Source organism: Pseudophryne corroboree, chromosome 4 (assembly GCF_028390025.1).
Source record: "Pseudophryne corroboree isolate aPseCor3 chromosome 4, aPseCor3.hap2, whole genome shotgun sequence".
Lineage (NCBI taxonomy): Eukaryota > Metazoa > Chordata > Amphibia > Anura > Myobatrachidae > Pseudophryne > Pseudophryne corroboree.
Window position 1 is genome coordinate 542022601 of NC_086447.1, and position 72089 is coordinate 542094689.

Below are 72089 nucleotides of genomic sequence, written 5' to 3' on the forward strand. Positions count from 1 at the left end.
GAGTGAAAATGGCGGCGACGTGCGGCTCTTTATATAGAATACGAATCTCGCGAGAATCCGACACAGGGATGATGACGTTTGGCTGCGTTCGGGTTAACCGAGCAAGGCGGGAAGATCCAAGGCTGCCTCGGAACCGTGTAAAATAGGTGAAGTTTGGATCTCGACGAACCGAACCCTCTCATCTCTAATATCAATGTGCACAATAAAATAATATTTTATTGTAAAACAAAACATTTCATACTATAGGACACATATAAGAAAAATAGCATTTAATCAAGTCTATAAAATGATCCAAAATACCTTTTTTTATTAATAATTTAAAACCATTAAGAGAGCAGATATGCTTTGTGACATGACAGCTCACATCCTATATTGGCACAGGCACAGCATGCTGTCTGTTACTGATACTGTTCTGTATTACAAAATATTGGGGGGGGGGCGGGAAAGTATTTAAATCATTATCATGTAAAGACTCACAGCAGTTGTTGGCTGTTTGGTTCTGCTAAATTGTTGTTGCGCTACAGCACACATTGTGAGTTATGACTTTATGAAGGGCATTATAATTAGCATTAAATTAGTTAACTCAGGATTTTCACATTCTGGAGATCATACAAAATACTGACTTTTTTCTATTGTTATGCAAACTACAGTAGACTTACACATACGCTTCAAAGCATTTCTCACAGACTTATACCATCTCTTATACCATCTTTCTAACGCTATATTGTACTACTATAGTAAATAATAATAATAATAAATAATAAGCCTTTTATTTATATAACACTTGTCTCCATTAAGGTCTCACAGTGCATTACAGAAACCATGAACGTACAGCTAAACTCACACACATTTTGCAAACTCGACCACTGTAATGGAGTGCGAGAACATGCAAACTCTCATGTTTCCTACATTCCCAAAACTTGCAATCGCAAAACTCGCATACAGATGTTTTACCATTGCAGACATACAACTCGGGCAATGTAATAGGGTGCGAGTTTACAACTCGCATCTAAAACATTAGCATAATCTCTGCAATAAATAGACCAGCTTCTGTCTGGTGAGTTTGATGGAAGCATGCACAGATCAATTATATCTGTGCATGCTTCTGTCTGTAAAAGTAAATAGGTCAAAAATATTTGAGAGATAGATTACAAGCGCTCCACGGATAAACCAGTTCACCAATTACCTCACCACAATAATAGAAAAGGAACAATACCGTATTGAACAATATATTAAATCCACAATTGTCTGGTAGTGCTCCAACTTATTTCTTTGCAGGTGATCTGTAACAGACTTGTGTCCCCTTCATAAGAGAGCCCCTCTAATTTATAGGGGGAACACAATAAAAAATATCATAGTGCAATTTATCATTAAAAGCACGTAGAATTTAATAACAAGAATTTAACAACATAAAGGATAAAATCGCATATTCAAAATCCCGTAAGGCAATAGCAGCAATGGTTTGGAGAAATCCTCAAAGTCCCCTTGTGGATCTGGGTCAACTGTACCAAGCTCTGGAACAAGATAGCAGTGCAGGGTTACCAAAACAATAGCCTTCCAATGGGATAATGTAGATAGGGAGAGCAGAACGCTTAACGCATTTCAGACTATTATGTCCTTCATCAGAAGCGTGTATACTGCCCACCCTCAACTCCCTTTTATACCCTAACTAATACATAGACCAGCTGAACTGAATCGCCGCTAAATGGCTCGCCATGTCCGCGCCGACACTGTCCAGAGCGGCGAGTACGTCTGGAAGAGCCGTGAGTTCCATTCACGGCTAGTGCATTCCACAAAGCGGAAGTCGTCATCTTACACTCCTTTGATAATGGCCGTGCGTTCCATCCCCGGCTGATGTATTCCACTAGCCGGAAATCGAGCGTTTCCATAGTAAAGTCATAGTCCCAATGGTGTTCCGTCCATATTCCACACCACCAACTATTTGTAAATATATAGTGGGCATCACCATCCATATTATTATGAGTGAAGTGCCTCCGAGATAAAAAAAAACCATAATTAAAATGTATACACATTATAAAGAATATATACATATAAAATACATGGAAAGGATATAGAGAACAAGCTAATGTTAAGAGTCGTAAAGGAGTGCAAATAGGGATAACAAATTAATTAAATAAGGTCTAAGTCAGAAAACATTTTAACTCAAATTCCCCATTTAATCCCTTAGGAGCAAGGTTTCCTAAATGGTAAATCCATTTCATTTCTGCTTGGGATATTCGTTTTTCTATATTTCTATTTTTCCATTGGGGTTGTATTTGTTGTATACCCCAAAAACCTTTTATTTTGCACTCCTTGGACTCATGACATGCTTTGAAATGAGATGAAACAGTGTGCGTGAGAAGACCTTTGCGTATGTTATAGATATGCTCTGCTGCCCTTACTTTTAAATTCCTTGTGGTTTTTCCCACGTAGAAATATCCGCATGAGCATTCCAGAGCATATATAACATTTCGAGAATTACATGTAATAAATTATTTTATCTCTACTGCCCTCTCATTAATAATTAAATTAGTGAATTTCTTGTCTTTCATTTTTACTGTTTTGCACATCAAGCAATCTCCACAGCGATGGAACCCTTTGGTTCTAATGCTCGGTCTAGGGTTAATCTCCATGCTGCTTTTTACTAATTGATTTTGTAGTGATGGTGCTCTCCTGTAAATAAATACAGGTTTATCTGGTATAACCTTTTCCAACAAGGGATCTTGTTTCAATAATTTCCAGTTATTTTTAAAGATGGTTTCTATTTGTTTATGTTTTGCATTAAATTGACTTGAGAAAGCCCATTGGAATTTATTATTTACATCCTTATCCTTATTTGGACTTTTGATCCTCAATAGGTCAGTTCTTTCCATCTTATCAACCCTAACTCTAGCCTGTAATCCTGCACTGCTATCTTGTTCCGGAACTTGGTACAGTTGACCCAGATCCACCAGGGGACTTTGAGGATTTCTCCAAACCATTGCTGCTATTGCCTTACGGGATTTTGAATATGCGATTGTATCCTTTATGTTTGTAAGTGTAACCTGTTATTAAATTCTACATGCTTTTAATGATAAATTGCACTATGATATTTTTTATTGTGTTCCCCCTATAAATTAGAGGGGCTCTCTTATGAAGGGGACACAAGTCTGTTACAGATCACCTGCAAAGAAATAAGTTAGAACACTACCAGACAATTGTGGATTTAATATATTGTTCAATACGGTATTGTTCCTTTTCTATTATTGTGGTAAGGTAATTGGTGAACTGGTTTATCTGTGGTGTGCTTGTAATCTATCTCTCAAATCTTTTTGACCTAGTAATCACCTATAGTGCAGTGGGGAAAGCACTACTGGATTTAGATTGTAGCTGCACCATAGATTAGATAGCGCAGATTGTCTATGGACATTTTCTTTATTTGTAGCTATCACTTTTCCTCATTCCATGAGTCCTGCAGCAACCATGTTTACATTTAGAGAAAATAGAAATGATTTAATAAAAACTACTTTTAAATCTACTAATAATACCACAGATTTATTTGATGAAGATCTACAGTAGGTACTATATTTCAGAAATTGGAGAATATCATGATGAAAGAAAATAGGATATGGTGGGAAGTAACCACACTAGAAAAGTACCTAGAAGTAAATCTGATACCTAAGTGGTTAAAAATTGTTAAACCTCCCTCCTTTGAGTCTACAAGTCAAGACTTTAAGGAGGAGTGGAATAAAACTCTGGATGCTTGCTCCAGATCCCTGATTGAATTATAATCAGAGAAAGAGGCAGCACCCTTAAACAATTGAATCATGAAATTAATGAACTACATTCTTTAGTACATCCATACAAGGAATTGGAAGATTTTCAAGTATATGAAAAAGAACTTCTACATAAAATCACTAAAAATACAAAAGAGTTAAGAGAAAAGAAAAATATCAAAGGGATGTCTTAAACATCCAGCAGGAACCTAAAAAGACTCCAAAAATGAAAAAAAACGACCCCTAGGAAACCATTACAGGAAATAGATTCCAGGATAGGAAAGACCCAACTATGGCGCAATACCTAGAAGAAATACAAATATAGCAATAGATCCCCTTCAAGGACTGGATATGGTCCTAATTATACTAATAGGAGGGAACCTGGAAACAGTTTTCATCAACAAAGATCTAATAGGTATGCTCCAAGAAGGGATCTTAGTGAGGTTAACAATTATGAGTATTGGGAAACTAATTGGAATTTTAAGCAACCACAAAAGCAACGCCATTGGCGGAATCAGACCAAAAAAGGTTATAGCCCCACTTTATTGAATAGATTTGAGGGACTGGAGATAGATAATTCAGGGACCCCAAATTATCTTAATACTTCTTTTTTAGAGTGGAATCTCAAACCACCAGGAAGGAACTAGATGTAAAAGTACATTCAAAAACCACTAGGGGTAAGAGAGCTAGAAGGAACAGAAAAAGGAAAAATATAAGTTCGAATAATATTTATCCCTTAGAGGATCAATCAATGATACCTAAAATTGATGGTGTCACTAAATCTTTGGTAGAAACTAAGATTTTTAATTTGTCCAAAAAGGAATTGACTATCCCTGAAACACAAGTTTTACAAAAGGGGTTAAAATTTGCCCCCTCAAGTCAACCGAAGGGTTTTGACTTGTTTTTGGATGTACAAAAATGTACACGTAAATTAACTATAAACCGCTTTTTCCTCAATAAAGAAAAATAAATTGACCATACACCAATAGAAAATCATTGTAGTGGTACAGGTTTCCGTACACCATCTACATTTAACCCTATGTTTTGTAAGGGGCGTTGCATTGATGTATTTAATACAGTTGTGACTGAGGAAATAGAAAAAGTAGTTAATACAAAGAGTAGTGTAAATAAACGGAGGAGTTTGAATCTTAGTAAAAAAACTGTTTTCTGCTTTAAAATCTTTGCGGGAGGATGAATCGATTATCATCAAGCCCGCAGATAAGGGTGGAGGGGTGATCCTTAGGGACAAGTAGGCATATGTCAATGAAGTTTATCGCCAGTTGTGTGATGTCACATATAAGAAACTTAAGGTGGATCCAACATTGAGAATTACAAAGGAATTGAGGGAACTTACTACAAAAGCATTGGATTTAAAAATCATCACACAAAGTGAATTTGACTTTATTAACATTAAGGATCCATCAGTACCATCGATATATGTCTTGCCAAAAGTCCATAAGGACCCCCTCCACCCACCAGGCAGGCCGATTATTTCTGGTTGCAACAGCATAACCAGTAATTTGTCAGCATTTATAGATTTCTACTTACAACCGCTAGTTCAAGGCACTAGGGCCTACGTGAAGGATACTTGTGATATTTTACAGAAATTATCCCTTTATGAAAGGTGTGATGGTGACTACCTATGCACAGCAGATGTAGGATCCCTATACACCATCATTGAGAAAGAAAAGGGATTGGTTGCTGTATCATATTTTTTGAATTTAAGCACACTGGGAGATGACTTAAAACAATTCATTTTAGAAAGAATTAATTGTATTTTAATTAATAATTGTTTTATATTTGAGGGCACATTTTACTTACAATTGATGGGCACTGCCATGGGCACCAGGTTTGCCCCCAGCTATGCTAATTTATTTATGGCCTACTGGGAGGAACAGATGGTGTTCAGCGGTGGCCAGCTGGGTACGGGCCTGGTGCTCTTGCAGCGCTTCATAGATGATATTATTTTTGTATGGAGAGGTGACATGGAGCATTTGACTCATTTATGTAGGTCATTAAACTCCAATGAGTTATCGATTAAATTAACCTTTCAGTTAAGTCAAGTAAGCATACATTTTCTGGATTTGGAGATCTATATTGAAGTTGGAACTTTAAAGACTCGGACATTTAGAAAAGCAGCTAACTCAAATAGTTTTATTGATATTTCTAGTCAATACCATCCTAACTGGCTGGAATCTATACCATTCAGCCAGTATATACGTATTAAAAGAAATTACACGGATGATATGGTGTGCAAACAGCAGGATGATCTATCAGATAGGTTCATAGCAAAGGGCTATCCGGTAGAGAAGTTAAATAAGGCAAGAGTTAGGGTTGATAAGATGGAAAGAACTGACCTATTGAGGATCAAAAGTCCAAATAAGGATAAGGATGTAAATAATAAATTCCAATGGGCTTTCTCAAGTCAATTTAATGCAAAACATAAACAAATAGAAACCATCTTTAAAAATAACTGGAAATTATTGAAACAAGATCCCTTGTTGGAAAAGGTTATACCAGATAAACCTGTATTTATTTACAGGAGAGCACCATCACTACAAAATCAATTAGTAAAAAGCAGCATGGAGATTAACCCTAGACCGAGCATTAGAACCAAAGGGTTCCATCGCTGTGGAGATTGCTTGATGTCCAAAACAGTGAAAATGAAAGACAAGAAATTCACTAATTTAATTATTAATGAGAGGGCAGTAGAGATAAAATAATTTATTACATGTAATTCTCGAAATGTTATATATGCTCTGGAATACTCATGCAGATATTTATACGTGGGAAAAACCACAAGGAATTTAAAAGTAAGGGCAGCAGAGCATATCTATAACATACGCAAAGGTCTTCTCACGCACACGGTTTCATCTCATTTCAAAGCATGTCATGAGTCCAAGGAGTGCAAAATAAAAGGTTTTTGGGGTATACAACAAATACAACCCCAATGGAAAAATAGAAATATGGAAAAACGATTATCCCAAGCGGAAATGAAATGGATTTACCATTTAGGAACCCTTGCTCCTAAGGGATTAAATGGGGAATATGAGTTAAAATGTTTTCTGACTTAGACCATATTTAATTAATTTGTTATCCCTATTTGCACTCCTTTTACGACTCTTAACATTAGCTTGTTCTCTATATCCTTTCCATGTATTTTATATGTATATATTCTTTATAATGTGTATACATTTTAATTATGTTTTTTTCTCGGAGGCACTTCACTCATAATAATATGGATGGTGATACCCACTATGGGGTATATGCAATTGCTGTCGAATTCAGGAAAAAGTCGAAAAGCGGGGCATTTTCGACAAAAAAAACCTGTCGAATTGGATTCGACAATGCAATACAGTACTTTTCGTCAAAATTCCTGTCGTTTCAGATTCGACTTTTTGCAAATCGACATGTCTGCAATGGTCAAAATGCGGCTTTTCGACAAAAGTATATTCAATTGAAGAATGTCGATTCGACAACAGTGCTTTTCGACAGTAATTTCGTAAAATTCATTCCGCCTCACTTTGCTGGCGAGAGCTGATTAAAAATTGTTAAAACATATTTTTTTTTTTTAGCTTTTTGGATTGATTATAGCATATCTATTTATATTTGAAGAGATTATCTACTTGGTTTGTCAATTTTTGATCCACAAGTATTTTTTAATAGATTTTTAAAAAGAATATTTTTTCTTCACTCTGCTAAGGGGAATGTACCCATGATTCAATAGTTTTACCCAGGATACACTTCTGCAAAGCCACTCCAGTATTGGACCAGTTTACCCCACTCTACCATGGATGTCCTACTTGTGATGTGGACCTGAACCACCGCCATGTTAGAGTCACTCTTTCATGTGAGCTGTATTGGCCAAAACTCCATCTTGTCTGAGTAACCTGTGTATATGCGCAGTGTTGCTGGCACCTTTTGTTCTTTCCCAGGGTGGAGGAAACTCTCAAATTACCTCCTTATTCTCTTCCGGAGGTCTTGTGGAGTATCCTTCCCGATTTGCAGGAACCAGCCTGGATTTGAAGGGACCGGAGAGTTCCCCTGCTGTACCATGGGCGACCTACTTGTGATGTGGACCTGAACCTCCACCATGTAGCAGATAACCCCCCTCAGGTGAGATGTATTGCCCAAAACTCCCTCTTGACCAAGTAACCCCGGCATGTCCTAAGTGCAGCCCTCCGGCATTTGTAAAACTGCACATCCAATCATGCCCTGACACAGCAATGCTTACGCTGTGTCAGGGAATGTTTGGATGTCTAGTTTCTCAAGTGCCGGAGGGTTGCATTTGGGACAAAGGCCGATGTAACCTGCTTGTACCTTGTCTTTGGATGACACAAATACCTGGAACCTCATACTATTCTCTTCCACAGGTCTTGCGGAGTATCCTTCCCAAGGTACAGGAACCAACGTGGATGTCAAGGGACAAGACAGTTCCCCTGCTGTACCATGGGTGACCTACCACAATACCACTGCATCTCTGAAATGCCATATTTTACATTTTATCAATTAATCATTTAATGAAAAACCACACACAACTTCTCATTTTAAAAATTTATTGAAGAATTAAAATTTTATTTTTTTGGGGATTAAAAAATAAATTGAAATAAAAACAAAAAAAAAGTAGTGTTTGTTCTTCTTTACATTCTTTTCTTGTGTAGAGATCTGTTGGGAAAAAAAGAAATTCCATATTAAGACACTAATGATGTCATGTTCATTCCTTTCCCAAGAACATTTGTGGAACCACACAGCTGGACTGTGTTGTGCCCCAAGGGCATGCGGTCCAAAGTGGCAGAGTGGTGTCAGTGGTCAGCACTTTGACACGCCTGCACTTGTGGAACCACACAGCCCAGCATGACCCATTGCTGGACTGTGTTGTTCCCCAAGGGCAGGCGGTCCAAAGTGGCAGAGTGGTGTCAGTGGTCAGCACTTTGACACACCTGCACTTGTGGAACCACACAGCCCAGCATGACCCATTGCTGGACTGTGTTGTTCCCCAAGGGCAGGCGGTCCAAAGTGGCAGAGTGGTGTCAGTGGTCAGCACTTTGACATGCCTGCACTTGTGGAACCACGCAGTCCAGCATGACCCATTGCTGGACTGTGTTGTTCCCCAAGGGCAGACGGTCCAAAGTTTCTTGAATATATACATTGAAACATGGCTTTACTCACCTTGGTACGCACAACACGAACTATGCCGTCCACTTCAATTTTTCACCCAATCCTATGAAGAAGCCAAAAACAAACACTAGTGATTAGTAAATTCACACAACAGTGAAAGCCTAATTTACACCAATACAAAAAGGAGTTTAAAAAAAAAAAAAAAAGTGGTATCAGAATAGCTCTTTGGCCCATCATATATGTAACCCCAAGGAGCTTTCATCAGTTACCACACGCGTCCGCATACATGCCCGCGCATGTATGCCTAGACAAAGCTCCTTGGTAGTATCTGGTCGGGGGTGGGGGAGCCCAACACAAATATAAAACAATAGTAAGAAAAAAAACAACTAATGGGAGGGGGAGAAAGGGAAACATGAAAAACATAAAGAGTAAATAATAAAACAATACGACCGGGCTTATGGTGGTTGTCCGTCCGGATCCTCTTCTTGCTCTGATGGGGCGTCGATGCCCTGGGCGGCTGTGGAGTGTGTTGACTTGGCCTCGGTGGCCGTGCTGGTGTAGATGATGCGGCCGGTGTTGGTGGTGGAGGCATCTGGTAGGTAGGGTACATCCCTGTATATCCTTGGTACAGCTGTGACCGTCCATACCAGGATGGTGGTGGAGGAAGGGCAGGAGGCGTCCGTGTGGCTTGAGATGGCGGATGTGGTGGTTCACCAGCGTGTTGATGAGCTGGCTCTGGGAGCTTATCGTACATTGTGTGGCTGCGATGATCTGGTGGCTGGCTGCCGAATGTCGTTGGCTCTCCGACATGTTGTCAACGCTGTGTGCCAGGCATGATGTGTTATCCACCAGCCGGTTGATGGATGTGGCCAGAACTTGAAGGATGTCGATAGACACCCTGTGATCTTCTCGTCTGGTCTTTTGCGTTTCTGCCATGCTGTCGGCAAGAGCCTTTTGCATTTCAACCAGACCGTTTGCCATCTTCTCCATTGTCTTCTCAATGGCGTCCAGTCTGGTTTCAATGACATTCGTGTAGTTATCCTGGCGGGCAGTCATCTCTGCTGCCAGGGTGTGTACCCTCTGAACATTTGAGGGATCCTGCCCTTCCTGTACGTCTGCCACCAATTGCATTTGTGCAGCTGAAAAGAAAATTAGAAATTAGTATACACATTCATACATTTGTTTGAAGGCTCGCAATTTGATAATTACTCACACAGGGATGTAGAAACAGCAGGCTGCTGCACTTCCACCTCGTCATCCGACGAATCCTGTAGGAGATCCGGCCTGAAGAAGGGACCAATCCCCGACGCAAGTCCGCTGCTGGTCCGTGGCACCTCTGTTTGCAAAAGAAGGAAAAAAAATAAAGTTAATAAACTATACAAAAATAGCGACAACCACCCTCCCCCCCAAAAAAACCCCAAAAATAAAAACCTTCTCCATCCTGTGGTGCCGCTGCTCCAGGAGCTTCACTTGTCCTCAATTCTGGAGACTTTTCAAGGGTATGGCTGGATACGTCTGCACGGCTGTCTTCAAACCCAAGAAAAGTCTCGTCCGTTAACCCTGTTGACTCAAACAGTTCGGGTGATGGGTCCACAAGGGTAGTGTCTTGTTGAGGCTCTTCGGTCACAGTCCCAGAGCTCCTGGAGAGATGACGAGCTTGTGATGGCCTGCGCGCAGGAGATGTAGTTTGGTGCCCAGCTGGTGGTGTGGTCGCCGACGGTGTCTGGCGCGCAGGTGACATTCTGCGTGCTGATGTCTGGCGCACAGGTGATGGTCTGCGCGCTGACGATGTCTGGCGCACAGGTGACTTTCTGTGCGCTGACGATGTGTGGAGTGCAGGTGATGATCTGCGTGCTGCTGATGCTTGCTGCGCAGGTGATGGTCCGCGCGCTGCTGCCGATGCCTGCTGCGCAGGTGATGGTCCACGCGCTCGCGATGTCCTGCGCGCAGGTGATGTCCTCTGGGCAGGCGTGTCTGGGGAAAAAGAACAAACACATTAGCAAATAAAATTAAAAAAGATTTAGTGCAGCTCATCTGAATGTATTCTTACCCTCAGGCCTCCTTTTGGACTGCTTGTCTCCCGCCGTCTTCCGTCTTCTGGGCGGTTCTTCCTCCTCGGGAAAGCCAGCAGGACGGCTGGAGTCCACAACTCCGTGAACTCCTTGGACCATAACAGGGTTCATGCGCCTTTTAATAACGTTCTCCCAGGGTAGCCACTTCAGATTGAGAGCCGGACCACCTCCCGTAGCTGCCTCATGTCGGCGCTGAATCCCCATCTTCTTCTTGGTCTGTCTGCGGCAATCACTGTACCGCTTCATGCAGTTTCTGGTGCTCCGGCGGTTTCCAGATACTGCAGTGACTTGTCTCGCGATGGCATCCCAGATGTTTCGCTTGGTCTTAGCTGCTGTGCTCTGTGCCCTTGGTCCATACAGAACGTCGTAGGACCTGTCGACGCCATCCACTAGGGCACAGTTTTCCGCCTCAGTGTATCTGGGTCCACGCGGCTTCTTCTGTCCTGCGCCTTCACCAGAGGCTTCCTCCTCCTACTGATCCTCTGGCTGGCTTCTTGCCTTTAGGGATAAAAAAAACATGCATTTAATAAGATCGGTATGTACCTGTGAGTGTGTCAGTATCGCTGGCAGTGCGCAAAGATACCTGTAGGTGTGCGTGGCAGTGCGCAAACTAGGGTGTGTCAAGTTGGATGCTATTGTGTCTGCAGGTGTTGACAGTATTTACCTTTCTGGGCTTTTTCTTTTGCTTCTCCCTTTGGTCCCTTGACGACCGCGGCTGGTCACTGCATGCCTGGTCGGTCGTATCCTCCTCCTGGGTCGGCTCCCACTCCTCATTGCTGTGCAGGGAAAATTCTTCTGAGGGGTGGGGGGAAGGGGGGGATTCGGGGCCGCTTGTCCCTGGACATATCTGTTGTAAAAAGAAAAATTATTTTTACAAATTTAACACACATTACATAATTACATGCAACCACACGTCATGCTGTTGGGACCCCAGTGCTCAAGCAGGACCAAACACAACAAACAAAAAAATAGAAAAATTGAAAAAAACCTCAGCCAAACAAGCCAAAACCCTCGTACAAGCATCCCTGCACATGCTGGAGGTCAACCAGTGCTAAAGTAGTAGCAAAAAAACATGTTTTGGAAACATACGACAACACATGGCCACATGGCAGATACCGACACACTCAAAAGTCACCACAAACAAGCCAAAAAGCATCCCTACACATGCTGGAGGTCAAACAGTGCTAAAGTAGGAGCAAAAAAACATGCTTTGGAAACAAATGACAACACATGTCGGCCACATGGCAGATACCGACACACTCAAAAGTCACCCCAAACAAGCCAAAAAGCATCCCTGCACATGCTGGAGGTCAACCAGTGCTAAAGTAGGAGCAAAAAAAAACATGTTTCGGAAACCAATGACAACACATGTCGGCCACATGGCTGATAATGACACGCTCAAAGTCAGCCCAAACAAGCCAAAAAGTACCTCCAGCATGTGCAGGGATGCAACAGTGCTAAAATAGGAGCAAAAAAATATGTTTTGGAAACAAACGACAACACATGTCGGCCACATGGCAGATACCGACACACTCAAAAGTCACCCCAAACAAGCCAAAAAGCATCCCTGCAAATGCTGGAGGAACAACAATGCAAAAGCATGACCCAAAAAAAAAAAAAAAACATTTTATGGAAAAAAAAACGTGAAAAACTACCCCCAAACACAAAACTCCAAAAAAAACATGCAGCGATACAAGCAGGACCTGCAGCAATCCAAACAGGACATATATACACATACCTGCACACATATAGATACCTCAAACACCCCAAAGCAATGCCACATGTACACCTCATGGCACCCTCCCCACTACACAAACACATACATGCAATGCCAGACCACATGTTATACTTACCTACAAATGTAGAAATCGCTCCAAAAGCGACTCTCCTCCGGGGTAACAGGTATCCTGTCCATCCTGGATTAAAGCTTGCTGGGTGTACAAACGATACCACAGCAAACAACAACCAATTTGCTAGCTCTGCACCTCCACACACCTCTCTGCAGGTTCACAAAATGGCTGCTGAGCACGTAGCAAACAAGCCCTATAAAGGGCTCCAAACGGTGGGAAGTCGAATCCAGGACGCCCACTACTCGACGATTGGTCCGTTATTCGACAAGGGGAGTGTCGAATGAGTTATGTATTGAATATGTCGAATTCATGGTCCCGGGTGGAGGGTTTCGGCTGTCGAGTAGTGTCGAATCTTAAAACGGTCGAAAAAAAGGCGCAATTCGTCCGGTATTGAATATACCCCTATATATTTACAAATAGTTGGTGGTGTGGAATATGGACGGAACACCATTGGGACTATGACTTTACTTTGGAAACGCTCGATTTCCGGCTAGTGGAATACATCAGCCAGGGATGGAACGCACGGCCATTACGGAAGGAGTGTAAGATGACGACTTCCGCTTTGTGGAACGCACTAGCCGTGAATGGAACGCATGGCTCTTCCAGACGTACTCGCCGCTCTGGACAGCATCGGCGCGGACAAGGGGAGACGTTTAGCGGCGATTCAGTTCAGCTGGTCTATGTATTAGTTAGGGTATAAAAGGGAGTTGAGGATGGGCAGTATACAAGCTTCTGATGAAGGACATAATAGTCTGAAACGCGTTAAGCGTTCTGCTATCCTTATCTACATTATCCCATTGGAAGGCTATTGTTTTGGTAATCCTGCACTGCTATCTTGTTCCAGAGCTTGGTACAGTTGACCCAGATCCACCAGGGGACTTTGAGGATTTCTCCAAACCATTGCTGCTATTGCCTTACGGGATTTTGAATATGCGATTTTATCCTTTATGTTTGTAAGTGTAACCTGTTATTAAATTCTACATGCTTTTAATGATAAATTGCACTATGATATTTTTTATTGTGTTCCCCCTATAAATTAGAGGGGCTCTCTTATGAAGGGGACACAAGTCTGTTACAGATCACCTGCAAAGAAATAAGTTGGAGCACTACCAGACAATTGTGGATTTAATATATTGTTCAATACGGTATTGTTCCTTTTCTATTATTGTGGTGAGGTAATTGGTGAACTGGTTTATCTGTGGAGCGCTTGTAATCTATCTCTCAAATATTTTTGACCTAGTAATCACCTATAGTGTAGTGGGGAAAGCACTACTGGATTTAGATTGTAGCTGCATCAATGTTTAGATTGCGCAGATTGTCTCTGGATATTTTCTTTATTTGTAAAAGTAAATAAACAGTTAAAAAAGTAAAAAAAATAAAAATAAAACATGCAGCCCCCACCCCCCCAAGCATAACCAGCACGGGGCTCTTTGAGCCAATCTTGTTTGATAAAATACAGGGGGGAATGTGTAGGGGTCCCCTGCATTTATGAAACCAGCACCAGGCTCCACTAGTCAAGGAGATAATGCCACAGCCAGGATACACATTTATATAGGACCCTGTGGCCATGGCATTACCCCCCCCCCCTTCCCGCCAAGGATGAAGCCCGGGGATTTCCCCATCATCCGTGTGCTGTGGCTGGTGTGCTGATAGCAATTAAAAGTGTAAAAATGTTTATTCAATATTGTCTTTTGCTGTGGAATTACAAGTCCCAGCAAGCCTCCCCTGCATGCTGGTACTTGGAGAAGCACAAGTACTACCATGCAGAGCATTAAAGGGCCCACTGGTACCTGTAGTTCCACAGAAAAATAAATATTCTAATAAAGAAATGACACACACACACTGTACATACAGCCATTCACATCCCCTTCTCCAGTAAAATCCATAGAGTACCGGTAAATATATATATATATATATATATATATATATACACACACACACACAGTGGGGCAATTCCATTTTTTAATAATTGCGCCAACAGTTGATCTCTTCTCACCAAGCTGCTTGCCTATTGTTGAGTAGCTCATCCCAGCTTTGTGCAGCTCTACAATTTTGTCCCTGGTGTCCTTAGACAGCTCTCTGGTCTTGGCCATGGTGGAGAGGTAGCAGTCTGACTGTTTAAGGGTGTGGACAGGTGTCTTTTATACAGATAACCAGTTCAAACAGGTGCCATTAATACAGGTAACGAGTGGAGGATAGAAGAGCTTCTTAAAGAAGAAGTAACAGGTCTGTGAGAGCCAGAAATCTTGCTTGGTAGGTGTCCAAATATTTATTTTCCTGAAGAATATACAAATAAATTGTTTAAAAATCATACAATGTGATTTCCTGTTGTTTTTTTTTCAGATTTTGTCTCTCACAGTTGAAGTGTACCTATGATGGAAATTACAGACCTCTCTCATCTTTTTAAGTGGGTCAACTTGCACAATCGGTGGCTGTCCAAACACTTTTTTGCCCTACTGTATATATATATATATATATATATATATATATATACTCACTTATTTCCAGTGTACATCAGTCCTCTTCAGTCCATGTAGGCATCCAGGGGTTAAAAAAAATGCAACAAACCCACAAGAGTGAACTCAATTAACCTTGCAGTCTGCAGTAGACCGCAGGTTCCTACCATAGACTACAATGGGGATTTTTATCCCCATTATAGACTATGGGCTCCTCTCCAGCCTATCAGGAGATCCCTATGACGCTGTTTGGCTGGCAGGTTTCCAAGAAGTCATGAGGGGAACCAGCATTCAGGAAAAGGGGATCCATGTGTACACATGGATCCCCTTATGTCCTGTGGACTGGGTTGATGCGGTTCTAAATCTTATACGTGTTTTGGTCTCAGTTTTGGCAAAACCACACTCATTTGTTTTACTTTTGATTTTGGATATAGGTGGTCATTCCGAGTTGTTCGCTATTTTTTTCGTTCGCACACGGTATGTGCAAAATTGCGAACATGTTGCAAAATTGCGAATATCCGCCCCAACGTATTTTTGCTAATTCGTACGCAGTATTACACAAAGTGGGCGTACGCTAAATGACGTCGCAGCAATGCGAAACCATCGCATTAACACAAACCTCATTGTAAAAATACTAAGTTTTCGTAGATTTACACATTCTTCTTAAAAGTGCACACTTTTGCTGAAAAACGCACCACAATGGGGGTTTTTTCCTATTAAGTGGAATTACACCTTTCTGTTAAAAGTCCACAAGTCCTCCTCAATTACGAATCCAATTAGTGTAATGAATTGTAATGTTCATGATCAATTAAGTATTTTAAAAAAACCTGAAGAACACTTTGTAGCCATAATTGTCCTGCAACATTTATTTTTTTAAATTATAAATATAGATGTTTGAAATGTGCCTGGTCTAATTGTTTTTTTTTTTTTTTTTTTTGGTGTAGAGTTTTATTTTGTGATTGAAGGTGTTTGCATGTTTATTTAGACAATAACAACCTAATTTTTGTTATAATTTTTTTTAAAAACGCACGTTAGATGTGTGAAATGTCTAAGGTAATAAATGTCTGATAGGCAATCTGCTGTTCCTTTATTGCATTAATAAACACAACACCCGCTTAACTTGAAATATGATTTTTTCTTTTTTCTTTTTTTGTAAATAAAAACTGAAAATATTAAATTAACAAAAAAAATCATCCAAATTTTTGCAGCTGCTCCACACTAGCCAGCAAGGATTGCAGATTTTGGTGCATGGTGGCCAGAATGCCCGCAAAAGTTGTGGGATCTCCAACTGCAACATCTGAAATTAAGAGGCAACATAAACATTACTAACTTACTCACATTACCTATTCTACAAGCAAGGAACAAACCACACTTTAATGCAGGCCTGTCCAAACTGCAGCCCTCCAGCTGTTGTGAAACTACATATACCAGCATGCCTTGACACAGTTTTGTGGTCAGAGAATGCAAAAGCTGTGTCAGGGCATGCTGGGATGTGTAGTTTCTCAACAGCTGGAGGGCCGCAGTTTGGACAGGCCTGCTTTAATGGCAAAGTTACTACATCATGGCTGTTTTTATGAAAAATCATTAGCAGAACAACACACAAGCCTGCTCAGCATTTGTTTTTGTTTTTTGGCTTTGAAAAGTGTACCAGACCATGGGGTACATTTACTACTATGTGAGTTCTATTTAAGATGGAACGTTGACCATAGCAAACAATCAAAATTAAGAATATTATCTTGTAGAAGTGTTTCAAAAAATTTAAATTATAATCTTATTGGTTGCTATGGGCAACATCCCATGTTAAAGAGAACTACCATCTTAGTAAATGTTACACCATGTTGGCATTCATTCACATCTGGAGTGACGAGAATTCAATTTTTGGGGGGTTGGCCCTGCATCATCACACTGCATATCAACATCTTCTGAAGGACAACATATCCTAGCATGCCCACACTCCCTGAAAGCCGCCCTTACTAAATAAGGTCAAACAGGTTTGGATAAATCCAATAAGCATTTTGTGAGTGTAACTTTCACACCACAAAACATTGTGTCGTTATGCTGGCTAACAAAGTGAAGCATGTGATTTGAAAGTGCAAACATTATGAATACACAGGCACAAGTGTAAAAGACCAACAACATACTAAACTCCACTCAGATATAAATGTTACCCAGAAAACCTAGCACATATAAACCCTGTTGTCCTAGCAACCCTGTCGACCTAATGAGTGTCGACCTACAGTGGTCACACAAAACATTGCACACATAAACACTGTACATATAATGACACTCTCAAAAATGTAAATGCTACATCTAGACCATGGAGAAGAACACAAACATTTTTCCTTGGTCCAAGATTTCAAACAGTACAACACTGCATTTTTTGTTATTGTAAGTGTAAGAAGGTAATCATTAATTTAAAAATGTTAAAACACTTACTTTCTTCAGCCACATGAGGACTCCCCGAATTTTCCTCTGGTGCTTCTTGTGCCCATTCACTGGGTGGGGTAGGCGGCTGGATGGGGGAAGGCGGCTGGATGGGGGAAGGAGGCTGGATTGGGGAAGGAGGCTGTATGGGTGAAGGAGGAGGGATTGGGGACGTCATTTCAGAGGGTGGGTCTGATTGAGAGGGCGAGGGGGGCGGAGAGAGTGTTTGGGCAATAGAGGGTGAGGGGGGCTGAGAAGGGGACTGGGAAGGAGAATGAGAAGGGGGCTGAGAAGGAGAGTGGGCCTGAGAAGGAGAAGGGGGCTGAGAAGGAGAGGGGGCCTGAGAAGGAGCAGGGGGCTGAGAAGGAGAGGGGGCCTGAGAAGGAGAAGGGGGCTGAGAAGAAGAGGGGGCCTGAGAAGGGGGCTGAGAAGGAGAGGGGGCCTGAGAAGGAGAAGGGGGCTGAGAAGGAGAGGGGGCCTGAGAAGGAGAAGGGGGCTGAGAAGGAGAGGGGGCCTGAGAAGGAGAAGGGGGCTGAGAAGGAGAGGGGGCCTGAGAAGGAGAAGGGGGCTGAGAAGGAGAGTGGGCCTGAGAAGGAGAAGGGGGCTGAGAAGGAGAGGGGGCCTGAGAAGGAGAAGGGGGCTGAGAAGGAGAGGGGGCCTGAGAAGGAGAGGGGGCCTGAGAAGGAGAAGGGGAGGTGGGCTGAGAAGTGGACTGTGAAGGGGAGGGGGACTGGGAAGAGGAGGGGGACTGTGAAGGGGAGGGGGGCTGAGAAGGGGACTGGTCTGGCCTCCCTGCAGCAGCTTGCCGTTGTGGTGGTCCTAGAATGACATATGTTTTATATTTGTTGTTGCATGACAAATTTAATAAACACCATTTGTCTATTACACTGTTCTGTCCCATGTAAAAGACACAGGGCTAACATTATTTTGTTTGGCTAATTTGTAATCTGGTGATGTTGTCCATAGCAACCAATCTGATTATACATAACATTTGTGAAGCTCATTACAGAATCTATTCGATTGACTCATATTGATTGGTATAGGCAACATCACCAGATCTAAAATCAACCCACCTTATTAAATTTACACCACTGAGCAAGTTATTTGGTACAGTTTACAGCCTGTGTAGCAATTCTGTACAACAACATGCACTTGTTTAAAATCACTCTGCTACAGTCAGTACTGCTTGCCCTAACCACACACACTGTCATATTTATTAAACTAGTTCAGTCAGTGTGGCAATTTAGACACTATCACTTAGTGTAAATTTGCAAAGTTTATGCTAATAATATTACTTAGTGTAAATTTGCACAGTTTATGCTAATAATCTCTGTATTATGTAATGTATTTAACTTACTGCGTCTACGCAGTTGCCGGATTTGCTGGCGGAGCTCCGCCAACAGTTCCGGCGTCCGCCTGTGGAGATCACTCCATCTCCTCTCCAGCTGAATGATGGTCCGCCTGCTGCGGACGCGGGTCCTCAGTAGGTGGCGGACCTCCGCGTAGGCCTGGCGCTTTACCCGATTTGGGACAAAGCGCCATACGCGGCCTACGCGGCGGTCCATCACCGCCACCAACACGCGGAGCTCACGCCGGGTGAACGGTGCAGCACGCATCATGGCAATGGCGTTTTCCATATTTGGGCATATATTTATAGTGTGTGTTGGCATGTGATTGGTGGAAAATCTATGCTGTCATCTAAATAAACTTTATTGATGTGTGCATTGACTAAACGTTATTGCTGTCTGCAGTGCTGTGTAGAGCAGAGGGGTTAGTTCGCTATAGCGGAAATTCGCAGTCGCGGAAGAGCATGATAATAAACGAACCTATTCTCACAATTCCACATACACACACACACACACTCTTTTACTCTAATTTTTGAGTCAATCTGTGTACTCACCACATTTTGTCTGAACAATCAGCTGCACAGTCACAAATTTTACAACATTTAGTATCATATGTTGTGTTTTTGTTTTTGAAAACAGGATTAGAAACAAAAAAACAGTAATTACAACAATTTAGCAACGTAAAAATAATTCACAAAGAATAAAAACATTGTAAGGTTAACATGTTTGAATATTTACAGAAACAACTAATAATATATTCACACACACAAAAACAATTACACAATGAGCTTTCAATGACTACCTAAATGACATCAGAGCAAAATTAACATAAACAGACAGTGACTTTGTGTTTATTTTAAAAAAAATAAAAAAACCCTATACCTGAAATATTCGCGCACAATGCGTGCCCTTACTTCGTTTCCCCTCCGGGAAACACTCCCCCCACCGACTCTCCGCCCAACCCCTGGCTCCTCATCTGGCAATTCCTCTGTGTGAGGAAGCTCAACGCGACTCCTTACAGCGATGTTATGTAGAATAGCGTACAGGACCACAATTTTACTTACCATCTCCGGCGAATACATGATGTCGCCACCAGTGTGGTGGAGCACACGAAAGCGCCCTTTAAGGACACCAATCGTGCGCTCCACCAGCTGTCTAGTGGCAGTAAGCGCGGAGTTAAATGCCGTCTGTGGTCCTGGCCTGGGCTTACTGTAAGGAGTCATGAGCCAGGGGGTGCAAGGATATCCACGGTCTCCTGTTTGATGAGAAGAAAAGAAAATAATTATAATCTTACATTTTATAATATTATTGTAAGTAAAAAAAAAAAACACTCACCCAATAACCACATGTCTTGACCTTCCATCGATCTTAATCTGTGCCATATCCCTGATTGTCTAATGACATGGGCATCATGGGAGTTCCCCGGGAACTTAGCATTCAGGGACAGGATCTGGAGGGATGGCCCACAAACAACCATTACATTCAGAGAATGAAACAGTTTCCTGTTTCTATAAATTTCTTCATTATGTCTTGGTGGTACAATAGCTACATGTGTGCCATCCACAACCCCAATAACATGTGGGAAGCAACTACCACCTTCTTCAAATTGCCGCTTCACCACATCTAGGGCCCCAACATCCAAAGGCATAGCAATAAATTGCTTAACGCGCTTAATAAAAGCCTGGCTGACATGCCGCAGGACCTTACTGAACTGGCCCTGCGACATGCCAACCAGATCGCCAACAACATGCTGGTATGAACCAGTGGCCACAAAATGTAACACAGCAAGGAATTGTTTCAATGCTGGTATTGCTGTAGGATACCTAATGGATTGTTCTAGATCACTCTCTATTATGGAGAGAGTGTCTAGGATTAGATGAGGTGGCAGCCTGTATCTGCGCACAACCACATCATCAGGCATCCCAAAAAGGAGGACACGGGTACGGAAAATTGGTTGCCTAGCACGCCTCCGTTGCCTTGGATGATGAGGAGCCGGTTGCGGTTGGAGGGCTTGCAGCGGTTGGGGTGGGAGTGGTTCCGTGGGTTGGGGTGGGAGGGCTTCAGCTGCCACATGAACGGACATCACCAACTTAAAATGAAGGTAAGAATCATTTTTTAAAATAAACAAAAAAACAAAAACATTGTCAGCCATAATCAAAGACAAAGTGTATGGGTGTTAACTGACTGCAGGAGCATACTCCATTTCTTCAATAACAAAATACGGGTCCAAAACAGAAAATTGGAAAAAAAACAAAAAAAAACCTTTAGCTAATTATTACAAACATAGGTTAACATCACAAATCAAAAAGTATTTGAGATTTCAAACATACCCATATAATAACTGACACAATATATATTCAAATAACTAAGTATGAATAATGTAACTTAGTTTGTTACTTAAAAAACCTTTTAGAAAAAAAAGGGGGTCCTTTAGTAGCTAATACAGCAAAAATCAGGCCGACTTTGTCAAAAGTAAATGCTTTGAAAACCAAGAAATAACACCTACTAGATAGAGAAATGGCCAATCAAAAATAAGATACACACTTGCTACAAACACACTCCAGGACACACAGGGATAGGCTACTTACCTGGTCAATCAATGAAGTGACCAATTTAGTTGAATAAAGAACAAAAAATCAGCCAACCGACTCTAAATCAAAATCTGGATACAAAATCCAAAACAGACACACCTACAAGAGACACAGAAGGAGTCTTAGATATCATATAGACAATTACAACAAACAGCAACACACACAGGGATAGCCTACTTACCTGGTCAATCAATGAAGTGACCAATTTAGTTGAATAAAGAACAAAAAATCAGCCAACCGACTCTAAATCAAAATATGGATACGAAATCCAAAACAGACACACCTACAAGAGACACAGAAGGAGTCTTAGATATCAAACAAATTGTGTGAACAATATAACATAAACACTGTAAAGTACAGGTAAGAAATAAAAACATATGCCATACTAAACCATTTAAATATCAAACAGATATCCTCCAAAATACATAAACCCAGTTCCATTGCACCACCATACATACTTGGCTTGATAATTGACTAATGTAGGAATACTCTCAAAAGAAACTTAGCCAAAAAAACGCACTACGCTATACAAAATGTTTAAAGCGAATAAACGGACATCTGTCTGCAAGACAATGCAAAAAATACTCACTGCAAAGTTGAACCAAAGACGACCACCTTCGAAGATAACACAGCAGTTTTTAACATCATACACCCACTCACACAGGCTGCAAACAAGGCTCTTAAATAAGCAGTACAATCAGTCACACAATTAGCATAATTTACACCTGTGTGAATTTTCGCTGCGCACGTAGCTATAAATACCTACACACCTGTGCGTACAGACATGTCATTAGCAACATGGCTACTCGTGAGGATTTGGCAGCAGAGATGGATCGCGTGCAGCGGCAGCAGGCAGCATTGGCACAAAGACAAATAGCATTGCGTCGGCAAATGCTGGAATCCGCCTCTGCGGATTCAGAAGAAGCAGGACTCAGTACTAGAGACATTCCACCTTCTGATACCCAGCAGTTAGGAGGGGTTACCCTGCCAGACAGACAGACTGGGGAAACTGAGGGCGATTCAGCATTAGCTACACAACCACAACATACACAAGCAGCTAGTGACGAGGAAGATGGTGAGGAGGAACAGGATCAAAGCTCACAGGCTACTTCAAGGCGAAAAAAAAGGCAGCCCGCATTCACTAAGAGGGAGTTGCGTGTTTTGGTCACACAGGCCATGTCAAAAATACATAGAGGACCAAAAAACATGGGTGCTGCTACCAAAGATAGAATCTGGAGGGGCATCACTCATTCTGTGAATGAAGTCGGCTCTATAGTCCGAACATCACAGGAAGTTAGACGACGGTAAGTGTATATTGGCAGTCCATTATCTGTGCAAAGTATTCTTAAAAAGCTAGTTACATGTGATGTTGGCTATAGCAACCAAATGCAGAACATGTGTCCTATATATTAGATATGATGTCTAAAGCAACCAAATGCAGAACATGTGTCCTATATATTAAAGCTGGAATTTATTTATTAAATATACCTTGACCCTATTTTTCCTAATATATGTAGTTGGGCCGACTTCAAATCCCGCCTGAAGGGCAAGAGGTCTGCGGAGTGGAATGCCTCAAGGGCTACAGGGGGCGGACCATCTGTCGCTGTGGAGTATACAGAGTTGGAGGAGATGGCGATGGACTGTGTCAGTTATGAGGAGGGGACAGGGGTGTCTTATATGGACACGGACCTGCCTGAAATACTGACGGAACATGACTTGCCAGGTAAGTTTACACACATATTTGTATTGTTTAATTGTTTTTGTTTCAAAAGTCTCATATTGTTTTTTTGTACTCTTTTTCCACACATTCTTCTATTTGCTTTGCACATAACAGCACAGGGGGGTGAGCAGGTAGAGTCACAGGAGGGTTATGTGGCTGAGGCTGAGGTGGAGGGACCTAGTGTGTCTGGCAGTGTTGGACCCCAAATCCCACCTATCCAGGTTCCAACTGGCCCCCCCACCCAACCCTCTGCTATCCCGGAGATCCTGCTTGAAATAGCTAGGTATGGTGAGAGCCTAAACGCTTTTCAGGACAGGATGATCCGGGAGGTAAGTGAGATAGCTGTCCGGCTCACTGAGCACAGAACCAGTGTGGAGCAAGGTGTTGCTCAACTTTGCCAAGGTCTGGCAGAGATCAGGCAGGGACAAGATCAACTTGCCTCCTCATTCCAAAACCTTGCAAATAACATCTTGCAATGGCGCCAGGCCATCGCTGTCTCCCTTGCCCACAGTGGCAGAGAGCCAGCCACATCGGCTCCCTCCCCTGCCCCTGCCCAGGAAGAACATCCCACTGGGCAGGGCACACGAAGGTCGCTCCGCAGACCAAGCCAAGAAGAACAGCATCAGGCGGGGAAAAAAGAAAGAAAGTGATGTCTCTCCAGATGGGCAGCACCCATGTTTTTCATGTTGTCTCTATGTTTTTTTTGTGTTGGCTTGTGTGGCCAGAATGGCTAACTCCCTCTTAGTGAAATGTCTTATTTCTGTTTTGATATATTGTAGCCTGTGAGCTTTTTTTCCTGTACACCAGAGCCATCTTCCTCTTCCTAGTGTGCTGTGTATTGTTGTGTTTGTGTGCTGGCTCCTGAATCTTTCTCAGTTCCCCAAATATATTTGTCTGGCAGGGTGTTTACACCATATTATTTATTTGCATTAATATTATTATTTTGTCAGAAGATGGAGTTTCCCTAGTACTGAGTTCTGCTATGTCATTTGTGTCAGTGGCATCTGCTTGCTGCTTGGTCCATCTTTGCATGTGATACTCACCTGTAGCCATGTTGTTTGGATCACTAAATATATTACAGCAGTAATAAAACAATCAACAACAAAAAACAAGTTTGTGTACTTTATTAAAGTAAATGCATTATGTTAATCTTAGTCCAGGAAAGTTTAGCAAAGCATATAGACACTTTGGGAACAAGGGAACAATCCGAAAAAACATACAAGCATTGCATCTTTAAAAATGCAACAGGTATGCCTTGCACCACACTTTAATGTCCATATTATAAAAATAGTCACAACTCAGGTTTTGTTTTACTATGGGCAACAGGACATAATTTTAAACATTGTCAGATATTCTAACCAAAGATAAAAGTTTTATTTAAGTTAAAAATTAAGTGTATGCTGCATTATGTTGGTCCTGATATTTGGGATATACAAAGGTCACATTTTATGTAGTTTAGATGTTGCTGATGTAGTTTTGGAGTTTTGATAATTTCACTTGTTTGCATTTGGTAGTATTTAACACATTAAAACATGCACTTAACATGAATGTTTATCCAAAAACTTAACTCACAATTAAAACCTTATTTGGCAGCGTTACAGATTTATAGGTGCTCAGAATAAACATGTAATGTGTCCACACAATTGCTGTTTGCAGTACTTCAGCAGAGCAGTGTTTAGCAAGTAATTGGACAACAGATGAATGGCATCTCCAATTAACTGCTAATTATTGCATACACACTTGTAACACTACTTCGCAAATGCAGAGTAACTGCAGACCTACTTGGCTGCTGCGTCAAGATTGCGAGGAATTGCTATGTTAAATTTAACATCGAAAATGCATTTCTGCAAAAACACGCCTACTGCTAGTTGCATACTCCCACACTAGACGCCCACTTTCACGCCCATGTCGTCAGATTGCGAAGTCGCGCCCCTGTCACGCCTTCGCCACTCCCCGTTTTCGTTTCTGTGTAACGAGCAGTTTTCTTTGTAGTATTTCTGCACAAGTGTCGTATCGCTATGCTCGCGCATGCGTATTTCCGCTTATGCGCATGCGCGTTTTGTTGATTTCTGCCCGTTTGCGATGCAATGATTCACTGCGATCAACTCGGAATGAGGGCCATAGATCTGGATCTCTTTAAAAATTAATAAAAACAGCTAAAATCAACTAATTTGGACCTGTTTTTCTCTAAGTATTATTAACATCTATAACATTCATTTCCAGTGTGATATGGCATCTGAAATCATGAAGGGGGACTTCCATGCAATCCAAAACATGCAAGATTCAGTTTTCACTGTACTGTAGATCCAAGATCCGAACTGCGTAAGATGACCTGAGATAGGACTCCATTAGATTCAGAAACCCAAAAAGTCCCAAGCATCAACGTGGAATCGCAAAGTGACATAAGCCAGGACCAGCGGTCCCTCCTACCTCCGAGTAGGAGCGGAGCTGCCGCAGGCCAGGTCCCAGGGGATGAGAGTGCTGCTGCTGTCAGCCAGGTCTCGGAACTGCACGTGCACAGTAAAGTGGTGGAATGACTGCGCATGCACAAACGCCTGGCATCTATGGACTGTATCGGTTGCAATCCATAAAAGCCAGGGTTAGCGCATATGCAGTCAAGCTGCCATTTGACTGCGCATGCACCGATTGCTCGGAGTGGATCGCAGCCTGGTCTGGCAGTCCCGGAGGGAGGAGACAATTCCCAATGGGACTACCTGTACTGGGCTTGACTGGCAGGTAGGCCTTCTAATAGAAGTCATCACTGCCAGTGACTATGTAGCCAGCGCAGTCACAGCCTGAAACTGGGTCAGTCCCTGTAGTGGCGGATTTTATAGGGGGGCTGCAGTCCTGCAGCCCATAGTTAAGATCTGCCACTGGCAAGAATTCGGTTCAACCCGGTTGTCATGTGTGTTCAGTTTTCAGCACAACCAAACTGTTCATCTCCAGTAATTTGTATATAATGTTAATTATAAGATATGAATCTTTTAGTCATGATTTCATCATGTATTGTTTTTTCTTTACTACCTATTAATGTATAATATGAAGTGGGACCCTACCATTAGTTTTGCGGCATGATATGTGATTAAATGTAATTACCTTTTAAAACATCTTGTATTGTAAATATAACATTAAATAAATAACATAAATATGTTTATATAAAAGTTAAGGTACAAGTTAAGGTACAATACATATTTTTGGGGTGCTGCCATCTACAGTTATTTTAGAATTAATCTTTTATAGCAAAAAAAAAAACATTTTGCTTGTTCCATTCATTAAATACTGGTGTGTTTATGGCGTGAATCACTTTGCAATAAAAACAATGTAATTCAAAGATTTTTGTTTTTGATGGTCCACTCAAGATTCATTTGTTGCATTGCACAAAATATTAAGTTTCATGAACATAAAACTTGATGATCTTCACATAATATTTTGTGCAATGCAACAAAGGTTGAGTGGACCATCAAATATTTTTTTTATTACATTTTTTTTTCAAATACATTTTAATGCATAAAGCATCACAAATTTCAATGATTCACAATTCGATATACAGTACATAGGGATGTTACATATGCGTTGCAGTAGGCAAACATCCAAACAGTGTATTATATAAAAAATGGGACAAGTGACAGCACTTAAGCATGGATGGTCAGTAATCAGTCCACATATAATGAAGGTAGATAGTATGCAGTTTGCATAAATAAAGAATTAATATGTTGAATGACCACAGAAAAACCTTTGTTGAGATAGCAACAGTATTGCAATGCATGGAAAGAATAGAAGGGGGAGGGTGGAGGAAGCCACACAGGACAACAGGACCCAGCCTCTAAAGCCTCCTCTTGGTCAAAAGGGAGACTATAATAAAAAATTCCATACTACGTGCTGAAGGGAAGATCTCCCAAGGCTCTCCATTGTTCATAACACGAGTTGCCTAGGTAGAGGGGGAATATAGCTTTCCCACGTATAGAAAAATCATGGGGCTAAGCATTCCTTATTCCAAGAAGTTTCAATCCAGTCCATGTTGAAAACATGGAATAACTTGCTTTGAAACATTTGCAAAGAAAGCTGAGAAATCGAGATTCAATTCTGTAATTATTTATAGGACAGCAGCACTAATTGCATTTGAGGTGTGTAGGAAGACCTACAGTATGAAAGACATTTAAAAACATTTCTTGGAACTGCATTGCAGGTAATAACTTACAAGAACTATGCAGGTTTTTAAGCAAATCTACACCGTTCATGATCTATTTGCTACAGTATCTCAGGATAGTATAATGCAACAAAATAACCTTCCTAACAGGTGGACTGGACCGAAGCATGAAGTTGATTGTGTATTCTGACAATCCTGATCAGAAAACCCCTAAAAACCACAACCGAGCTCGCATAATGCTGTGCCTGGAAGAACACTAAAGGGAATTGCTGAAGTACTGAGTGCTTTTCTCTAGCCCGCTCTAATGTCAGCAGACATTTAGAAAACGTATCTAGAATACTACCCACATATCACCCCACCATAATGTAATAGGAAATGATGCAAGTCCATTTTGGAAATCAGGGAAAGTCAGAAAAGGCAGAAACAAAAATCATATGTGTGTTTAAATTATTATAATGGCGCAATATATGACAAAATTTTCTCATGGTCCATAGTAGAGGGTTCTACCGTACCTCAGGCTAATTTCTGCATCATGTTGATGTGCAGAGGCGTATCTAGGGTAGGGCGAGTGGGGCACGTGCCCTGGGCGCCTTGGCAGGCCCAGGAGAGGGGGGCGCCGCCGGCGGCCAGGGCATCATGCCCCACTCGCCCCGTCACGCCGAAAGCCGAAATGTGAGGGGAGGAGAGCGCACCGTCTCTCCCTCCCCTCACCGCCGCTGAAAGCCCTAGCAGCGCTGCCAGCAGTGCTGCTGTGTCCGGCCTCCGGCGGCGTTAGCCAATCAGAGCTTGCGGACCGGCTCCTGATTGGCTGCCGGTCCGCGAGCTCTGATTGGCTAGCGAACCGGCGCCACACAGCCGCCGGAGACCTGTCCTGGAGCGGTGAGGGGAGGGAGAAGCGCTCTCCTCCCCTCACATAGAACAAGCGACGACAACGCGCCGGTGACTCGGTAAGTGACCAGGGGGAGGAGGGGGGGGAGGAGAGAGCACAGTGGGGCATGTAACTGGCACAGTGGGGCATGTAACTGGCACAGTGGGGCATGTAACTGGCACAGTGGGGCATGTATCAGGCACAGTGTGGGGCATGTATCTGGCACAGTGAGGTAGGTAACTGGCACAGTGGGGCATTGTATCTGGCACTGTGGGACAATGTAACTGGCACTGTGGGGCATGTAACTGGCACAGTGGGGCATGTATCAGGCACAGTGTGGGGCATGTATCTGGCACAGTGAGGTAGGTAACTGGCACAGTGGGGCATTGTATCTGGCACTGTGGGACAATGTAACTGGCACTGTGGGGCATGTATCTGGCACAGTGGGGCATTGTAGCTTGCACTGTGGGGCAATGTAACTGGCACTGTGGAGCATGTATCCGGCACTGTGGGGTATTGTATCTGGCACTGTGGGACAATGTAACTGGCACTGTGGGGCATGTAACTGGCACTGTGGGGCATGTATCTGGCACTGTGGGGCATTGTATCTGGCACTGTGGGGCAATGTAACTGGCACTGTGGGGCATGTATCCGGCACTGTGGGGCATTGTATCTGGCACTGGGGGGCAATACAATTGGCACTGTGGGGCATGTATTCGGCACTGTGGGGCAATGTAACTGGCACTGTGGGGCAATGTAACTGGCACTGTGGGGCATGTATCTGGCACTGTGGGGCATTGTATCTGGCACTGTGGGGCAATGTAACTGGCACTGTGGGGCATGTATCTGGCACTGTGGGACAATGTAACTGGCACTGTGGGGCATGTATCTGGCACTGTGGGGCAATGTAACTGGCACTGTGGGGCATTGTATCTGGCACTTTGGGGCATGTATCTGGCACTGTGGGGCATTGTATCTGGCACTGGGGGGCAATGCAATTGGCACTGTGGGGCATGTATCCGGCACTGTGGGGCAATGTAACTGGCACTGTGGGGCATGTATCCGGCACTGTGGGGCATTGTATCTGGCACTGTGGGGCAATGTAACTGGCACTGTGGGGCATGTATCTGGCACTGTGGGACAATGTAACTGGCACTGTGGGGCATGTATCTGGCACTGTGGGGCAATGTAACTGGCACTGTGGGGCATTGTATCTGGCACTGTGGGGCATGTATCTGGCACTGTGGGGCATTGTATCTGGCACTGGGGGGCAATGCAATTGGCACTGTGGAGCATGTATCCGGCACTGTGGGGCAATGTAAATGGCACTGTGGGGCATGTATACGGCACTGTGGGGCATTGTATCTGGCACTGGGGGGCAATGTAACTGGCACTGTGGGCCATTTTCAGTGGCCACACCCCTTCTGGAGCGTGGCCACACCCCTTCTGGTGTGTGGCCATGCCCATTTTTTCACCACGCGCGCCTTCGGCGCATGCACATGCTTCTTTTGCTGTGGTTTTTTTTTCTTTGGGGGGGGGGGGGGCGCCATTTTACATTTTGCCCTGGGCTCCAAAAACCCTAGTTATGCCTCTGTTGATGTGAGAAGCTAAATAAATTACCCACTGGCAAAAATTGCTTTTCTAAAATTGAATCTGTATAAATGTTGTTATTGTATAGCCAGTCACGTAAACATCGCCAAATAGATCGATGACTAAAATACGTTAAATGTGGAAAATGTATACCTCCATTGCTTCTGCTCTGTTTTATTTTTCCGGTAGGGCTAATCTAGGACGTTTGCCCTTCCAAAGGAATTTCCAAAATAGAGCGTTGATCTTTAAAGTCACACTAGAATACAACGGGGAGTGTCTGTGCGCTTCAGTGAATCCAATTCTAGTGATAATAAGTGAGTATTTGCCTTTTCTAATAAAAAACCAAGAGACTTCTTACTCTCTAAAATTTTTTTTTTTTACTAGACACAAATCACATTACACTTACATAGACACATTTATAAAAACATATAATAAAATGTATCAGCTCAATTGCTGGTGATTTCAACCGGAATGCATTCCTCAATTAAATATAAATATAAGGCTGCCTTAGCTTGATTTAATTCAAGCTATAAATCTTGTAAAGGTAACCAATTGGTATAAAGCTTTAATTATCTGGTTAATTTTGCCGTTAGTGCCACATTAATTCTCTGTCCTTAAATGACAGCTAATAATAAACAAGTATTAATAAATAATAATACAAAATCTCCACTTTTCCTGTTACTGGCGTCCCAGTGTAGGATTACTCCTTCCTGATGTGATTTTGCCCAATTACATGGGGTTATAATTACCCTTTTCTCGGGAGTGTCCTCCGTTTAGGCACTGTAGCATAAGTGCAGGTTTGGATATAGAGTAGTACCTTTAGGGGTTCCCGGCTGTGGGGCAGCGTTTACAAGCACACAATCAGCGGTATAGGAGATTCTGACAAGTTGTCAGTGCTGCACTCGGCAGCATTCAGGGCGTCACAGTGGAGATATGCCGTATGTATGGGTGTCCACTTTATATCGGATCACGGCAAACGGCAGGTGTCTTAATGTATCAGTCCTCTGTGCGCGGCTGATGTCCTCAGTACAACGGTACTCCGTGAGCGGCCGTCAATTGGCACATACAGCGCAGCAGGGTAGGCAGCAGGATTCGGCACAGCACGAACGGCAGGAGCGGTGTGAGCGACCAGAGACACTTCACATATGCAGCGGTTGAAAACCGGTGATGACGTCAACGCGTTTCGTCCCGTCGATTCTCGGGACTTCCTCAGGATTGACTTCTCAATGGGGTGTTAGCTTTTTATCTACCTCTTAATGAGAAGATCAAAATCACCTGTGTTTAATTAATTGAAGTCTTAATTGAATGATACTCCGGAGTAGTTTCACTACGGATCTATGTGAAATGCTAAATTGTCCTGATAACCTCTGAACCATTCACAGTTTATCAATAATATCATAAGACTGAACTAAAATAGATAAATAACATAGTTCTCTTGGTTTTGGCGGAATATTACTAAATTATAACCTTTATTAAATGGGATATAATATAAAATATAATAATAATAATAATGAATCAGTATAATAAAAACTTATTTAATAAAGAATAATGGTAAAAATACTCTAATGCTGAACATAAAACAAAAATATAAATAAAAATATAAATAATAATACATATACACATAAGTGATTAAGTTTATACACCAATACATATATATGTGTATAAAAATCTATATTTAAATCACTATCCATCCTCTCCACATATATATAGGTTTTTATTTTAATATAGAGTTCTGCTGCTTCTCCTTAGTTACACGGTTCTATTTTTATTTGGTTTTTCTTTAGTTGTAATTATTTATTTAAAGGACCACTAATGAATTTATATTAATTTAAATTAATTTATCTCTATACATAACTATATGGACTAGTTTTTTCCTAATTTAATACCCTGTAGATTTGCTAGATTCTAAAGACAACATATTTCCCCCCCCAGAAAGATATATTTTAATCACCAACCTAGTCTAATGATGTATAGTCCAATGCTTCGTTTAGACCATTTGGGCTTAAGGTGTCTAACTTAAAAATCCAGGATGACTCCCCTAGACACATCTGACGAAATCTATTTCCCCCTCGTTTTGTATTAAGGAATTGTTCTACAACTGTTAAAGACAGCCCTTTCGGATCACTATTGTGCATTCTTACAAAGTGTCTGGACACGCTGTGTTTTAAAGATTTATTTATAATGTTCCTTCGATGCTCTCTAAATCTAGATTTTGCTGATCTTGTGGTTCTCCCCACATATTGCAGTGAACAAGGACACTGCAATACGTACACACTATATGTTGATTCACAACTGAGATATTGTTTTATGGGAAAACTATTCCCATTTACACTGGATGTCACCGAGAGTGCTTTATTATTAATATGGTTACAGGTCAAACAGATAGGCTTATTACATTTATAGTTGCCGATGGGTTTCATTGGCAACCATGTATTCACTACAGTGTTAACTTTTTCTACTCTTAATTCGCTAGGTGCCAGAATATTCTTGATGTTAATGTTCTTCTTGAAAACTACTCGTGGTTTCTCTCCTATAGATTTGCCTAAAATTAGATCCTGTTTTAAGATTCCGAAATTAGCCATAATAATCTTTTTAATGTCATTAGACTTAGAATTAAATTTTGATATAAATGTCACTGTTTCTGGTGTTGTTTGTCCAGTTGTGTCTTGTTCTGATGTTCTATCTAGATTAGCTATCTCCTCTTGTTTATTACCCTTGCTTCTTCCCTTATCTTTCTTTTCTTTTAGGAGATGGGATCTGTTTAAAGATCTTGCATATATTCTAGATTCATCCAAAAGCTTTTTTGGATATCCCCTAAGTTTAAAATTTTTCATCATAATCTCCACTTGGTCATAAAAATCTTCATCCCTAGTGCAGTTACGTCTCAATCTTGTTATCTGGTTTTTTGGTATGTTGGTCACCCATGGTTTATAGTGAGCGCTGTTATAATGCAAGTAATTGTTAGCTCCCACAGGTTTGACATAGTTTGAGGATATAATTACATCATTTTCTATAGAGAATGCTATATCTAAGAAATTAACAGTATCATAATCAAACGTGTGAGTAAACGTGAGATTAAATGTGTTATGATTAAGATAATTAACGAATTCCTGTGCACGTGAATAACCACCTTCCCAAATAATAAACAAATCATCTATAAAGCGGCCATAGAGGACCAGATTCTCTCTAAATGGGCCGCCCCATATATATTCTTCCTCGAAGCGGCCCATGTAGAGATTAGCGAAACTAGGCGCAAATCTGGTCCCCATGGCCGTCCCAAGTGCTTGTAAATAATAAACATCGTGAAATAGAAAATAATTGTGAGTTAAGATATACCAGATAGATTGCAAAATAAAATCACGTCGGTTATCCAGTAAATTATCATCTTTCATAAGATAGTGTTTAACGACATCCAATCCCTTTTGGTGTGGTATATTAGTGTAGAGGGCCTGGACATCAAGAGTGAGAAATCCCCACCCCCTAGTCCAGTGCATCCCCATAGTCTTTTGTAAAATATGTGTAGTATCTTTAACATATGATTCCAGATTACTGACGTGTTTTTGTAAATGTGTATCAACAAAATAAGATAAATTGGATGTGAGGGACCCTATACCCGAAATTATAGGACGCCCAGGAGGTGATGAAAGTGATTTATGAATTTTGGGTAAGTGGTAAAAAACAGGAGTGACCGGGTGAGGACATAACAAAAAATAAAATTCATCCTCAGATATAGCATTCTCCATTTTCGCTGAGTCTAACATCATTTTGTATTCCAGTAGAAAAGGGGAGGTGGGATCACCCTTCAGAGGCATGTAATATTTAGAATCTTGTAATTGCCTTTTTGCCTCTAGGATGTAATCATCCCGATTTTGAATGATGATCCCACCTCCCTTATCCGCTGGTCTAACGACCAAGGAGAGAGTGTCTTTAAGTTCTTTAAGAGCTAGTCTCTCTGCTTTAGATAAATTTTGTCGACCCAGGTTGTTCTTATGAGTCCTTTGACATATATTTTTAAAATCACCTAGAGTCTTAGTGTAAAAGATATTAATCGCAGGACTCTTGTGTTCCAGCGGAAAGAATTGAGACTTCCTCTTGAACCTAGGGGTATCACGGGAGGTCTTGTGAGCCTCAATATCAAATAAATTTATAGTGTCCAAATTGTCTCTGAGAAGTTCTTCTAAACATAATAGTCCTTCTTTATCGGATTCATCTAATAGAATTGGCATCTCTATGGTATTTTGTGAACCTATTTCTTTATTTAATCTTTTTGCTGCAAAAAATCTTTTCCTACATAGCTCTCTGGTGAATTTATTTAATTCTATGAATAATTCAAAGATGTTAGGTTCTCTCGTAGGGGCATAGTTTAAACCTTTTTGCAATAATGATATCTGATTTTTAGTTAATTCATGGGAGGAGAGATTAAATATACCTTTATTGCCTATTTGAACCTTGTCTTTCTGGTCTCTCTTATTTCCTCTTCCTCCTCTTCTCCCTCTCTTTGTCTTCGTTTTTTTGGGGTGGGTATTGCTAGGTGATCGTAGGGGTTTTTTATTATATGTTTTTATAAATGTGTCTATGTAAGTGTAATGTGATTTGTGTCTAGTAAAAATTTTAGAGAGTAAGAAGTCTCTTGGTTTTTTATTAGAAAAGGCAAATACTCACTTATTATCACTAGAATTGGATTCACTGAAGCGCACAGACACTCCCCGTTGTATTCTAGTGTGATTTTCAGGCTCTTGAAAAGCCTCAGTTTGTGCAGCTAGTGTGTATCCAATACAGGTGATTACGAATTAATTAATTTATATAATACTTTGCGCCTGGGATTTGGGTGTCTAGTGCATCCATCTGTTGTTGATCTTTAAAGTGTCACAGGAACTGCAATAAATAAAGTAGGCATAGGAAGGTCACCATTTTTATTAAATTCGTCCTACCAAAATAAGACCACAGAAGATAGCTCTACCCCTCAGGCTCCACCACAATAGAAAAGATTGCTTTAATGATGTTCTTTCCATAAAGAGCGCACAGCGATTTCGACAAATGTATCCCCAAATATGTGATTTGAGACTTAGCCCATGACAAAGGTAAATGTCTACTCCATGATGGTTGGACAATTCCTGGTTTCAACCATAAACCCATAGATTTAGACCTGTTTACTTCAAAACCAGAGACTCTTCCAAAGTCCCCCAAAATGTTTAATATTGTAGACAGGGAATTCTTGGGATTTGATATATATAATAGTACTCGTCTACAAAAGTCATGTGATGAACCTCTGCATTACAAATCTGGATTTCCTGGAATAAGGATGAAGTTTGCAGAATCCTAAAGAGTGGGCCAGTTGCTGAGTTGAATAAAAAAGGTGAGAGGGGGCACCCTTGCATATTCCTCTATGCATGGCTAATGAAGCTCCATGTAAGCCATTCATAATTAAGGATGAAGTTGGAGAAGAGCAAATAATAGGATTTTAATTACCTACTGGTAAATCCTTTTCTCGTAGTCCGTAGAGGATGCTGGGGTCAATTTTAGTACCATGGGGTATAGACAGTTCCGCAGGAGCCTTCGGCACTTTTAGACTTTTCTACAGTGTGAACTGGCTCCTCCCTCTATGCCCCTCCTCCAGACCTCAGTATAGGAACTGTGCCCGAGGAGACAGACAACTTCGAGAGAAGAATTTACATTAAACTAGTGGCGAGATTCAGACCAGCTCACACCATACAAAACATGCCGCCTAACATGGCTTTCAACATAACCCATGCTAATGTGCATACATAACGCAACAGCAACAGCTGTAAGCATCTTAACACATGAGAACCTGTGTAAAAAGATAAAATGTAATTCTGCAGAAAAAAATGAGCACTGGGCGGGCGCCCAGCATCCTCTGCGGACTACGAGAAAAGGATTCACCAGTAGGTAATTAAAATCCTATTTTGTCTTACGTCCTAGAGGATTCTGGGGTCCATTTTAGTACCATGGCGATGTACCAGAGCTCCCAGTACGGGCGGGAAAGTGCTAATGTTCCTGCAGAACTGACTGACCAAACTGAAGGTCGTCAGCAGCCAAGGTGTCAAACCTGTAAAACTTAGCAAACATGTTTGCCCCTGACCAAGTAGCTGCTCGGCAAGTTTGCAATGCCGAGACACCCCGGGCAGTCACCCAGGAAGAACGCACTTTCCTTGTAGAGTGGGCCTTAACCGAACTCGGTAACGGCAATCTTGCCATGGAATAAGATGCTGAATGATACCTCTGATCCAGCGCACAATAGTCTGCTTAGAAGCAGGACCCCCAATCTTGTTGGGGTCATAGAGGATAAACAAAGATATTGTTTTCCTTATTCGAGCCGTTCTTGCAACATAAGTCCTCAACGCTCTGATGACATCCAAGAATTTTGAACTGGCGGAGGTGTCAGAAGCCACTGGCACCACCACAGGCTGGTTGATATGGAAATCAGACACAACCTTTGGAAGAAAATGCTGACGCACCTGCAGTTCAGCTCTATCTTCATGAAAAATGAAATAAGGACTCTTGTGTGACAGAGCCCCTAATTCAGACACTCGTCTGCCTGAGGCCAAGGCCAACAGCATGATCACTTTCTAAGTGAGAAATTTCAACTCTACCTCTTGTAGAGGCTCAAACCAGTCTGATTTAAGGAACTGCAACACCACACTAATATCCCATGGCGCCGCAGGAGGCACAAAGGGAGGTTAGATGTGCAGAAACCCCTTTACAAACGTCTGGACCTCGTGAAGGGAAGCCAACAGTTTCTGAAAGAAAGTGGACAAGGCCAAAATTTGGACTTTGATAGACCCTGATCTCAAGCCAGCATCCACACCCGCCTGTAGAAATAGGAGAAGACATCCTAATTCACCGCAGGAGACTTCTTGGATTCACACCAAGATACATATTTTCTCCAAATACGATGGTAATGTTTGGATGTTACCCATTTACTGGCCAGAATAAGTGTGGGAATGACTTCATTGGGAATACCCTTATGGGCTAGGATCTGGCGCTCAACAGCCATGCCGTCAAACGCAGCCGCGGTAAGTCTTGATAAACAAACGGCCCCTGCTGAAGCAGGTCCTCGTGAAGAGGAAGAGGCTGAGGATCTTCCAGCAATAACTCCTGAAAATCTGGATACCAAGCCCTCCTTGGCCAGTCTGGAGCAATGAGAATTGCTTGAATCCTTGTGCTTTTGATGATCTTGAGAACTTTTGGTATTAGTGGAAGTGGAGTGAACAGATACACTGACTGAAACACCCACTGGGTCACCAGTGCATCCATTGCTATTGCTTCTGGGTCTCTTGACCTGGAACAATATTTCTGAAGCTTCTTGTTGAGACGTGATGCCATCATATCTACTTGAGGAATGCCCCAATGATCTGCTACCTCTGCAAAGACTTCTGGGTGGAGGCCCCATTCTCCTGGATGGAGATAGTGTCTGCTGAGGAAGTCTGCTTCCCAGTTGTCCACTCCCGGAATGAAAATTGCAGACAGAGCTTTTGCATGTCTTTCTGCCCAGAGGAGTATCTTTGTCACCTCTGCCATTGCCGCTCTGCTTTTTGTTCTGCCCTGGCGGTTTATGTAAGCTACTGCCGTTACATTGTCTGACTGGATCTGTATGGGACGACACTGAAGAAGGTGTGCCGCTTGATGAAGGCTGTTGTACACAGCTCTCAATTCCAGAATGTTTATGTGAAGGAGTACTTCTTGACTTGACCTTCTTCCTTGGAAGCTTTCCCCTTGCGTGACTGCTCCCCAACCTTGGAGGCTTGCATCTGTGGTCACCAGGATCCAGGCATGAATACCGAACCTGCGTCCCTCCAGGAGGTGAGAACTTTGAAGCCACCACAAGAGTGAAATACTGACTTTTGTTGACAAGATTATCCTCCGGTGCATATGCAGGTGTGATCCGGACCACTTGTCCAGTAGGTCCCATTGGAACACCCTGGCGTGGAATCGGCCAAATTGTAGAGCCTTGTAGGCCTCTACCATCTTCCCCAGCAGGCGGATGCACTGATGAATCGATACGCGTGCTGGTTTTAAAACTTGTTTGACCATCCTCTGGATCTCCAGAGCCTTTTCCACTGGTAGGAATACTTTCTGTGCTTCCGTGTCCAATATCATTCCGAGAAATGATAACCTCATTATGGGTTCCAATTGTGATTTTGGAAGGTTTATGATCCAACCATTCTGTTGAAGCACCGTCAGGAAAAATGCAATGTTCTGCACTAGTTTCTCCCTGGATCTCGCTTTTATTAGGAGATCGTCCAAGTATGGGATGACTTTGACTACTTTCTTGCGAAGAAGAACCATCATCTCCACCATCACCTTGGTGAATATTCTCGGAGCCGTGGAGAGCTCGAAAGGCAATGTTTGGAACTGGTAGTGGCAGTCCTGCACCGAAAACCTCAGGTATGCCTGATGCGGCAGGTAGATGGGAACATGTAAATAAGCATCTTTGATGTCCATCGATACCAGAAAATTCCTTTTCCTCCAAGCTGGAGATAACCGCTCTCAGGGATTCCATTTTGAATTTGAACCTTTTCAAATAAAGGTTCAGAGTCTTTAGGTTTAAAATCGGTCTGACCGAGCCATCCGGTTTCGGAACTACAAACAAAACCCTTTTTCCTGTTGTGACACAGGAATTAAGGAAATTACGTTGTCTTGACATAATTTCTGTATTGCGTTCAGCACGTTTGCTCTGTCCTGAACAGAAGCTGGTAAGGCTGATTTGAAAAATCGGCATGGGGAAGGTCCTGAATTTCCCATTTGCACCCTTGGGATACTATCTGCAATTCTCAAGGATCCAGATCTGAGTGAACCCAGACCTGGCTGAAAGACAGTAGACATGCCTCCACCCGATTGTACTCCCGCAGGGGAGCCCCAGTGTCATGCTGAGGTTTTAGCAGAAGTAGCTGTTGACTTCTGCTCCTTCGAGCCTGATGGTGTTGTAGATTTTATTTATTTTTTTACTTCTTCCTTGCCCTCTTCCTGTGAAGAAGGGGGTACCCTTTGCCTTTTTGGACTTGTTGGGCCGAAAGGATTGCATCGTATGAGAATGAAATCTTTTCCTAGGTGGAGCAGCTGCGGAAGGCAGAAATGCTGACCTGCCTGATGTAGTTGAAATCGCCATAGCAGAGGATCTTGAACTCAGCAACCCAATATCCTTCATTCCTTCAACTAAGTAACCGCCAGCATCTTTGATATGGCCGAGAGTTAGGGCTATTTCATCCCTGTCAACTGTGTCTATGTTAATAAGCAAGTTATCAGACCATTTTTTCACAGTGTTACCTACCCACGCACAAGCAATGGTGGGCCTGAGCACCATTCCGTTAGCCGTATATATGGATTTTAGGGTTGTTTCTAATTTACGGTCAGCTGGATCTTTTAAAGAGGCTGAACCAGGGGCAGGCAAAACCATTTTCTTAGACAGCCGAGAAACGGAGGTGTCTATCATTGGGGGTGTCTCCCATTTGTGCCTGTCTTCCTCAGGGAAAGGGTACGCTAGACGTATCCTTCTGGGAAGGGTAAATTTCTTCTCAGGGTTAGCCCAGGATTCTTCAAAGAATGCATTCAAATCCTTTGAAGGAGGAAAAGTCACAACCTTTAATTTAAAATAATCCTTTTCCTCAGGGACCAGTGTTGTTTCAGGAAACTTCAACACTTCTTTATAGCAACTATCATACATTGTATGCTTTTGGCTAATTTGGGGTCTACCCCTCTCAAATCCCCAGTGTCGACATCAGAGTCGGAATCTGTGTCTGTGTCCCCTTGCATTATCTGGGCCAGAGACCTTTTCCGGGAACTGGATGGGACCCGAGTGGATGATATGGAGGGGTCAGTAAACAGTGCATCCTCCACAGACTGTCTCCAATATTTAGTCTGTTGTTCAGACTCAGAGAATTTCTGTGCAAGTATTGACATATTCTTTTGCAACATTCTCACCCACTCTGGCTCCTTCTGAGAGGGAAGGGCCACGACATTACCCTCTTGTGCATCTAAAATGGATTCTTCCTGGGAAGAACCCTCCCCAATGTCTGACATGTTACACACTTGTACACACACACACACACCCCTATCACACAGGGGAGCTATTTGGGGACAGACCCACACTAAAGTCTGTCAGAGAGACACAGAGGGATTCACCAGTCCACACACTGCGCCTTATTGTGAATTGTGGAAATATTACCCAATTACAGCGCATATACCAATAATAGGCACACAGACCTAATTATAATGAACACTCTCTGCCCCTTCCATAACACCCTGTACTTGTATCAGTGTTGTCATGAGGAGAAACAGCGTTCAGGAGCTTCACACTGGAGTTTCTGTAAGGAGAAAATGGCACCCAGTGAGTGTTCTGGCAAGTCTGAGGAGAAGCCCCGCCCTTCAGCCTCAGCAATGTAATATTTATGCTGGCTGGGGATGGCACATCAGCGGCTGTACATGTAAGTGCCCTTTTTGCCAGTGAGAGTAAGGTTTTAAAACATGCCCTCAGACCGTGACCCCCCCCCCCTGCTGATAGACATGGCGCGCTCTGCGCGTGTATCTGTATGCCGCCAGCGATGACCAGAGGATCCCCTCTCTGCAGGACTCCAGTAATATACTCACTAGCCTTCTGACTTCTGGCTCTGTTAGGGGATGGCGGCAGTGCTGTGGGAGTGAACGCTGGCCAGACTTGGGCTGTGTTCAGTATCCTTCAGGAGCTAATGGTGTCCTGTCAGCAGAAGCAGAACCATTAACTAATTGAGAAGTTGGTTCCTACTTCCCCCTCTAAGTACCACGAAGCAGGGAAGCTGTTGCCAGCAGCTTCCCTGTAAAATAAAAAAACCTAAGAAAGTCTTTTTCCAGCAAAGCTCTGTAGAGCTCTACTAGTGTGCATCCAGTCTCCTGGGCACATTTTCTAAACTGAGGTCTGGAGGAGGGGCATAGAGGGAGGAGACAGTTCACACTGTTGAAAAGTCTTAAAGTGCCGAAAGGCTCCTGCGGAACCGTCTATACCCCATGGTACTAAAATGGACCCCAGCATCCTCTAGGACGTAAGAGAAATAACGAACAAGTTGTAGAAATGAAGGGTCAAACTCACGTTTCTCAAGAACCTGGAACAAATGGGGCCATGCTACAGTGTCAAAGGCCTTGTGTGTATTTAAGCTCAAGAGCATACATTTAGGATTCAAAGAAAGTGAAGCAGCAATCACTGCTGCAAGAGCAGTTTTTATCACTTTCACTGACTGCCGACCCCGGACAAAATCCACCTGATAAGTTAACAGATCAGTGCATATCATTGAAGCCTATTGGTAATTAGTTTGGAAAATATCTTGTAATCAGTATTTAATAAATAAATAAATAAATCTATATATAGCTACCAAAGTCGGATCCTTGTCTGACTTGGGAATCAGGATCATATGCGCAGAAAATGAGGGATATGAAGGGTTATCATGAAAGAGTTTACCATAATGCTCAAGTAAAGTTGGGGTAATCAAGCTCTGGAGGAGATTAAAGCATACTTTGGTATAACCATCCGGGCCAAGAGATTTATGTGGTAGCAAGCTATTTATTACCAACTGTAGTTCCCATTCCGCTATAACTACTGACAAAAGATCCTCCTGCGCCAGAGTAAGTTTAGGGAGTTTTGCTTACTCCAAATTGCAAAGTGTGCCATGAATAAATGTAAGGCCAGGGGGCAGATTCAATTAATCGTTAGGCTTACCATGCATCTAAAGTTCTGTCTGGAGCTATTCAATTTGTGCCGCTACCTAATACGTTATGCCACAGAGGGTGCACATAATGTAGATCAGGCATGTCCAAACTGCGGCCCTCCAGCTGTTGAGAAACTACACATCCCAGCATGCCCTGACACAGCTTTAGCATTCTCTGACAGCAAAACTGTGTCAGGGCATGCTGGGATATGTAGTTTCACAACAGCTGGAGGGCCGCAGTTTGGACATGCCTGATGTAGATATTTACTTGCAGCCTCAGGAGCTGTGAGAAAAGATCCTTGTTAAGTGCACCTGTTGTGGTTTACAACACAGGGTACTCCATAGATTCCAGGTACTTAACCCTGAATCTACGGGTTAATGCACACAAGCTGTTGGTTTACTGTGCGGGATAGATGGCTAATAATTGAATAACTCTGGACATTAGCCAGAGCTTTAGCCACTCAGTAAACCCAGCAGCTAATTTAACCTGCTCCCAGGTGTTGATGAGGATGACAAGTATGTGCAAAATGTGATTTGAAAATATACCATTTGTCTGTAGAAAACAATGACACATTGATAAAAAGACCTCTCACAACAGGATTCTGAAAGAACTGGTTATTGATCTATGTGACACATAAGCTATAATCACCATTAAGTGATTGTATATTATTTTTATTTATAGAGGCAGAAGATATTGATTCTCACATAGACAACTAAAATTAATAGTTTAGAGAGCATTTTCAAATCTCATTGACTTCCTAAGCATATATTATATTTATTTGAAGGACAGCATGGTAAATCTATCATCTTATTTCAAAGCAGGCATGGTAGATTGCTGTACTGGGTGCTGCATGTGGTCCTCTCCTACCCTCCTTTAGTTCTCAGCAACTTTTAAGAATTCCAATTAAATTTGTTCTCCCACCAGGTTATTCCTTGTCCTGTGGAGATTCAACAGTCCATTACATGCTCAGCACAAAATATGTTTTATAAAGATGTTGCATCTATGTCATTCTTTATACAACAAAAACTGTCATATACAGTAACATAGACAAAATGTTGTAGCTGATATCTGTTGTTAACTTTGAAAATAAAGTACAATAGGTATTTGAAATGTTTTGATCAAATGTACAAAAATATAGATACTGTTTGTGCTTGCATATCACGTACATACAAAATAATGCAGTTCAGTTTAAATCATTAGGTTTTAAGCAATACATGAGTATATTATAAATATAAATCTAATTACTACAGAAAAGAGATCTGCTTCTTGTGTTCTCAAGACGACTTACCCTTTTGTAGCATCTTATACTATATTTATTTCCAAGTGCTTATATCACAGTATGTGCTGCATTAATTGCTATATATGTAATGTAAATGTCCAAAAATAAATTCAAGCATGAATTTATCTTATACCTTTAAATAAATAAAGACATGTATACTTCAGGTATTAATAAAACATGAGGCAGTCAATTTACCAGCTATCGAGATCCCGCTGTTAGGATACTGACGCCGGAATACCGACACCTGGTGTCCCGACTGCCGGCTGGAGTCCCCACTTGGGTGGTCCAAGCACCACCTGATGGGGAATATAATCCTGTTGGGAACCTAGCATCTTTCTTTTGACCGACGGGATCCCATTGGAACATTATTTGATTTAAAAAAACAATAACAATTATCAAAATCATTATTATGGATATAACAACTGACAGGGATAACTCAATAAAAAATATGGTTTCTGCATAAAGTAACCTGTTGAAAACTCATAACCCATTATTGCTTCTATTTGACTGGTATTGTAGGTTGTCAATGGATATGTCTGCCAATGTAGAAGCTGTTATCAATATGTTGACAGCATAATACTGAAAGGACTATGCCGACATTGCACTAATGTTATTTAAAAGTTAAAACATTGTTAAAGTTATCATGCTGATACCGAATGCTTTAATTAACATTACAACAGTGTCAGCATGGTCCTATTGATATCATGCTATGAAAATATTTATGGTAAACAGCATGTACATTGGCAAATTAACTACTTACGATTCTGCATAACTGATCATCCTTACTGGAATTCTCTTTTAACTGTGAGTAAAAATTAGAGATGAGCGGGTTCGATTCATAGAGAACCAAATCCCCCCGAACATCTCGCTCCGAGTTCGGATCCGAGTACGGCTCGGGACTTTCTGCCAGACTCGGAAACCAGAACAAGGCAAAATGTCATCATCCCACTGTTGGATTCTCACGGGTTTTGGATTCCATATAAATGGCCACGCATCACCGCCATTTTTATTCCGAACTTGGAGAGTGAGGGAGACAGACATCTGTCTCTCTGTGGTGGTAGCGTCAGGTGGGGTTAGTGTGTGCTCTGTAGGGGTGCTGCTGCAGTCACTGTGGTGCACCTGTGCTTTGTTAGGGGTGCTGTCCTGGCTGTCATTGGTGTTTCATGTGCTGTTACAGGTGCTGCAGCTGTACATGGGTGTAGCTGTCCTGTATGCTGTTAAATATAGGGGTGCTGCTGCTAAAATAACATTACACTGGCCTGTATGCTGTAAAAATTCAGGGGTGCAGTTGTTAAAAATTATAAAGCAAACTGATCCTGTATACTATAAAAATATAGGGATGCTGATGTTAAAAAATAATATTACACTGGCTTGTGTGCTGTAAAAATTCAGGTGTGCAGTTGTTCAAATAAAAGCACACTGGTCCTGTATGCTTTAAAGATATATAGAGGTGCTGCTGTTAAAAACTAATATTACACTGGCCCTGCATGCCATAAAAATTCAGGGGTGCAGTTGTTAAAATAAAAGAACACTGGTCCTGTATGCTGTAATAATATAGATGTACTACTGTTAAAAAATAATATTACACTGGCCCTGTATGCTGTAATAATTAAGGGGTGCTTCTGTTGTTCAAATAAAAGCACAGTGGTCCTGTATACTGTAAAAATAAGGGGTGCTGCTGTTAAAAAAAATATATTACACTGGCCCTGTATGCTATAAAAATTCAGGGGTGCTTATGTTATTCAAATGAAAGCACACTGGTCGTGTATGCTGTAAAATATAGGGGTGTGCTGTTAAAATAACATTACACTGGCCCTGTGTGCTGTAAAAATTCATTGGTGCAGTTGTCCAAATAAAAGCACACTGGTCCCGAATGCTATAAGAAGTGGTGCTGAGAAAATAAAGGGGCACTGTTCTGTGTGCTGTAATAATAAAGGGGTGCTGTCCTGTGAAATGGAGAACAACAATTTGGTGGAAAAATAGTGGAAGATCAGGAACCACTTCCAGTTCCTAGTGCTAGTGCTGAAGCTGCTGCTGCCACCAGTCATGGCATTGATGACGCAATTCCATCAACGTCATCTGCTAAGGCCAATGCCAAATGTCATAGAGGGCATGTCAAATCCAAGAAGCAAAAATTAATAATAATAAAAAAAGAAATGATCTGATGAGTAACGTAAAAGTGGCAATATGCCATTCACGACACGGAGTGGCAAGGAAAGGCTAAAGCCTTGGCCTATGTTCATGACTGGTGAATCAGCTTCTCATGAGTATAGAAGCCCTCCTCCCTTTCAAAAAAATAAAACATTTAAGCTTGTTAAAGCACAGGAAAAACAACTGTGCGTTCAGAGATATCACACATCCCCAAGGAGAGTCCAAGTGAGTCCTGACCTTGCCAACACTGTATGGAAAGAGAAGGCTCCTACCATCATTTGCACGCCCCCTGCAAGCGCTGGGAAGAGCACCACCAGTCCAGTTACTGATATTGAGATTGAGGATGTCACTGTAGACGTACACCAGGATGAAGAGGATATGGGTGTAGCTGGCGCTGAGGAGGAAGTTAACAATGAGGATTCTGCTGGTGATGTGGTTAATTTGAATAAGGCACCAGTGCAGACAGTTGTTGTCTGTGGGATGAGAAAGCCCGTTGTCATGCCTGGGCAAAATACCAAAAAAGCCACCTCTTCAGTGTGAAATTATTTCTCCACAAATCCGGACAAAAGGTGTCAAGCCATGTTTTTCCTTTGTCAATCTATAATAAGTAGGGGTAAGAACATTAACCACCTAGGAACATCCTCCCTTATATGTCACCTGCAGCGATTTCATCATAAGTCATTGTCAAGTTCAGAAACTTTGGCTAAGAGCGTAAGCAGTCCACTGACACCTAAATCCCTTCTTCCTCTTGTACCCAAGCTACTGCAAGCCACACCACCAACTTCCTCAACGTCAATTTCCTTCTCAGTGAGAAATGTAAGTAGTCCTGCAGGCCATGTCACTGGCATGACTGACGAGTCCTGTCCTAACCGGGATTCCTCCGGAGGATCCTTGAGTGGTACGCCTACTGCTGCTGCTGCTGCTGTTGTTGCTGCTGGGAGGGTAAGTCGTACTACCCCGTACTATAAATATGACAGCAGTCACCCTGTTGCAAAGTGGATTTCTGAGGCAATAAAAACTATGCTGGTGTTAGATGTGCATCTGGTATCCGCCATTAGTGCAGTGGGATTTAGACAGTTGATGGATGTACTGTGTCCCCGGTACCAAATCCTGTCTAGATTCCACTTCACTAGGAAAGTGATTCCCGAACTGTACAGGGACATTAAGAAAAGAGTCCTCAGTGTCCTGAAAAATGCAGTTGTACCCACTGTCCACTTAACCACGGACATGTGGACAATTGGAGCAGGGCAAACTAAGGACTACATGACTGTAACAGCCCACTGGGTAAATGTATTGCCTCCTGTAGCAACAACAGCAGCAGCACCAGTAGCAGCTTCTCACAAACACCAACTTGTTCCTAGGCAGGCTACGCTGTGTAAAACTGGTTTCCATAAGAGGCACACCACTGACAACCTCTTATGGAAACTGAGGGACATCATTACACAATGGCTTTCCCCACTTAGATTCTCCTGGGGATTTATTATATCAGACAACGCCACCAATATTGAGTGCATAACATATGGGCAAAATCCAAAATAAATTTGGTGGTGCAGAATTTTTTGAAAAATGTCAGGGGCATGCAGGAGATGCTGTTGGTGGCCTGAAAAATTGTGGGCCAATTTCGACATTCAATCACGCATGCCGAAGACTGGAGTGCAAGCAAACACTCTGGAGCCTGCCCTGCCATCCCCTGAAGCAAGAGGTGGTAATGAGGTGGAATTCAACACTCTATATGCTTCAGAGGATGGAGGAGCAGCAACAGGCCATTCAAGCCTATACATCCACCTATGATATAGGCAAAGGAGGGGAAATGCACCTGACTCAAACGCAGTGGAGAATGATTTCCCTGATGTGCAAAGTTCTCCAACCATTTGATCCTGCCACACATGAAGTCAGTTCAGACACTGCCAGCTTGAGTAAGGTCAGTCCCCTCATCAAGCTTTTGCAGAAGCAGCTGGAGACAGTGAAGGAGGAGCTAAGATGGAGCGATTCCGCTAAGTATGTGGGACTTGTGGATTCATTCGCTTTGCCAGGATTCAAGGGTGGTCAATCTGTTGAAATCAGAGAACTACATTTTGGCCACCATGCTTGATCCTAGGTTTAAAGCCTATGTTGTATCTCTCTTTCTGGCAGACACAAGTCTGCAAAGGTGCAAACACTTGCCGGTGAGAAAATTGTCAACTGAAGCAGAACATGACCCGTCAACAGCTCCTCCATTTTCTCCCGCAAATGGGGCTGTGAGGAAAAGGATAACATTTCTGAGCCCACCCACTGGCAGTGATGCAGGGCGGTCAGGAGCAAGTGTTGACATCTGGCCTGGACTGAAGGAGCTGCCAACAATTACTGACATGTCTACTGTCACTGCATATGATGCTGTCACCATTGAAAGAATGGTGGAGGATTATATGGGTGACAGCATCCAAGTAGGCATGTCAAACAGTCTGTATGTATACTGGCAGGAAAAAGAGGCAATTTGGATGCCCTTGCACAAACTGGCTTTATTTTACCTAAGTTGCCCTCCCTCCAGTGTGTACTCCAAAAGAGTGTTTAGTGTAGCCTGTAACCTTGTCAGCGATCGGCGTAGGAGGTTACTTCCACAAAATGTGGAGAAGATGATGTTCATCAAAATGAATAATACACTCCTCATGGAAGACTTTTACCAGCAATTGCCTCCAGAAAGTACACAGGGACCTGTGATGGTGGATTCCAGTGGGGACGAAGTAATACTCTGTGAGGAGGAGGATGTACACACTGAAAGGGGTGAGGAATTGAAGGATGAGGATGAGGAATACATCTAGCCTCTGTAGAGCCAGTTTGTGCAAGGAGAGATTAATTGCTTCTTTTTTGGTGGGGGAAATAATTGCTTCTTTTTTTGTGGAAGCCCAAACAAACCAATCATTTCAGCTTCAGTTGTGTGGCAATCCCTGTTGCTGAAATGATTGGTTTGTTAATGTGTGTATGTCCTGTTTATACAACATAAGGGTGGGTTGGAGGGCCCAAGGACAAGTCCATCTTGCACCTCTTTTTTTCTTTGCATTAGGTGCTCTTTGGGGCATAGTTTTCAAAACTGCCATCCTGTCTTCCACTGCAGTGCCACTCCTAGATGGGCCAGGTGTTTGTGCCGCCCACTTGTGTCACTTAGCATAGTCATCCTGTACCTTAGTGAACCTCTCTTTTTTTTTGCATTATGTGCTCTTTGGGGCCTAGTTTTTCAAACTGCCATCCTGTCTGCCACTGCAGTGCCACTCCTAGATGGGCCATGTGTTTGTGCTGCCCACTTGTGTTGCTTAGCTTAGTCATCCAGCGACCTCGGTGCAACCTTTTGGCCTAAAAACAATATTGTGAGGTGTGAGGTGTTCAGAATAGACTGGAAATGAGTGGAAATGAATGTTATTGAGGTTAATAATACCATAGGATCAAAATTACCCCCAAATTCTGTGATTTTACCAGTTTTTATGGGGGGGGTTTCAAAAATCATCCAGATCCAAAACCAAAACCCGAAAGGGTGGTTTTGGCAAAATCGAAACACGAGCGGGGATCCAGATCCAAAACCAAAACACAAAACCCGAAAAGTGTTTGCCACACATCTCTAGTAAAAATGAATGTATTCTGCTAAAATACATATTGTGAGGACATATAGGTAGAAGGTTATATTTACTCCAGAAACAGTAAACTCTGTATTTGTCTGCAAAATATTTTTTTTTTTAAATCAGTTTTAAATATGAAGTAACAAAATTTCATAACATGTCAACAAGTGTATCAAAAGGAAAAGAAAATGCAATTGGTAAATTACTGCTGTGTGTGCACAATTGTTCAGCTAGTGAGACGCACTCATGATCAAATGAGTGAAAACAAAATTAAACCACATTAGCATAATTGTACAAATGTTCGCACCTGCTGTCATATGTCAAATGCATACAATCGCTCAATCAGATGATGTGTATGCTTAATGAGAGCAGTGTTGTTAACTGTGATTTTTCAATCATTCATGTTGCCATCAATCATCATTATCATATGCTATTTGCACCTAGCGTGTAGAAAAATGCAAATGGTATGCATCCTTTCCTGCATATAGCCACAAAACTGCTGATCTACTTGTGCCGCATTTGTGTCACCATGCCCTTACTGTATATGGCTTACACAGGAATACCTCTTCACACCACCATTCAGCCTCTCTAGTCGTAATGGTCTAACGCTGTCATATCCAATAATTCATTAATTTTCCTATGTATACATTGATTCTCGGATATATGTGGTATTAGAAGCATAATGCTAGCATTAAAGACTATGGGCCTTATTCAGCTCACATCGCTATTTCGATGCAAATACATTTACCAGCATTTTATACCAGTGTACACGAGCAGGTCCTGTTTTGCACGTGCACCGTTTGTGAAATGAGATCACATCACTGGCAGCCAAGGGCATGCTGGGCACCCTTGCCCTGTGCTGAGCGGCCCCCAGCATGCAAGTGATAGCAGTAGCAGATTCTGCTATTCAGCAGAATCTGCTACTGAAGCGGAATCAGGTTCTATATGAGCACATGACTGTCTCAACAACTAAATTTGGGCAAATCTTCCATTTAAGAATTTCCTCTTCAGAACTAGAATTTTTAGAATGCTACTTGGGATCATTGTTTTGTTGGAAGATTAATTTTTACAAATGATAGCATTTGGTTAGCTATGATTTCTCCATAAACAAACTGATCCATGATACCCTCTACACGACATAGAGAACTGATGGTCTTTCTAGAGACACGGCCTTAATCCATGACATGTTCCTCACCATATTTTGCAGTGGGTACCTTATACCTTGCATTGTATCTTTGATATGTAGTGTAATGGACAAGCTTTATTCCACCAGGGGACACCAGAATTTGCTTTCATCACTCTAGAACATCTTGGGCCAGTCAGTGGTTGTCCAGTTGAGGTGCTCTTTGGCAACTCCTGCTGTCCTATTGCAGGCACTCGGGTGGTAAACCATGGTCCTATTTTTTTATGCTTAAAAGGTGAAATGTGGACATTTACGTTATTATTTTCCTATAACTCTTGTGGGGTCACTTGCTAATTTATTGGCTCAGTGGCCAATTTCCCTGTGATTTAAGAATGTGCAATAGAGATTTCACCAAAAACAAGGTGACAAGAAGACGCTACTGTGCTGCCAGAAAGGAGGGGGCTTACAGGGAGCATGCACACAAGCATCTCTTAAAATGGCCCTGCTTGAATTACTTCATGGATGGTCACATTAATTTTATTTACTTAAGATTTATAAATGGTTATGATATTTGCTTCAGAGTTAGGAATATCTGCAACTTGGTCTAGCTCTTATTGCATAACAATTACATCAACAAACCCATACTGCACCTGTCCTATGCTAGAACCTTTCCCTGTTCTTGCCATTCCAAGCGAAGAACAGGCAAGTTCGATATCTATCCATATGTATACACATACTGCTGCAAGTGTAGTACAAAAGTGCATATTTCACACAAAAAGTGACTTAGGTCCAACTTAAAATAAGCTTCTAAATGAATAAACACTAGCATGGCACACATTTACGCAGATTAGATATTAAAGGCAAGTAGCTGAGTGTACCTACTGTAATATAAACAAGCACACAATCACATGGACATACAGTAGGTGTTAATTAAAAAGGTACAGGAACCCTTCTTTATGCTGTACACCAGAATACTTACAGACAGAGGTAAACGATTATCTCTGTGTTATATATTTATATTGTGGACTATATATTACAGTTAAAATAGTCACCTAAAATAAATACAAAAAGCAGAAAAGGGAAAGAGCTGTCCCAATGTTGACGGTTTTTTATTCACACAAATTTATTAACACATAAAATTATCATAAAATCACATGGATATTTCCAAAATTTATACCATAAGAATTAATTATATAGCACATAGGCGTGTTAGTATGGCGGCAAAGCAGACCTTTTGATATTAATTCTTAGATAGAACACAGTCCCATTCAGCTGAATGCAATAAGAATGTTATTCCGTTTTATAGCGGTTTTGTAGGGCACAGTTTAAATCTGCAGCATGCGGTTAGTATTGCTGATATTGTTAGTGTTAGTACAGCTTGCACAATTTATATGATAGTAGCAGTCACAGCATTCAGTTATATCATGTTCATAAAGCCTTTCTACCGGGTTATTTTAATTCTCACCCATACACATCAAGGATATTGCCAAAGTATCCAAGGAGCTCCTGTAGATTTAATCACACTGATCTTCAAGGCACTGGTCAGCGGTGATTCCACACTCAACCACGTTTTTCCTCAACTCAGTTAATAAATGTGCCACGTATTTGCCAGCTCCGGTCTCCTTACCCAGATGCAGGTGGGTATTTAGCGCTACTGTGTTTGGCTGTTCCAATTTCAAAGTCCCCACTGCTCCGATCGTCTCAAGCTGCTGGGGCGAACATTCCCATCCCGCATTCACTGTGTAGACCAGGACCCGGCATGCGGGGACTAGAACACTGTGTGTGCTGTTGCTTCCGCCTACGTCACTCGGCTGTAGTACAGGGGCAGACCTGATGCGTTTCTCAGCCAATCAACAATGGCTGTTTCCTCAGAAGTGACTGCCTCTCGCTTTTTATGATACTGAGCACTGATGATACTACTGAGCACTAACACTGAGCAGCACGATTAGCACAAGACACTGGACTAGTATTAGTAATGTCGTATTACTGAGCACCACAAGACAATGAGCAGTGATACTGAGCACTACTGATACTGAGCACTGATGATACTACTGAGAACTGACACTGACCAGCCCAATTAGCACAAGACACTGTACTAGTATTAGTAATGTAGTATTATTGAGCACCACAAGACAATGAGCAGTGATACTGAGCACTGATGATACTACTGAGCACTGACACCGAGCAGCATGATTAGCACAAAGACACTGTACTAGTATTAGTAATGTAGTATTACTGAATACCACAAGACAATGAGCAGTGATACTGAGCACTGATGATACTACTGAGCACTGACACTGAGCAGCATGATTAGCATAAGACACTGTACTAGTATTAGTAATGTAGTATTACTGAATACCACAAGACAATGAGCAGTGATACTGAGCACTGATGATACTACTGAGAACTGACACTGAGCAGTAAGATGCAGCACAAGAGAGACACTGTACTAGTATTACTCAGCAGCAATAAGCACTTATACTGATACTGAGATTTGACACTGAGAGACCGTAGCCACGTTCTCTCTGTACCCTCTACAATGCACGAGTGAAAATGGCAGCGATGCGCGGCTTTTTATATGGGATCTGAATCTCGCGAGAATCCGACAGTGGGATGATGACGTTTTGCCTCGTTCGGGTTTTCCGAGTCAGGCGGGAACAACCGAGCCTGGCTCAGACCCATGTTTGACACGTGGAGTTCGGGGAGTTCGGTTCTCGGTGAACCGAACCCACTCATTTCTAATCAATACCTAAAATAAATAGAATGATTAAATACAAAAAACATCCCAAATGATTCATGTACTGTATATTTTAGATGTTCTAGATTATTTCCTTTTGAAGTGAAGTCTTATTAGAGTGAAATCCATTTTGATTGATTTTATCTCAACTAACTTTGACCTCTATGCTTTTGAATTGGTGTATAATTGGCATATAACAGTGATTGGTAATTATTGTGCTGTGATTAGGAGACAGCAAAGCATGAACGCATAGTTATTTTACCACTTGCTATTGGCAAATGCATGATTTATTCACAGACTGAGCACATCTGCAATTACTTATCTGGCAAACTGTAATTTTACAGTTAGTTTCTGTCATAATTGGTATGGGAAACCATTAAAGGAATAATTATTATTGATCATGAAAGAAAATGTAATATCCAAGTATTGTATTATGAATTAGGCTAATATATATATTGATTAATTGCTTGTTCATGTTTGCTTTTCATACTTTTGTTTTCATACTCCAGTGCTGAAAAGCATTTACTGAGACCAGATATCATCAGATCATGAACACCCAACAGTTCTTTGAAATAATTTTCAAGATAATCTGCAGCTGACAGGCAATGACATAATATGGGAGATCATTATTAGTATTAATGTGTCTTCTCTGAATTGTGAGTGAGAGAATACTATGGATCTTATTCAGAGATGGATGCAGATCGCTGCATACGCAATGTAAATGCTGATTTACATACAGGACTAAAAGCAACACTTTAAAAAGACATTTCATACACTTTAAATGAAGCCGCTGCGGCCGCTATACATAATCCTCAACTTACGTACTTATTACACCATTAGCATACAGAGTCCCGTACCGTGTACGGACTTTGCGTACAAACGCCGCGCTGGCTGTACAAAGTACACGCAGCGCGTACACACCCAAAGATACACCGTGAACCCTTAACAGCTATGCATGCGATAGTAATACACTTTAAACCTTAGCAGGGAAAGGAAAACACAACACCACATTGTATTTAAAATGCCGGGTTCAGACACCACAACATATTATTACTGAAAGAGGGTTACAATAACAAAGCAATACAATACAAAAGAATAATGGCTACGGTCAATGGTACATACTTGTTTGGATTTCGCCGCGCTACCCAGTCTGGTCCTTGGTCATCTAGATAGATAACTTTTAGAGTCTTGTGTGACCAGGCCTGCAGCTGGCTCCTTTTATACAATCTTCCAAAACTGAACACAATGGATACTGTAATCTCTTTGTCTATTGGACACAGGGATGGTCATTTACAGTACAGGAGAGGTCATAGGTTGGTTTGAATAGGTGGGCGATGTCTGTTCAAGATGCACTTGTGGGTGGTCTCCTCTGGGTTCCCGCCGCATACCTAATGTACAGTAAATACAGTTTATATCTATATTCTGCTCCTGCACATAACTATTCGCAGGAACATGCGATCTTCTGCAAACCAACACCGGAATATTACCCTTAAAATACCCTACAGCTGGATACCAAACACCACCTTATAACCTTGTTCTGTCCCCTCCTATCCTGTAAAGGTGAATCCCTTTGTTCTGATACCATTTAAACTGTTGTAACTTGCTGATGTGGTGCAGGGAGTCTATGTGTACATTGTGCACTATTTGGATTAAATATGTAATGTGTTTTGATGGCTTTTCCATGCGTTCACAAACTCTACCGTAAATACTCATACCACGCGCTAATGCGCAGGACCGACCATACGCAAATTGCGAATATGCGCATGCACACACACAGCAGAACAAGTACACGCACGGAGGCCATCTGTGTGTAGTTTGTACGTGATGTGTGTACTGCAATATTTTTCGACATTGACAGCAACTCCTCATATGCTGGCCCAGCACAGGGCAAGGCCGGCCAGAATGTGTGAGGCTGCCTCCCGATGCGTGCACAATTAGATAGCAGATGCATTGGAACTAAGTTGACCACTGGCAGCACAGTCTCGGCCGCCATTATTTAATTCAGAGCGGCTGCATGTGATGTAATGTAGATGACCAGAAAACAGTCCCAGTCCGCCCCCCAATGCTGCGTTATCGCCCCGAGAGAGCCCACCACTGTCAGTCACATTGTGTCAGGTCTGTAACTGTGTCTGTATCCAGAGTGGGCAGTAGTGGGTCAGTGGAGGAAACGAGGAGGCTGTAGAAGATTCCTGCGCATATGCGCAATGATATTTATTTAGCACACAGATGTATGAACAGTACTGATGGTTTAAGCAAAGAATCTGACAGAGGTATAACAACAGTCACAGGTGATGATCTGTAAACCAGTGAAATTAATAACAGTGATGACCGGCCTGGAAGCCGATGGCAAATGTCGATGGTCGACTTGGAAGTCGATAGTAACAGGATCCAATATGCAGATGATGGTAATGCAGCTGATAACAGTGAACATAGGTAATAGTAACTCTGAAGATTGGTCTGGAAACCAACAGCAATAGATTCATACAGTCTGTATATATGCACAAGTCCACAAAAGCAAGCAAAGCCAAAGCAGGAGACAGTTTGTAATTTGCAAGCTGGTTGTTTTAAGTGTCAGATGGAATAGCACAGTGCTGAATGCAGATAAACACCACACAGGTGAGAAGGGTATGTAGCACCTGGAGAGAGTCTCTTACTTCATGCAGAGGTGGAATGCTGACTGTGGAAGGAGTTGTAGCTGTTAGGGTCTCCTGCCCTGTGCTGCCACGTCGTCATGGCAACCGGGAGACAAGTGCTAGCGGAGTAACCTGAGCGCAGCTGATACTCCGGTTCGGGTCTTTTGCTGTGCAGTGGTTACAGGCATGGGATCCGGTGCTGGTTTTTGTGCTCACAGTCTGTGAGGTCTGAGGGGGGCGTGGACAGCACCTGCTTTATAAGTCCTCTTCTCAGGTTAAGCAGATGCTGCTGAATCTTTGTTGGTTAGTCAGTTCCTGAAAGTTAGCCAGTACTGTGTAGCTTTGTATTTTGTTGTTGCTTACTGCAAATAGGCCTGGGCATTTGGTACTACACTCTGCCAATCCAGACCTAGCAGTAAGACTGGAGTCAGTCGTTTAGCCTGCTGAGGTTCTTTTGCTATTCTGTGAACCCAGCAGGTTTGTGGCTGTACTTTCAGACCTGCCTGCATAATCCTCTCTCACTGTGCAGGGCGTCCATGTGTCAGTTTAGTGGCAGTAAGCTGAACCTGGGCCCTGCAAGTGAGAATTAGGATTGTGGAGACTCTCCTTGTGTCTATTATTCCATCTCTGACCAAGGAGTTTACTGCCACACCCGTTGGTAACCCTTTAGGGTTTTGCTGTTGCCCTTAGCAACAGCATTTCGGGTTCTCTACGTATTAAAACACAACATCTTGCTTTTTCCATCTGAGCATTTCTAATACTAGGGAGACACCCAGTTTCTTAGCCTCTGGGCTTCTCTGTTCACTCTGTGTTTTGTTACCCTATCACCTTCTGTGTACGTTATGTCATATTTCCCAGTCTGTCTGTGAGTTCATTTGTTTTGCATCCCTCTCTGTTCAGACACCAGTACATTCCTGCAGGCACTGGTGTGCATAACATATTCAGCAGCCCAATACTCCTGTTGAAATTTTGTGGGAATATGGAGCATACCCCTCAAAATACGTTGCAACAGGTGGTCGATCAGGTGCAGGTCCTGACTCGTCAATTTAATGATTTGTCCATTAAAATGCACACCTCCCAGGCCGCTGGCGGAGCTACCGCAGCAGCAGCACCTTCAGGGGTTAAGGAGCCGAAAGTAAATCTTCCGGATCGTTTTTCTGGAGATCGCTCGCAGTTCTTTTGTTTCAAGGAGAGCTGCAAGTTATATTTCCAGCTTAGGCCTCAGTCTTCTGGGTCAGAGATTCAGCGGGTGGGCATAGTGATTTCCTTGCTACAAGGAGACCCACAGGTCTGGGCATATGGGTTGCAGCCTGACTGTCCGTCGCTTAAAAGTGTTGATGCTTTTTTTACGGCACTGGGCATGTTGTATGATGACCCTGACAAGACGGCCTCAGCCGAGGCTCAGATTTCGATCCTTAAGCAAGGGCGAAGGCCAGTTGAGGTTTACTGTACGGAGTTTCGGAGGTTGGCCCATGATACCCAGTGGAATGACCCAGCCCTGAGACACCAGTACCGAAGAGGTCTTTCTAACCAGATAAAAGACCAACTGGTACAATATCCCTTGCCTGATAGCTTGGATCAGCTCATGCAGTTATCCATCCGGGTGGATAGACGGCTGAGAGAGCGTAGGCTTGAAAGGGAGACCGAGGTTTCCTTCTTTCCCAAGGGAACCTCAGACTCTGAGGAATTTTCCGAGGAGCCTATGCAGATTGGGGCTACCCGCCTCTCCTCGCGTGAGAAGACGCGGAGGAGACAGCAGGGGTTGTGTTTGTACTGTGGGAATAAGGGTCATGTGGTAGTATCATGCCCAGAAAAGCCGGAAAACTTCAGGGCCTGAGGGTGATGGGAAATATCCTGTCAGGCCAGAAGTCAGAATTTCCCAAGAAGACTTTTATCATTCCGGTGACCTTGAAGATCCTCGGTCAAACTGTCAAGACTGAGGCCTTTGTGGACAGTGGGGCCGACGGGGTTTTTATGGACCGCCAATTCGCCCTGAAACACTCTGTTTCCTTAGTACCCTTGGCGTCGGAAATTGAGATTTGTGGGTTAAACGGGGAACCATTATCCCAGGGTAAAATTACCTCTTGCACTAGCCAGATTTCTTTGTTTATTGGAGCCACACACTCTGAAAAATTGTCCTTTTATGTGACTGTCTGTACTTTTGCCCCATTGGTGTTGGGGTTACCCTGGTTAAGGGCCCACAATCCTCAATTTGACTGGGTCTCTGGGGAGATTCTTAGTTGGGGTACTGATTGTTTCAGGAGTTGCTTGAGCCTTCCAGTCAGGCTCTCGCAGCTAAGTTTGCCAGGATTGCCAGGGTGTTATGCAGATTTTGCGGACGTGTTCTCCAAAAAAGTTGCAGAGGTACTACCTCCCCATCGCCCCTATGACTGTGCCATTGATTTGTTGCCGAATGCTAAGCTTCCCAAGAGCAGGTTGTACTCCCTGTCACGTCCTGAGACTCAGGCTATGGCAGAGTACATTCAGGAGAACTTGGCTAAAGGATTTATCAGACCTTCACAGTCTCCAGTTGGGTCGGGGTTCTTCTTCGTGGGTAAAAAGGACGGTTCATTGCGACCCTGCATCGACTTCAGGGAATTGAACCGTATCACGATTAAAAACTCATACCCACTGCCTCTCATTTCTGTCTTGTTTGACCAGCTTCGTACTGCCACCATTTTTTCTAAGATTGACCTACGCGGTGCGTACAATCGAATCCGAATAAGAGAGGGGGATGAATGGAAGACTGCCTTTAATACCCACTCAGGGCATTATGAATATTTGGTGATGCCTTTTGGGCTCTGTAATGCCCCGGCAGTCTTCCAGGATTTCATGAACGATGTGCTCAGGGAATATTTGGATAGATTCTTAGTTGTATACTTAGATGACATCCTAATCTTCTCCCATTCCCTGGAGGAACATCGGAAGCATGTACGCTTAGTCCTCCAGAAACTCAGAGACCACCGGCTTGGGGCGAAGCTGGAGAAGTGCGAATTTGAAGTTCAGCAAATCGCATTTCTAGGATATATTATCTCCCCAGAAGGTTTCCAAATGGAGGGTTCCAAGGTACAGGCAGTCCTGGATTGGGTGCAGCCCACTAGTTTGAAGGCGCTTCAGCGTTTCCTGGGCTTTGCAAATTTTTATAGACGATTTATCGCTGGATTTTCGTCTATAGTGGCGCCCTTGGTGGCACTCACTAAGAAAGGGGCGGATGTTGCTCACTGGTCTCGTGAGGCCAAAGCGGCTTTTGCCCGTCTCAAAAGGGCATTTGTCTCGGCCAAGGTGCTGCGACACCCAGATCCAGAGCGTCCTTTTGTGGTGGAGGTGGATGCCTCTGAGATGGGTATTGGGGCAGTGCTCTCTCAGATGGGAGTGTCTGATAATCGCCTTCATCCCTGTGCTTACTTTTCCCGTAAATTTTCGCCTGCCGAGATGAATTATGACGTGGGTAACCGGGAATTGTTGGCTATTAAGGATGCACCCGAGGAGTGGAGACACTGGCTTGAGGGGGCTAAGTTTGTGGTCTCAATTCTCACCGACCATAAGAATTTGGCATATTTAGAGTCAGCGAAGCGTCTCAATGCCAGGCAGGCACGATGGGCTTTGTTTTTTGCTCGCTTTAATTTTTTGATAACATATCGCCCTGGGTCAAAAAACATCAAGGCTGATGCGTTATCGCGGAGTTTTGCTCCAATCCAGGAGACCACCGAGGAGCCGTTGCCCATTGTGTCCCCATCATGTATTAAAGTGGGCATTACCCAGGACCTCTTGTCATTAGTCTTTAGAGCACAGGAGCAGGCTCCTCCAGACCTTCCGGTAGGTCTTTTGTTTGTGCCTCCTAGGTTAAGACAGCGAGTGTTCCTGGAATTCCATGCCAAGAAGTCGGCAGGTCACCCGGGTATTGCCAGAACAAGGGAGTTGCTATCTAGGGCGGTGTGGTGGCCCTCGGTGGCTAAGGATGTGGATCAGTGGGTTCGGGCATGTGACATCTGTGCCCGAAATAAGACTCCTAGAGGGGTTCCTGTTGGCCCATTACATCCACTCTCTATTCCATCTAAGCCATGGACCCACATTTCAATGGATTTTGTTGTGGACTTGCCCAAATCCTCTGGGATGACAGCCATCTGGGTTGTCGTTGACAGGTTTTCGAAGATGGCGCACTTCGTTCCACTGGTTGGGCTGCCATCGGCCAGACGCCTGTCTGAATTATTTATGCTGCATGTTGTGCGCCTCCACGGGTTGCCACTTGATGTGGTCTCTGACCGCGGATCCCAGTTTGTGGCCAAATTCTGGAGGGCATTTTGTTCCGATCTCCAGATTTCTGTCAGCTTGTCGTCAGGCTACCATCCGCAGTCTAATGGGCAGACTGAAAGGGTGAACCAGACCTTGGAGCAGTTCCTCAGGTGTTATGTCTCCAAGTGTCAGACTGACTGGGTTGCTCATCTGTCAATGGCGGAGTTTGCCTATAACAACGCGGCTCACTCTGCTACAGGGATCTCTCCCTTCCTTTGTGTGTATGGGCATCATCCTAAGGCCAATTCTTTTGACCCCCTGGACTCCACGCCTGGTGGTTCCTCTGTCGTTTCGGTCCTTAGAGGTATTTGGAGGAGAGTGAAGAAAGCCCTTGTGTCTGTGTCATTAGTGACCAAAAGGGTTTTTGATAAGCGGAAAAGACCCTGCAGCTTCAAATTAGGAGACTTCGTCTGGTTGTCTACCAAGAATTTGAAGTTGAAACAGCCATCTCATAAGTTAGGCCCCCGGTTCATCGGCCCTTATAAGATCACCAGGGTTATCAATCCGGTGGCATTTCAGTTAGATCTGCCCCGTTCTTTGGGTATCAATAAAACATTTCATTGTTCCCTTTTAAAACGGGCGATTAGTAATCCTTCTTCCAGAGGAAGACCTTCCCCTCTTCTGATACGTGGCCAGAGGGAGTTTGTTGTTGAAAGGATTCTTGACTCCAAGATGGTTCGGGGTCGGCTGTCATTTTTGGTGCACTGGAAGGGGTATGGCCCGGAGGAGCGGTCGTGGGTGCGCAGTTGTGATCTTCATGCCCCCAGACTGATACGCTCTTTCTTCTCGCAGTTCCCCGATAAACCCGGTGGTAGGGGTTCTTTGACCCCTCGTCAGAGGGGGGGTACTGTTAGGGTCTCCTGCCCTGTGCTGCCACGTCGTCATGGCAACCGGGAGACAAGTGCTAGCGGAGTAACCTGAGCGCAGCTGATACTCCGGTTCGGGTCTTTTGCTGTGCAGTGGTTACAGGCATGGGATCCGGTGCTGGTATTTGTGCTCACAGTCTGTGAGGTCTGAGGGGGGCGTGGACAGCACCTGCTTTATAAGGCCTCTTCTCAGGTTAAGCAGATGCTGCTAAATCTTTGTTGGTTAGTCAGTTCCTGAAAGTTAGCCAGTACTGTGTAGCTTTGTATTTTGTTGTTGCTTACTGCAAATAGGCCTGGGCATTTGGTACTACACTCTGCCAATCCAGACCTAGCAGTAAGACTGGAGTCAGTCGTTTAGCCTGCTGAGGTTCTTTTGCTATTCTGTGAACCCAGCAGGTTTGTGGCTGTACTTTCAGACCTGCCTGCATAATCCTCTCTCACTGTGCAGGGCGTCCATGTGTCAGTTTAGTGGCAGTAAGCTGAACCTGGGCCCTGCAAGTGAGAATTAGGATTGTGGAGACTCTCCTTGTGTCTATTATTCCATCTCTGACCAAGGAGTTTACTGCCACACCTGTTGGTAACCCTTTAGGGTTTTGCTGTTGCCCTTAGCAACAGCATTTCGGGTTCTCTACGTATTAAAACACAACATCTTGCTTTTTCCATCTGAGCATTTCTAATACTAGGGAGACACCCAGTTTCTTAGCCTCTGGGCTTCTCTGTTCACTCTGTGTTGGTTTTGTTACCCTATCACCTTCTGTGTACGTTATGTCATATTTCCCAGTCTGTCTGTGAGTTCATTTGTTTTGCATCCCTCTCTGTTCAGACACCAGTACATTCCTGCAGGCACTGGTGTGTATAACAGTTCAAACACCAGTACATTCCTGCAGGCACTGGTGTGCATAACAGTAGCAGAGCAGGATGGTTGGAGCCTGTAGTTCCACGGAGACACTGGAGCAAGGAAATCACTGGAACAGGCGTCTGGAGCCAGGAGTCACTGTACACTGGATGTGACGTGTTGTTCAAGGCGATGAGACTGGCCCGATGTTCTGGATTTATACCCCCTGATCAGCAGGCATTGGATGCTTGAATCATATGTGCAGACATAGCGCAGGATTGGGTGTTTGCAGGTCAGGTGACCGCAAGTGTCATGGCGGCGCCCATGCTGCACAGATGGTGGGTACACCATAGATGGACTTCAGGGATACACAATGACAATGGGCACCATGCCAGCGGACAGAGCACTCATGCAGCCGCAGACTGGGGCCGTGACCTCTGGAGGCCTGCACACCAGCACGCTGGTAAGTGAGATGCCACTGAACGACGATTCCTGACACATTGCAATTGCATCCATCGTGGATGCAACCGCAATGTGTGGGGTTGTGCAGCCGCTACTCCATCAGAAAACTGCGCTGTGGGATGCATAAGCGGCCGGGACTGAATGATCCCCTATGTCTGCACCACTACAAACATCTAATCTGCATTTAGAAAGTACTATTTTAGAGAATACATATGGCTTTTGCAATATTTGTTTTTTGCTTCTTTTTATTTTATGTGGGAGAAGGGGGATTTTATTCATGTCACTGATATTATCATACTCAGGGACTTTTACATTGTTCGGTCCTAAAAGGCCTCCATTAATTAAGTAATTAACTCACTGCAAGTTACAGTGTCAGACACCACTTCACTCACTCTCACCTTCAGGTGCACCACCAATGCCGCACCAATCAGCGGCCCTGGATCACAGGTCAAACGCAGACATGAAAGACACAAAATACTAATGTTAGACCCTGCGAAGGAAGGCAAATATGATAAGGGGGAGAGTTATCAAAGCTTGGAGAGATAGATAAAGTACCCACCAATCAGCTCCTAACTCTCAATTTTCAAATACAGCCTATAAAATGACATGAAGAAGCTAATTGGTTCAGTGGAATGTCATCATTGGTAAACTTATAGAGAGATAAAGTACCAACCAATCAGCTCATAACTGTCAGTTCACAGGCTGTGTTTGAAAAATAACAGCTAGGAAATGACTGGCTGGTACTTTATATCTCTCCAAGGCTTAGAAAATAGACCCGTTAATTAGAGATGAGCGCCGGAAATTTTTCGGGTTTTGTGTTTTGGTTTTGGGTTCGGTTCCGCGGCCGTGTTTTGGGTTCGACCGCGTTTTGGCAAAACCTCACCGAATTTTTTTTGTCGGATTCGGGTGTGTTTTGGATTCGGGTGTTTTTTTCAAAAAACCCTAAAAAACAGCTTAAATCATAGAATTTGGGGGTCATTTTGATCCCAAAGTATTATTAACCTCAAAAACCATAATTTACACTCATTTTCAGTCTATTCTGAATACCTCACACCTCACAATATTATTTTTAGTCCTAAAATTTGCACCGAGGTCGCTGTGTGAGTAAGATAAGCGACCCTAGTGGCCGACACAAACACCGGGCCCATCTAGGAGTGGCACTGCAGTGTCACGCAGGATGTCCCTTCCAAAAAACCCTCCCCAAACAGCACATGACGCAAAGAAAAAAAGAGGCGCAATGAGGTAGCTGACTGTGTGAGTAAGATAAGCGACCCTAGTGGCCGACACAAACACCGGGCCCATCTAGGAGTGGCACTGCAGTATCACGCAGGATGGCCCTTCCAAAAAACCCTCCCCAAAAAGCACATGACGCAAAGAAAAAAAGAGGCGCAATGAGGTAGCTGACTGTGTGAGTAAGATAAGTGACCCTAGTGGCCGACACAAACACCGGGCCCATCTAGGAGTGGCACTGCAGTGTCACGCAGGATGTCCCTTCCAAAAAACCCTCCCCAAACAGCACATGACGCAAAGAAAAAAAGAGGCGCAATGAGGTAGCTGACTGTGTGAGTAAGATAAGCGACCCTAGTGGCCGACACAAACACCGGGCCCATCTAGGAGTGGCACTGCAGTGTCACGCAGGATGGCCCTTCCAAAAAACCCTCCCCAAACAGCACATGACGCAAAGAAAAAAAGAGGCGCAATGAGGTAGCTGACTGTGTGAGTAAGATAAGCGACCCTAGTGGCCGACACAAACACCGGGCCCATCTAGGAGTGGCACTGCAGTGTCACGCAGGATGTCCCTTCCAAAAAACCCTCCCCAAACAGCACATGACGCAAAGAAAAAAAGAGGCGCAATGAGGTAGCTGACTGTGTGAGTAAGATAAGCGACCCTAGTGGCCGACACAAACACCGGGCCCATCTAGGAGTGGCACTGCAGTGTCACGCAGGATGTCCCTTCCAAAAAACCCTCCCCAAACAGCACATGACGCAAAGAAAAAAAGAGGCGCAATGAGGTAGCTGACTGTGTGAGTAAGATAAGCGACCCTAGTGGCCGACACAAACACCGGGCCCATCTAGGAGTGGCACTGCAGTGTCACGCAGGATGTCCCTTCCAAAAAACCCTCCCCAAACAGCACATGACGCAAAGAAAAAAAGAGGCGCAATGAGGTAGCTGACTGTGTGAGTAAGATAAGCGACCCTAGTGGCCGACACAAACACCGGGCCCATCTAGGAGTGGCACTGCAGTGTCACGCAGGATGTCCCTTCCAAAAAACCCTCCCCAAACAGCACATGACGCAAAGAAAAAAAGAGGCGCAATGAGGTAGCTGACTGTGTGAGTAAGATAAGCGACCCTAGTGGCCGACACAAACACCGGGCCCATCTAGGAGTGGCACTGCAGTGTCACGCAGGATGGCCCTTCCAAAAAACCCTCCCCAAACAGCACATGACGCAAAGAAAAATAAAAGAAAAAAGAGGTGCAAGATGGAATTGTCCTTGGGCCCTCCCACCCACCCTTATGTTGTATAAACAGGACATGCACACTTTACCAAACCCATCATTTCAGTGACAGGGTCTGCCACACGACTGTGACTGATATGACGGGTTGGTTTGGACCCCCCCCAAAAAAGAAGCAATTAATCTCTCCTTGCACAAACTGGCTCTACAGAGGCAAGATGTCCACCTCATCATCATCCTCCGATATATCACCGTGTACATCCCCCTCCTCACAGATTATCAATTCGTCCCCACTGGAATCCACCATCTCAGCTCCCTGTGTACTTTGTGGAGGCAATTGCTGCTGGTCAATGTCTCCGCGGAGGAATTGATTATAATTCATTTTAATGAACATCATCTTCTCCACATTTTCTGGATGTAACCTCGTACGCCGATTGCTGACAAGGTGAGCGGCGGCACTAAACACTCTTTCGGAGTACACACTTGTGGGAGGGCAACTTAGGTAGAATAAAGCCAGTTTGTGCAAGGGCCTCCAAATTGCCTCTTTTTCCTGCCAGTATAAGTACGGACTGTGTGACGTGCCTACTTGGATGCGGTCACTCATATAATCCTCCACCATTCTTTCAATGTTGAGAGAATCATATGCAGTGACAGTAGACGACATGTCCGTAATCGTTGTCAGGTCCTTCAGTCCGGACCAGATGTCAGCATCAGCAGTCGCTCCAGACTGCCCTGCATCACCGCCAGCGGGTGGGCTCGGAATTCTGAGCCTTTTCCTCGCACCCCCAGTTGCGGGAGAATGTGAAGGAGGAGATGTTGACAGGTCGCGTTCCGCTTGACTTGACAATTTTCTCACCAGCAGGTCTTTCAACCCCAGCAGACTTGTGTCTGCCGGAAAGAGAGATCCAAGGTAGGTTTTAAATCTAGGATCGAGCACGGTGGCCAAAATGTAGTGCTCTGATTTCAACAGATTGACCACCCGTGAATCCTTGTTAAGCGAATTAAGGGCTCCATCCACAAGTCCCACATGCCTAGCGGAATCGCTCCGTGTTAGCTCCTCCTTCAATGTCTCCAGCTTCTTCTGCAAAAGCCTGATGAGGGGAATGACCTGACTCAGGCTGGCAGTGTCTGAACTGACTTCACGTGTGGCAAGTTCAAAGGGCATCAGAACCTTGCACAACGTTGAAATCATTCTCCACTGCACTTGAGACAGGTGCATTCCACCTCCTATATCGTGCTCAATTGTATAGGCTTGAATGGCCTTTTGCTGCTCCTCCAACCTCTGAAGCATATAGAGGGTTGAATTCCACCTCGTTACCACTTCTTGCTTCAGATGATGGCAGGGCAGGTTCAGTAGTTTTTGGTGGTGCTCCAGTCTTCTGTACGTGGTGCCTGTACGCCGAAAGTGTCCCGCAATTCTTCTGGCCACCGACAGCATCTCTTGCACGCCCCTGTCGTTTTTTTAAAAATTCTGCACCACCAAATTCAAGGTATGTGCAAAACATGGGACGTGCTGGAATTTGCCCATATTTAATGCACACACAATATTGCTGGCGTTGTCCGATGCCACAAATCCACAGGAGAGTCCAATTGGGGTAAGCCATTCCGCGATGATCTTCCTCAGTTGCCGTAAGAGGTTTTCAGCTGTGTGCGTATTCTGGAAAGCGGTGATACAAAGCGTAGCCTGCCTAGGAAAGAGTTGGCGTTTGCGAGATGCTGCTACTGGTGCCGCCGCTGCTGTTCTTGCGGCGGGAGTCCATACATCTACCCAGTGGGCTGTCACAGTCATATAGTCCTGACCCTGCCCTGCTCCACTTGTCCACATGTCCGTGGTTAAGTGGACATTGGGTACAACTGCATTTTTTAGGACACTGGTGAGTCTTTTTCTGACGTCCGTGTACATTCTCGGTATCGCCTGCCTAGAGAAGTGGAACCTAGATGGTATTTGGTAACGGGGGCACACTGCCTCAATAAATTGTCAAGTTCCCTGTGAACTAACGGCGGATACCGGACGCACGTCAAACACCAACATAGTTGTCAAGGCCTCAGTTATCCGCTTTGCAGCAGGATGACTGCTGTGATATTTCATCTTCCTCGCAAAGGACTGTTGGACAGTCAATTGCTTACTGGAAGTAGTACAAGTGGGCTTACGACTTCCCCTCTGGGATGACCATCGACTCCCAGCAGCAACAACAGCAGCGCCAGCAGCAGTAGGCGTTACACGCAAGGATGCATCGGAGGAATCCCAGGCAGGAGAGGACTCGTCAGAATTGCCAGTGACATGGCCTGCAGGACTATTGGCATTCCTGGGGAAGGAGGAAATTGACACTGAGGGAGTTGGTGGGGTGGTTTGCGTGAGCTTGGTTACAAGAGGAAGGGATTTACTGGTCAGTGGACTGCTTCCGCTGTCGGCCAAAGTTTTTGAACTTGTCACTGACTTATTATGAATGCGCTGCAGGTGACGTATAAGGGAGGATGTTCCGAGGTGGTTAACGTCCTTACCCCTACTTATTACAGCTTGACAAAGGGAACACACGGCTTGACAAATGTTGTCCGCATTTCTGGTGAAATACTTCCACACCGAAGAGCTGATTTTTTTGGTATTTTCACCAGACATGTCAACGGCCATATTCCTCCCACGGACAACAGGTGTCTCCCCGGGTGCCTGACTTAAACAAACCACCTCACCATCAGAATCCTCCTGGTCAATTTCCTCCCCAGCGCCAGCAACACCCATATCCTCCTCATCCTGGTGTACTTCAACACTGACATCTTCAATCTGACTATCAGGAACTGGACTGCGGGTGCTCCTTCCAGCACTTGCAGGGGGCATGCAAATGGTGGAAGGCGCATGCTCTTCACGTCCAGTGTTGGGAAGGTCAGGCTTCGCAACCGACACAATTGGACTCTCCTTGTGGATTTGGGATTTCGAAGAACGCACAGTTCTTTGCGGTGCTACTGCTTTTGCCAGCTTGAGTCTTTTCATTTTTCTAGCGAGAGGCTGAGTGCCTCCATCCTCATGTGAAGCTGAACCACTAGCCATGAACATAGGCCAGGGCCTCAGCCGTTCCATGCCACTCCGTGTGGTAAATGGCATATTGGCAAGTTTACGCTTCTCCTCCGACAATTTTATTTTAGGTTTTGGAGTCCTTTTTTACTGATATTTGGTGTTTTGGATTTGACATGCTCTGTACTATGCCATTGGGCATCGGCCTTGGCAGACGACGTTGCTGGCATTTCATCGTCTCGGCCATGACTAGTGGCAGCAGCTTCAGCACGAGGTGGAAGTGGATCTTGATCTTTCCCTAATTTTGGAACCTCAACATTTTTGTTCTCCATATTTTAATAGGCACAACTAAAAGGCACCTCAGGTAAACAATGGAGATGGATGGATACTAGTATACAATTATGGATGGACTGCCGAGTGCCGACACAGAGGTAGCTACAGCCGTGGACTACCGTACTGTACTGTGTCTGCTGCTAATATAGACTGGATGATAATGAGATGTAGTATGTATAAAGAAGAAAGAAAAAAAAAACCACGGGTAGGTGGTATACAATTATGGATGTACTGTCGAGTGCCGACACAGAGGTAGCTACAGCCGTGGACTACCGTACTGTGTCTGCTGCTAATATAGACTGGTTGATAAAGAGATGTAGTATGTATGTATAAAGAAGAAAGAAAAAAAAACCACGGGTAGGTGGTATACAATTATGGACGGACTGCCGAGTGCCGACACAGAGGTAGCTACAGCCGTGGACTACCGTACTGTGTCTGCTGCTAATATAGACTGGTTGATAAAGAGATGTAGTATGTATGTATAAAGAAGAAAGAAAAAAAAAACACGGGTAGGTGGTATACAATTATGGATGGACTGCCGAGTGCCGACACAGAGGTAGCTACAGCCGTGGACTACCGTACTGTGTCTGCTGCTAATATAGACTGGTTGATAAAGAGATGTAGTATGTATGTATAAAGAAGAAAGAAAAAAAAACCACGGGTAGGTGGTATACAATTATGGATGGACTGCCGAGTGCCGACACAGAGGTAGCTACAGCCGTGGACTACCGTACTGTACTGTGTCTGCTGCTAATATAGACTGGATGATAATGAGATGTAGTATGTATAAAGAAGAAAGAAAAAAAAACCACGGGTAGGTGGTATACAATTATGGATGGACTGCCGAGTGCCGACACAGAGGTAGCTACTGCCGTGGACTACCGTACTGTGTCTGCTGCTAATATAGACTGGTTGATAATGAGATGTAGTATGTATAAAGAAGAAAGAAAAAAAAACCACGGGTAGGTGGTATACAATTATGGACGGACTGCCGAGTGCCGACACAGAGGTAGCTACAGCCATGGACTACCGTACTGTACTGTGTCTGCTGCTAATATAGACTGGATGATAATGAGATGTAGTATGTATAAAGAAGAAAGAAAAAAAAAACCACGGGTAGGTGGTATACAATTATGGATGGACTGCCGAGTGCCGACACAGAGGTAGCTACAGCCGTGAACTACCGTACTGTGTCTGCTGCGACTGGATGATAAATAATGATATAAAAAATATATATATATATCACTACTGCAGCCGGACAGGTATATATTATATAATGACGGACCTGCTGGACACTGTCTGTCAGCAGAATGAGTTTTTTATTTTATAGAATAAAAAAACACCACACACGTCACACGACGTGTGTTTAACTTTTACAGGCAGACATTCACAATACAATATAGTATACTATATACTGGTGGTCAGGTCACTGGTCAGTCACACTGGCAGTGGCACTCCTGCAGAAAAAAAGTGTGCACTGTTTAATTTTAATATGTACTCCTGGCTCCTGCTATAACCTAACTGCTCCCCAGTCTCCCCCACAATTAAGCTGTGTGAGCACAGTCAGATATTATACATAGATGATGCAGCAGCACACTGGGCTGAGCACAGATATGGTATGTGACTGAGTCACTGTGTATCGTTTTTTCAGGCAGAGAACGGATTATATTAAATAATATAAAACTGCACTGGTGGTCACTGGTCAGTCACTAGTATAACTAACTAATACTATCAGCAAAATTCTGCACTCTCTGTCTGAGTACTCCTCCTAAGCTCCAGTAAATGAAGTGTCACTGTCTCACTCTGTCACTAGTATAACTAACTAATACTATCAGCAAAATTCTGCACTCTCTGTCTGAGTACTCCTCCTAAGCTCCAGTAAATGAAGTGTCACTGTCTCACTCTCACTCTCCTATCTATTTCTTCTCTAAACGGAGAGGACGCCAACCACGTCCTCTCACTATCAATCTCAATGCACGTGTAAAATGGCGGCGACGCGCGGCTCCTTATATAGAATCCGAGTCTCGCGATAGAATCCGAGCCTCGCGAGAATCCGACAGCGTCATGATGACGTTCGGGCGCGCTCGGGTTAACCGAGCAAGGCGGGAAGATCCGAGTCGCTCGGATCCGTGTAAAAAAAACTGAAGTTCGGGCGGGTTCGGATTCCGAGGAACCGAACCCGCTCATCACTACCGTTAATGCCATTTTGGTGACAAGCACCAGAGTACAGCTGTTGGAATCTGCCTGAAGGGAACAGGGTTGGGAATAACACACAACACATGGAATACTCTTACTGAGTGTACTCTTGTCACCTTGATGGATGAATATTCACCATCTCAATACCTGCAAATGAGCACAAGACAGCCCACCCAAATGACGGTACTACACTGTCCATATCCCTAAGCATGTGCCACCAAAGCAGCCTCACTAGATAAAATATATAAGTACCCTATCACGCTACCTGTCCTGATGGAACATCAATGGTGAAAACCGGCTGGGTGTGATGTACTAACTTACCAATAATATACTACTTCTGCAATCCCAACCATACAGTTAGCAAGCAACAGCATATACACCAGCAGGTACATCAAATTATGTCATAGTCACAAGCAGACATATCAAGCAATGTCCTATACACATGTAGGTACTTATTCACAATCTAGCCACCTCTGGCTTACCAGTGGGCCTACACAATAGGACCTAGTGGACACAGCGATTTGGACCAAATGCCCACATAGAAATTGGCCAATAACAATACTCTATAGGTCCTAGTGCCCTCAGTGGTTTATGTCTAATGCTGTCTAACCATGGCCCTAAATGTTATGAACCACAGGTAGTGGTTCATTCCTATTTTATGTTTATTTAGTTGTCTTGCATGCCAGGATTTCCCATTGCTCTGTTTTGGATTACTCTTGTCTGCTGCCGCTGGTGAGTCTGTGCAATTGCAGCTTGTTCCCATGTGTTCAGCCTCATCTGGCTGCTGATTGCATCTTGTCAGCTTAGTCGTGCAGCAGGCCAGCTGCAAGAGATAATTAATTAGGCCTTTCTGATATATGCTGGCTCACTGCAGTTAGCAGATGCTGATGATATTCCTTGGTTTGCAGTCTGCTTTAAGTTTGAGCTGGTTCCTGTCAGTCCCTGTGTGGATTCCTGTGTCAGTCCCTGTGTTGATTCCTGTGTCAGTCCCTGTGTCTGATCCCGTGTCCTACCCTGAGTTCCAGTGGATTCTGCCTGTCCTCCAGTTCTGAAAGTCGGTGTCGGCAGCTTCCTGTTTGCCTATGTCAGTTGCAGAAAGTATCCAGTCCTGCTCAAGCCGGTTGTTCCTGTCCTCAGTGGTCCTGTACTCAGAGATTTGTCATCTTTTCCTGGAGTCTGACTGAGCACCTTTAACATCTTGTGGTGTTCGTGAGTCACGGCGCAGCCGTGTGTTGCGGCTTGTCCGCTTACTGTTTATTATTTAGTATATTTGTGTCCTGGAGCTTTTGCGGAGGATTCCGCTCTCCCTGATCCACTCTGGTATCCAGCGGTGCTGGATAGGAGTAACGGATCAGTGGATCTTTGGTTGTCCTTTTCCCTGGCGGCTAGTCCGCACATACCTTTTGATTTAGTTAGTTAGCTTGTAACCCCTGGCCTGGTTGCTTAGTCAGAGGGCCCCTTGTTATCACCCTGTCTCGGATTTCCCTTTGTCTCCCATTAAGACCTGAGGGGGCATCGGGGTTGGGCAGACATAATCCGCCCTTCGAACGCGGCTGCCATGGGCTCAAGCAACCATAGTCTCGCAGGGGATTTCTGATAACACGGGCGAGACAACGGAGTTAGGGCGCCAGGGGTTACTAGGCTTTCCTGCTCCCACAACCAGCATATCTTCCCAGTACTCTGACCTCAGCCATACGATCTCCGCTGGTCTGGAGTACGGAAATCATAACACTAAACAATATTATATAATGCCTAGTGCCTTCAGTGGTTCAAGCCTAATGCCTGCCTAGCAATGGTTCATCCTTGAGACATTCATATTGCCTCAGGGCTTCTAGCATTGTTCAACTGAGGCATGCCAACTCCCGCTACCTCAGGGCTTCCAGCTATATTCACCTGTCATAGACCAATTCTCACTGCCCAATGGCTTTAGTGTCTGTGTGCTGGTCGTGGCCTGGAGAGCAATGTCCTGCTAAAGTTTGTTGCATAGACCACTGCTGATGCAGGGCTTCCATTGCCTTCACCAATCCATCTTCTGGGCATCAGTCTTTTGTTTCTGCTACCAAACCTTCACCCTGGTGCTGTGAAGCAGCACTGTGATTGGCTTGGCCTGAATTTCTCCCAAGACAGGCCTACCATCAGCAACATTGGACAATGATGAGGAAACATCGCTGCCCAGATTGCATCTACTGCCAGATGCCACCACCATGGCTGGCAGGGCCTGATTCATCAGTACTCCAGCCAGCCATTTACTGGTGGCCTCTGCCAAGTTTGCATCGGTGGTTGTGGCCTGAACCTTCCCAGAATCAGTCCTACACTGCAAATTTCATCATTAATCAGTAGCAGCAAAAGCTTACAGTGGCCGGCAGTGTAATTTCTTATTTTACCTACATGTGCACAGAGAGGGCTGAAAAAGACAATGGATCACTCTTAGCACTCTGGACAGCAGGGCTGCGGGTCACTAACACCATCTGAAATTGGCATCAGTTCCCACAATTATGCGCT